The sequence below is a fragment of the Lissotriton helveticus genome, chromosome 5_1, assembly GCF_964261635.1.
Source record: "Lissotriton helveticus chromosome 5_1, aLisHel1.1, whole genome shotgun sequence".
Classification (NCBI taxonomy): Eukaryota; Metazoa; Chordata; class Amphibia; order Caudata; family Salamandridae; genus Lissotriton; species Lissotriton helveticus.
The window spans coordinates 304,454,013-304,526,101 of NC_136065.1; positions in this window are offsets into that span (position 1 = coordinate 304,454,013).

The following is a 72,089-nucleotide window of genomic DNA, read 5'->3' on the forward strand; positions in this document are numbered from 1 at the left end:
AATAACTGGCTGTGGCAGCAAATAAAAAGAATAGTACACTTTTGGGAGTCCGTAAAAGATATGAGACAAATTAATCCGGTATAACACGAATCAGTTGTTGCATTAGCAGCAAGACTTGAGAGGCACACTTTATTAATATTTATGCTGCCCTTCCAACAGAAAGTGAACCCCTCCCACCCCCTTGCCCAAGAGGTAGTATGGTCGTCTCTGGTTGAGGATAAAGACGCCATAAGTCAGAGCACTGGTGGCAAGGCCCGCGGTCCACACGGGGTATCTATAGACCTTATTAAACATAACCATAACCCAGAATTTTAACAGTTTAACAGTTTGGCCTATTCCCATTTACCAAGCACATGGTCCACTTCTGTTATAGTCCCCATTTTTAGATCGAGCATTCAAGACCTCTTGTATATACTTTAGTATATACTTATATTTGTATGTACTTTGTGGGCTTTGGAGATCAGCCTTAGTACTGGTCTGCTTCCGCTTAGGGACTTTTTTTCTGTTTAACTGCCTATTTAACAGTCTTGATAGAAAACGACCAGCAGAGGTCAGTAAAATACCAGAATTGCTTTCTGCTTAGAGACTTTTTTCTTCTGGCAACTGCCACTATTTAACTTTCTTAATAGATAACAACCAGCAGAGGTCTGTAAAATGCCAGATTCACTTTAGCATTCTCTAGATTCCAGTTCATAGAAATGGTCTTCCACGAGCACCCGTAGACAATATTTTTTCCAAATCTTGTATTTTCAGTGATATGACCACCGAAGACCCTGATTTTATATTAAAAACAGAGCTTTGGACTATACCATTTCCTGCTGAAAGGCAATATTTCTCTCCATGAGTTCCCATACCTGGTGTGTCACGCAGTTTGGTGCATACTTTCCCTCCATGTTAAACATTAGATGTTTGTGTGTGTGAGTGAGAGAATGCATGTGTGCGTGTGTGTGAGAGAGAGAGCGTGCATGTGTGCGTGCATGTGTGTGAGAGAGGGGGAGAGAGAAAGAGCAGAGAGCATGCATGTGTGAGTATGCATGTGTGTGTGAGTGCAAGAGAGCGTGTATGTGTGCCTGTGTGTGTGTGTGAGAAAGAGAGAGCATGCATGTGTGTGTGCCTGTGTTTGTATGTGTGAGAGAGAGAGTGGGGGAGAGAGATAGCGTGCATGCATGTGTGAGAGAGGGAGAGAGAGAGCTTGTGTGCGTGAAAGCGAGAGAGAGTTGATGCTGCATGGCAGAGCATGTTGGGGATCCCACAGCAACCCTCGAACCCCTGTAGGCATGTGTTTCATGGAAAACATGAATATGAGTCCAACTCGAGGTTTGTAGGCGTGTGTAGGGCATCCTGCTATCCCAGAACAGTAGACTGGGTGTTAACTCTGATACCGGTACGAGGAGCAGATACCAAATGTTATTCACTTATTTATTAATGGAGTTTTATAAAGCGCTAAGTCATGTTATTAAGGTGACTTAAGCGTAGTTCGTGGTAGGTATGGCACAGAATCTGGTCAGACCACGAGCTACAGAAGGATGGGAGTTCCAATAAGCTCTCGGTGCCCTAAAAAGGGATATTAACCCAGGTCTCAAATTACATTTTGTTTGAACTGTTTTTGAAAGTTAAGAAAGTACACAGCATCAAAGGACTGGGCAAGAAGGGAGGGGGGAATGCCAGCAGCATAGGAGCCTGATTAAAGCTGACGAAAAGGGAGGGGGAGAAGGGAGTGCGATGAGAGCAGCAGTTGTGCACGTGGGCGCCACCGTGCACTCAAGCTTCAGGCCTGCAAAATTGAAATAGCAGCAGGGAAGGGGGCGGAGAGGAAGCTCTGAGTGAGAGCGACGTAAAACCATATGGCTGCTTAGCATGCGTGCACGCCTCGTGCACTGTAGCTCTATGCCAGCGGTTGCACTTTGAAGACCCCCTTACTAAATGTCTCGCTAGCAGCGCATGCCCGCTGGCTCAGCGAGACCTAAAAAAAAGGGCAATTGTTCACAACCAGGATGTTATAGGCCTCTCTCTCGTATACAATCCACATTAAAGATCCTAGGCAGGGTCCTATATAATAGGATCAAGGTATGGGCAGAGGAGAAATCTATTATGCACCCATGTCAATACAGTTTTAGGAAAGTGGGCACAGTTGAGCAGTGCTTAAATCTCAACTTGATTTTTGGGAAATACGCTGTTGCCCAACACTTCCTGCTTTATTTGCAGTTTATGGACTTGCTCAGCTTTTGGTTGAGTTAATCACTTAAAGCTGTGGTCAATCCTATTAGCAAACGGGATGGAAGATGTACTGGTGCAAGTTTTGGCTTATTTGCACAGGAACACAAAGGCCAGGATCAGAATAAATATACAGGGCGAGGTTACTAAATAAGAATATTTTCTCGCCTGTGAGACAAGGGTGTTTTAGCTTCATTTTTTATTCTATATATTAATAATCTTCATGCTGCCCCCCAAACACCTCAGACATTCCAAAAATTAAAGGCTCTATTTTACCAGCCTTGTTGTATGCAGACAATGCTGTGCTGATGGCCCGCACACCTAGAGGTTTGAGTCTTTTAGTACAAGGATTTGTGGATTTTATGACCTTGTTAGATCTGCAAATCAATTTAGCAAAATCCTGTATTATGACCTGTGGTCCCAGGAAGTATAATTTGTCTCTTACTACTGACAATTACAGCCTAAAATGCACTACCACTTTTTCAAATTTGGCGTTAGTTTTTCCTACGAATGGATTGGCGTCTGCACACACTGCCCACTGTAGGAAAAAACAATCTAAGGCTATCGGTGTAGTGTTTAGTTTACCACAACCCTGGTAGGGGCCGCCTCTTTTTGCTTATTCTACACATTTTCAAGACACAATGTATCCAGACAGCAACATATGGGGCAGAGGCCTGGGGCTTCTCGAATTGTAATAGCATTTAGACTGAAAATAGGTTTTTCCACAAAGTTTTGGCGGCCCCCATTTCTTCTCCCCATTTGATCTGTCCGAGTGAATTGAATCTACCTTGTATAGAAGATTATATCAGAGCCCGCCCACCTTTCTTATGGATAGCTGTGTGGAAAAACAAAGTGGAGAGTTTCACAAGAGATTATAATGGATTGCCTTAGCTGCGATAAACATATGGACATTCCTTGGCTAGCGTAGGTGGAGTCTTTTCTGCACAAGATAGGTTATTTGTATGTTTTTAAGAACCCAGAGGGAATTTAAGTCATCAGTAGAAAGCAGCTTCAGCCTGCCCTGTATAAATGTTTGCATGATGAAAGATGGTCCACGGAGTCTGGGACGTAGAGCGTGGCAGTTTTTTCCAATATCAAAAACAATAGCCAAATTGCAAGGTTTTTAACTAAACCATTGGGCCGTTGGGAACGTAGCTTTCTGTTCTGCTTTATGGCTGGCACTGTTTAGGTATTTGCTATGCTACCCCTCAGGCTTTGAACCTAGCCTCGATCCTTCCCCCTGCCCGTGTGATGGGAAATCAGGACAATCTTAAATGCATTTCTTATTTTTGTGGTTTTTATCTTATGTATACAAAGCTTATTTTATTCCCTCATTTAAGCAGATCTCTATTACAGATTATATAGGCAGCTTTTAGCATGCTGCTCAAACTTAATGATGAAAAACAATTTTTCATATTGGGGCTTTTCTGAGCACTTTTTTCAGAGATCCCATTTCGATGAACACTATGAATTTGAATTGTCCCAAGCACGGTTGCCGATGCTTGGAATTGAATTGTGTGTTTATGACGGTTTTAAATACAAATGTTTTCTTTTCTTTTATCATGTGCTACCATTGGGTAGGTTTGCACTTTTCTGGATACTAAGTAGCCAAATAAAGATGAATTGATTGAAAAGTATGTGGGAGGGGCTTCAAAAGATTAGGAGCACTTTTGCCAGGTGTGGGAGAATAGGATCTGCTTCTTATAGTTAGCCCCACTTTTTGCTGATGCTTCACTGTTTTTCGCCTTTAGTCTGTCTGGGGCCCTGCTATCAAGGACCCCAGCCTAGCTGCTTCCTCTCTAAAAATGGTTCCAGTTTAGTTACTGGGGTACCCTTATGAGTCCCTAGTATATGGTACCCTAGGTACCCAGGGTATAGGTACCCCCAGACCTACCAGGGGCTGAAGCATGTATTATGCCACCCCTGGGCAGCCTTCCAAAATGACACCACAGGTCTGCTACAGCGGCCCTGTGTAAGGTGGTGTATGCACCCCTTACTTAGATATAGATTCCCTATATCACTACACATATAAACCTATCAGTCACCCCTATGGCACGCCTGATCAATCCTGATGTCAGGGTGCTGTGTTTTGTGTGAGGGTGCCCATGCATGAGCAGGACCCCTCTGCTGCCTTCGGAATCTATTCTCCGGGGTTGTTCTGTTATGCAGCCAGACCATATACTCTTAAGTGCTTTATAACCTCGCTGTAAATGCTAACTTTGGAATGGGTGCAAGGAAACATGTTGTGTTGGTGTCAAACACTTTGGAATCATACCCCCCGCCAGTCCTGGCAGCGGGGGTATGATTCCACCTTCCTAGAGGAAGAGACATGACCACACCGGTACACCCGGTACCAGCTTAACAGAACCCTGGCATCACAAAATGGATGCCACAGACACGAGTCTGGCCTCCTGCTGCTGGACGAAACTGTCAGGGGAGGCCTGGACAGGTGGGTCCCTGAGATGGCAACTTTAACTTTTCTTGGGCTTCCCTGGTTGCCCCAGGCGTGCCCTGACTCTCCGGTCAGAGGGAGGTGCATCTGCTGCTCGATGATCCTTGAGGCTGTGCATTGGTTTCTTGTAGCAAAGACCTTGAGCAGCATTTCCACCGAAGATTGGTAGCCTACACTCCACGAGTGTTCCGTGAGCCGGCCCTTTGTGTTTTCTCTCGAGGTACCTTCGCGATCCCTGGTCCGTCGACTGGTGGGTCCCTTAGAAGGCAACTTTAACTTTCCTTGGGCTTCCCTGGTTGCCCCAGGTGTGCCCAGACTTCCCATCGCTTGGGGAGTCCCCTGGACCTTGTTGGTCCACACCTAAGCATCTTTTCTCTTCCTGCTTGGTTTGCTGTTGCCAAGGCTTGTTTGGTTCAATCTGAGCACCGACGCCACAGCACTCGACATCCTTTGTAGACCAGCTTGAATCCAGCTCCTGGCCATCGTCGACACCTCCTGGTCCTCTTAGCTGCAGAGTCAAGCTTCACCTCTTGCACCTGAAGCACCCTACATCAGTGGGCATTTGTCTATCGTGCCCCTGGTCACCGGCAAGTGACCCAGACTCTGTCCCTTCTGCTTTCAGGTTCCTCACATCTTAGATCCAGGCTTGGATCACACCGGACACTTTTCTTCCTGGCAGCAGCACTTTGCAGCAGATCGCCATTGAAAGCAACGACGATTCCCGACACCATTTGACACCTATGCACCCAGCTTCCCTGGGTGAGGTAACTAGAGTACTCCGGTGCTCCTGTGGGTGATGGCCCTAGAACCCCTCAAGTCTAAAGGTGTTTGCTCAAAGTCCTCTCCTAAGTGTCCTTAATCTTTAAATTTCCAACCGCGACTTTCCCCATAGAAGTTTACGGCGCTTGCGGCTGTGTTTTCACACTGCACGTGTCACCCGTGGGTCCCATGTGTCACTACCTTGGGTGGTTCCTTGGGGTCCCAGCGATTCTACAGGCGCTAGGCCTTGTGTCTAGTCAAGTCGTGGTTCTTATACCACTTTCTTAACATATGGTTTGGTCCCCGGGCCCAGTGTATATTATGGTATTTACTCAAGTTCTATTTTGTTTAAAGTGTGTACCTTGCTCTGTAATCTCAAAGAGATTACTAGAGAGTGTTTAGTAATAAATACATATATTTTATATATACCTGGTGTGGTTCTCCTTTCATTTAGCCATTCAAGAGATTACAATCTGGTAAACCAAGCTGCTTTACACTCCTTCAAGACTTAGCCTGAAAGCTGCTCTCCTTAGCTACCACTAGGGTAACTTTCAATAAAGGTGGTCTTAAACCGGTCCTCAATAAGGGTTGTTTGGAATGGTGCAAGGTGCCCACTATAACTAGTGGACAGCATATGCCAGGCCAACTTCACACCAGGTGGTAGAAAGAATCTGAGGTGGTTGTCAAGGTGAGGGGTACCAAAAAAAAAAAGATTGTTGCACCAGGCGCCACCAGCGCCAAAACCAACCCTGATAAGGAGTATAACCACTCAGGTAATACTACCATCTTAAACAATGCCCCTAATACCCATGACATTCGGCAGTAGCTGCTCCATGCTACTGTGTGCTTTTTTGAATGATTTAGGAGGGAGATAGGTTACACTTCCAGCTTACTAGTTAGTCTCTAGACAGTAGCATGGGTACATATTTGAAATTCCATTTGGTGCATGAGGTCTTGGGGCACCCACGAGTGTCACCTTCACCCACAGCACAATGCAAAATATGGTTAATTTGCTCCAGTCAAATCCAAGGCATGAGGCCTCTCTGCAGATTCTTAGTATCTGCATCTGCCATGGGATATTAGGCGTCTGCCAGTTAGCTGCCTACAGAAAGATCACAATCGTCCTGTCCCGTATTCCATTTAAGTCCTCACCCTTGTGCATCTTAGTGTCCACTCTGCCAGAGGCTCCATTACTAAAGCAAAAAAAAAAAACAGGCAGGGGGCAGCCTCGCTTTGTACTACACTATATGGAAAGGCCTAGCGATCACACTATTAACTCAGACTAGCTCATGCCGAATACAACGCCTTGGCATATGCGTAAAAGCAAGGACCGAAAATAATTCTCTCCAGCCTCTGGTGTTGAAAAGACCACTCGATGGAATAAAGCGCCTTCTGAAAATACACCCGACTAATGAGGTCAGCGCTGATCTAGTCCGCGTGTGCAAGCACTAGCTGAAAACACCCAAGACAATGCTGGGTTCACCTCTTCAGCATAATTCAATTTTGGTCTTAATTAACCAAGGAGCCCACAACCCGAACCAACCTGCTCTTTGGGGCTTCAACTACCAGTTTGATCTCAGTAATAATCAATGAGATTGGCCTGTAAGAGGTTCAGTCACCCGCCAGCTCAGACTTAAGAATTACTGGAATTGTGGCCCCACAAAGATCTTTAAACAACTTGTCAGCTTGCAACACCTCTTCAAACATAGAAAATGTGGGAACAATCGAGAAGCATTTGTTGTAAAGATAAAGTGGAAGTCCAATGGACCCTGTCACCTTCCCGCTAGCACACCCCTTAATGGTTTCCAACACTTAGTCTATGGGCGATCTAACTCCGTTCTGTCCTTTTCGGATAATTTGGACAATCCCATTTTACCATTAGATTTTCCTATTTTTTTTATAAAGACAGCATATCTTGCAACTGCAGACTTTAATCCATCAAGTATGTGCGTGTATCCATTTTTTTGGTAGACCGTACAGCTCTACTGAAATAACCATTTATCCAGTTTGACTACATATCAAAAGGTTATTTTGTTATGGATGGCAGACAATATTCACTCAAATGGAATTGGTATTCTCCAGCATGTCTTCGCCAAGACACTTGTTTTTTCAGGCAGTTGATCTTGGGTCTTTAATTCTGCAGTGATTGCATATAGCTTTAAATTGCATTTGGAGGGACAGCACTCCAAGAACTATTCAAATATGCCCATTAAATAAATAGCATAAATGATAAAAAATGTAATTTGATCGACGGCATCTGCTTTACAATGTTAACTTTTCCACTAGAACCCACATCCTTTTTTTCTGGAAACCAGTAAAGTTAAAAAAATAAAATAAAAAAACAACTCAAAACAAACCAAAAACCCCCCACTTGAAACAGTTTGATAAAGGACAGCAACAAAGCGACCCAGAAGTATCACACTTTAAGATTGAACATAATCAAGGCAATATTAGGAAAGCAGCAGGTGTAAAAGCCTGGGCCAGGGTGTACACTCACAGAAAAAAGATTGTTACTTACCCTGTAAGCATCTGTTCTTGGCATGCAGTGCTGTAAATTCACATGCTTTGCATAATCCTGCCAACTAGTGTTGGGCTCGGATGTGTGCAAGTTGTTTTTCTTCAAAGGTCTTTCGAATCAGGATTTGATTTAAACTTTTATATAGGGCACTATTGCCAGTCGACGTCTAGGCACTTCAGCCAGAAGGAAAAAGAAGGTTACCAAAGCAATCCAACACTGAACTTAAGTTACAAACAGCCAGGTTTTTAAAGCTTTTCTGAAGGCCAAGATAGTTGGACAATTCTTTATCTCACCAGGAAGGAAGTTCCAGGTTAACGGTTCCTGAAATAAAACTTGCACCCCAACAAACTCTTAGTTCTGGGCATTTAAAGGAGTTTGCAATGCGCTGACGTCAAATTTCTGGTTGGTGTACCATTTCAGTTGCTTTTTCAAGAAGTCAGGGCCTGCCCCATGGAGTGCCTTAAAAGCTACACATTGTGCTTTGATTATAATTCTCTTCTCCACCGGAAGTCAATGTAGGCTCTTCAACGTCTGTGTGACCGGCTGGAATTTTTGAATATCCAGCAGCAATCTAGCGGCTGCATTCTGAAGCAGTTGTAGCTTTTGATGATGCTGCTTTTGCATCCCTACATAAAGCGCGTTTCCATAGTCCAATTTGGACAATGCCAGTTCTGTCACCAGAATTTTTACTGACTCCAATGGAATGAAGGGGCGGATTTTTCTAATCATCTTCAGGATGAAAAAAGTAGAGGAAGACAGGGAGGTGATCTGATATTTGAAGGTCAATGTGTCATCGAAGACAATGCCTACATTCTTGGACTTATTTACTGGTGTGGGAGTTGTCTCCTAGGCACGTTGTCCACCATCTGGGTGTCCAGAAAGAAGTGTCAGAACCCAATAAAAGGACCTCTGTCTTCCCGTCATTAAGTTTCAGGCAGTTCAGACTCATCCATTGATGTACCCTAGACGTACAAAGCTTGAAACTATCTGCTGTCTCTTCCATATTACTGGAAACTGACACCACTAATTGGGTGTCATCAGCGTACAAGACTACTGAGAACCCATAATGCCTGATCTTGGCCAGAGAGGAGACATACAGATTGAACAACGTAGGGCTGAGGGCCGAGCCCTGCAGCACCCTGCACGGGAGTGAGAACTTTTCTGAAGCAAAGGCCCCCGCTTCCACTGATTGGCCTCTATCAGAGAGGAAGGAGGTCAACAGTTTAAGGGCCGGTCCTCCAATACCCAGTTCTGATTGTCTGTTGATTAAAATAGTGTGGTTCACGGTATCGAAGGCCGCCGATCGATCTAATAATATCAATGTGGCCCTCCCCCCATCATCCAACCTAGATCTCAGTTCCTCGGTGGCCATAATCAAGGCAGTTTCTGTACTGTGCCCCTCCGGCAACCCATATTGCGGTGAATCCAAGAGGTTCTCAGTTTTTCAGAGCAGAGAAAGGATGAGTTTTGCAAATTAAGTATTTTCTCCAATATTTTTGCGGAAAAGGGAGTCTTGAAATGGGTCTATAATTGATTGGCTTAGCTGGGTCCAGCTCCGCTTTCTTCAGAAGTGGTAACATTGATGCATTTTTCCATGAAGCAGGAAAAATAGCTGACCCAATTATCCCTTTAAACAGGACCCACAGTTGCTCACTAACCACTTCCGGGAACAAATGCAATATTTTCAGGGGACAGGGACCTTGCGGAGCCCGAGATTTAGACATCTTAACCACTTAGATCATCTTCTCCATGGGAGGTGGAGAGAAACAGGGCAGAAGATGGTCAGGGGAGGCTGGCAAGGCAACTGGGGGCACGTCAAGCAATGTATTGCCATATCCGCTAAGCTCTTTATACACTGCCTACTTAGTCCCCCAAAAATTCGGCGGGCGTGGCCTGAGGCATCAAGATGCCAGTCTCACTTTGAGAGTGCTCCGGACCCCCTCTGTCATCCGCTTTTCATCTCCCGTAAACAGCTGCCATCGACCTTCCGAAGTGGTGGCCGGAGTTCCCCTGTCCCGGTGGCTGCCCTTTGCTCCCGGTCATGAGCGGCTGCACGTTTAACCGCCCTGTCTGTGCCTCCCTCCGCCCCGGGACCGCGTTCCCCCAACATGGCAGCCCCCAGAGAAGTCCTCTTCCTGAATTGGTGGGCTTGGCCTAGGTGAACTTCCACCGGGCCTCCAGACCTGATATTTCAGGGTGAATCAAGCCTACCTGATCTCAGGTGCGGCTGAGGGCCGGGTCGGGTCCCGGGTCTCCAGAGAGCGGGATGAGCTGTGCTGGGGGACCTGCCTGCCTTGAGGGGGTGAGTGTTGGCGGGCTGTGGGGGCAGGGCACCCGACTGAACCGGAGTCGCGGCCAGCCTGCCAGCCACCCAGCTGTTCGCCCCGACCTGATATTACTCGGCTCCTAACCCCAGGCAGCAGCGGTGTGTGGCAGGGTGCGTCGGAGCCTGTCGGGGCCCCCGCGACTCCGATAGCCCTGCATCCTGAGGCGGAGCGGGTGGGGAAACGGCCTGGGCCGGAGGAGGCTTGTGCTCCAGCCTACACATCCGGCTTGTGGGCCCCAGTGTGACCTGTTGGGGCGGTGATGCTTCTGCGCGGTGGAGGGCCTCCGCAGGTGGCTACCTGTATCCTGCCAACTTGCTCCATCCCTTTGGGCTGTCTCCCTTGGAATCGGCTGCCTGATCAGGCGGCAGTGAGACGCACCGGAGCCCACCTGTCCCTCCTGGGCCTCTGATCTCCCCGGGGCTTCAGTGGGCCAGGCCTGTCATGGGTCTTCACCCTCCTGCATTACTGGGAGTCCACCTGACAGTTGGCCCGACCTGCCCGTCGCGACTGGAGTTGGCTGCCTTGTTGGGCAGCGGCGAGGTGCCTGGGGGCCTCCCTACCCCCTGGTGCTCCTGGCCTTCCCTGGGCCTCTGGTCTCCCGGCTCCTGCATGGGGTGGGGGACATAGTGGGCCCCTTGGATCGGGGCGCTGGAGCTCTCCGCTACTGGGGCTGAGGCAACTGTCACCTAACCAGGGCTTTGCACTTGCTACTCTGCGCCCCCCAATTTGACTTGACTTGGGCCCTGCACCCTGTCCCGGCCCCGTGGATTGCTTGCCTCGTGGAGGCGGTGGACCTCATCCGTCCTTTAACACAAGACTCTGGTGAGTGCCGGGGTTGCGGGCGTCCGGCTGGAGCCGCGGGGTGTCTTGGCTATTGGGCACCCCCCTTCCTCCCTGCTTGGTGGACGCATCCCTGCCACCTGTGACCGCTGTTAAGCCCTCTCCGCTTACTTGCTGGGCCCTTCCTGCCTTCAACTACCATTGTCGGGTGGTGGAGATGCACGCCCCCTTACGTGGCCGCCAGAGGGAGTTGTCCACGTGGGGTCACCCCCCCTCTCCCCGGACTCATCCTAGACGTCTGGGGATGGAGGGGCGCTGCCGGGCCCCCTGCCCGTTGCATCCGCCGCTCGTCTTGGCCCTCCGCTCCCTAGTGGACCCTTTTTGCTGTCCCAACTGCCTGGAGTTGACCGACTGCCTGGAACTGCCTTACACCCATTGTGCGACGTCTGGGAGACTTACTTCCCCAGGCCTACCTGGTCGTCTGCTACTTGGTACTCCTCCTGCATGGGGTGTTTTATCCTGACGGTCTACTGGCCCTCTTTAGGAGTAGACGGTGACCTGACTGGCTGATTCAGGCGCCCGGGCCAGAGTATTGACGGTCTGGGTGTGGGGACCCCCTCTTGGCTGGGTGCTTGCCGGCCCTCCTCGCCTGTGTGACGGTTGACCTCCACCTTCGGTGGTGATTGGTAGGACCCGCGCCCTGCAGACCCCGGCCTCCCACACCCAAAAAACGATGGACAAATTCACCACGGGGTGAACGGGAGCCGGGCGGGGGGGCTATCCACTATCCTCTAGGCTGTTGGTGCATCGCAGGAGAACAAGATTGGTGAGGTGCGGGTTGACATGGCCCTTATTTGGCAGGACCTGCGAAATGCCACGGTGCGGATCTCAGAGGCGGAGTCGCGTCTCTCCACGGCTGAGGATGATATAGGCCAGCTCAAGACCCAGGTGGCTTGTCTCCAGACCCAGACCTCTGAGCTTCACATTTGGGTAGAGGACACCGAAAACAGGGCGCAACGGCACAATCTGCACCTCATTGGGTTTCCCAAAGGAGTTGAGCAGGGACACAGATACATTCATAGAGAAATGGGCGCGCTCATGGATGCCGAAAGACTCCCTCTCCCCAGGGTTTGCTATCGTGCATGCCCACCGCTCTCTGGCCCCCACCGGGAGCTCCCACCCGGCCCATCATCCTGCGGATCCTTAACTTCCGGACAGGGACACTATCCTCAGGGAGGCCCAGGGGAAGGTCCCTTTGACTTTCCAGAACAGGATCATTCTCTTCTCAGACTACACCAGGGAGGTGTAGACCCAGCGTCGCACCTACGACGAAGTTAAGCAGAAGCTCCGTAGTCTGGCCCTCCGTTATGGCCTCCTCTTCCCGGCCTTTTTCTTTAATAGTCCCCAGGCGGCTTGGACCTGGCTCACAGAGGAGCGCCATCTCGGAACGACGCTGGCCTCCTCCCCTGCTCGTAAGGTGCCCACCCAACCCCACCTGCCTACACCTATGACCGCGCCACAACTGGTCTCGCAGGAAGGGTGCTCGCCGGGGATCAGCTTCCTGCTCCCCGGAAGATGCGCCTCAGCTGTCTCCTCATCCTGCGTCGCCCAGAAGGTCTGGATCTCTGAGCTCCACTGGTTCCAGATCGACCTGAACCGCGCCCCAGACCTCCCCAGGAGCCTCGTGCCAGGCCATCTCTGACTTGTCATGGAGTCGTGTGCTCCGAGGTACTGAGGGCGATGATGGGAACTGACCTTGAGTGGCTGTTACATGATGATCATACGCTGATCTATTGGCTGCCCCTGTGGTGGCGTGCCCCTTTCCGGGCTCACACACATGTGCGGGTCCACCACCAGAGCATGCTCGGCCAATTAAGTTACCTTTCTCTGACCTCATTGCGGGACTTGGTCTTCCTGGTTATTTGTTCGATCTTGTATAGCTGTTAAAGATTCTTATCCGTCTACATGGAGGGGTCCATCATTCTCAGGCCTAGGTTTTGCTAACCGTTTTAGATTGCTGACTTTGTTGTTGTTTTTCAGGGCAACGGATGCTTCATGTTCCCGAAGTGTAGGGTGGGGGTGTTGGGGGGAGAGGGAGAGTGGGTGGACCGTTGTCACCCGATAGTTTGTTATTTGTGGCCGCCTACGGGCCGCTAGTTTGTTTTACTTGGCATCCAGCACAGTACATGCGCCACAGCTCACGACACGGCGATTCACATACCATGCGCATTGTGTCCTGTTGCCCCGGCTGGAAGTGACCTCCCCTGGAACCCAGGCGTAGCAGTAGTAACACTCCACATACAATACCCGCCCATATGAGGTCCACTCTACACAGACCCCTCCACATTCTATCGTGGAATGTGAACCTTGACCGTGCCAAGCGAACTGCAGTACTCCGCAGCGCCCAACGCAACGCTCCCGATATCCTCCTTTTACAGGAAACACACCTCCTAGGCACCCAATGCACCTTCCTTGCACGATACGGGTTCGATAGGGTCTGGCACTCAGGCATTACTCGGGGCTCCGGAGGGGTGGCCATACTGCTCCATAGGAGTCTCCCCTTTAGTTTGTACCGGGTTGAGAACGACGCGCAAGGCCGCTATGTGGCCCTGATCTGTAAAATTTAGGGACAGCCTCTTAGTCTGGTATCTCTCTACATTCCCCCCTACTGCCATGCCCGATATGCTTCGGCGACTTACGCTCCTGCTCTCCACCCTTGCCCAGGGCCTGACGGTCATCGGAGGAGACTTTAATGCTGTCATGCACCCCTCCCATGATTCAACAGCTGTTCCCTCTGCACCCCGCCTTGCCTATGCTAAGCATCTTTCTGACTGGTCCGCCGCCCTGGGTCTCTGCGATGTGTGGAATCCCGGAGCCAGCAATACACTCACTTCTGCAGCCCACCACTCCCACTCTCGTATTGACTTGCTTTTGAAGACTGCCCTTGATTACTAGTTGGTGTCCGGGGCTGCTATTCTGCCCAGGGGCATATCGGACCATCCCCTGTCTCCCTCCGGCTTGGGAACGCCCCTGATGGTGTCCACACGACTTGGAGAATGAATGCCTGGTTTTTGCAAGACGAGGACTTTGTTGACTCACTTGGCCAGGAAATGAAGAGCTATTGTGTGCTCAACACGGGGTTGGTCTCTTGGCCAGGCACTCTGTGGGAGGCCGGTAAGGCCACCATAAAGGGGGTGGCTAGGGGCTTGGTCCACACGAAGCACAAGGCTCACGTCGCCTGCCTTGCAGAGTTGGAGGCCCAGGCTGCCCAGCTGGAGTCGCTCAGGGGGTGAAGAGTCCGCTCGGCAGCTTGCACTGCTGTGGGAGGAGATCTGTCAGGTCTCTCTGGAGGCCGGCAAAATGCTATGGCGCTCGTTGGTGGCTCGAATATATGGATGGGGAGATAAAAACTGCAAACTTCTTCATAATCTCATTTCTTACCCTAAGGCCGCCCGCATCATTCCAGAGGTCCGCGATGGAAACGGGACCCACCACTGCACCTCACGAGCTATTGCCCATGCCTTCGCAACATACTATGCCACTTTCTACACCCCCCCCCACGGCCTCGCTGACTGCACTGTTGGCGGAGACTGGGACCCACCTGTAGCGTCTGCCCCAAGCTGTCTCAGAGACTACGGATCTCCCCATTACTCCGGACAAAGTCCATGAAGCCATCTCTCACCTACACTCCGGTAAGACGCTGGGCCCGGACGGGTATCCGCAAGAATTCTAAACAACTTTTCATGAGTGGCTGGCCACGTACCTGGTAGAACTATTTCGCCACGTGGTGGACAAAGAGTCCTTTCCCCCCCGAAACAGACGTGGCCACTATTGTGGTGCTTCCAAAGACACAGCACCCATCCGTTGACTGCGCAGACTATCGACCTATTTCCCTCATTAACACCAAGGTGAAAATCTTCACTACTATCTGAGCCCAGCGCCTCAGTCCCTTCTTACGCGATTTGGTAATTTGTATCAATGCAGCTTCATGCCTGCCTGGGGTATGGTTATATGAATGCTAACGAACACGGTAACAACACTGTGCAACATGGTCGCCAATGGACCCTCGTGGTATCTTAACAAAATTAGCGTGGTGTATCAAAAATAGAAAACATAAACAAAGTTGTACTTGTAAATGTATATCTTTACAGGTAATTGTTGACAAACAGAATGCAAGTGATTTAGTACATAACCAACTTATTTACAGGTACGTTCAAAAGCCACGTAGTGGCATTACAATATGACCTTGCAATAATTCACATATATAAATACAGTCACATATTAGCAAGAATTCTTGTAACGGCCTGATGCATTTCAGGACAGAAGTGTCCCTTCTTCAGGGGCCAACCTTGCTGTGCTGAAAACCAGAGCTCTAGAAACTGATACCAGCTGCCAGACAAACTATCAACCTCCAAAACAGGAAAACAGCGTCTTGGGAATGCAAAGGCAATGTTAATGCTTCCTCTAGATAAGGTCAAAATCTGTAATGCGGGAAACCGCACTCCTAGCACGCCGTAATCACAACCGCTTATCCCGGGCAGGATATTACGGGGGAAATTCAAAGAAAAACTCAGATGGTACTCTGAGCTACCAACTATCAAGAGAACCGCTCTCTGGTGTGCCTGGGGTATGGGGCACTGTATTCGCCGCCTCCACCTTGCGCATCGCCACAGTCTCTCCGTATCTGGCCCTACTTTTAATCGATTTTGAGAAATCCTTCGATACGGTGGATTGGACCTACTTGGATAAGGTGATGGGGTTCGGCTTACCTTTCCGGCGCCTCACTCATGTGCTCTACTCTAGCCCTAAAGCAAGGGTCCTGGTCAACAGGGTGCTATCGGAGGCCTTTACTTTCCGAAGGGGCACTCACCAGGGTTGTCCGCATTCGCCACTCCTATTCGCGCTGGCGATGGAACCCCTGGCCTCCCTTGGGAGAGGTGTGGCACCGCGGCCAGGGCGACTGACGCTGGAATCTGGGGATCAGGGTTCGATCCCCGGCTCCGGCGGCAGGTTAGCCCAGCACCATTTGACTCTGGGCAATAGCTTGCTTAATCTTCCCGACGGCCCCCAGCGCCTAGAGACCCTTACGGGTGATTGTGCGCTTTACAAATGTGGATTATTATCCGCCGTGCGACCCACTGCGGGTGGACAAGATCGCCTTATACGCGGACGATGTGCTCCTTTTTCTGGCAGACCCAGAGACCTCCGGCCTGCGCTGCTTGGAGGTTCTCTCTGCTTTCGAACGGACCTCGGGCCTTCAGCTTACCCTCCACCCATCCCGTGCCTGTTTCGACTGGCAGACAACCATCCCCTTGTGCAGGCAATCCTTCAAGTACCTGGGGATTTGGGTTACCCTGCTCCCAGAGCTTGAGTGGGCCCTGAACATCACACCTCTGCTCACCAAGGCCAGGGCGGACCTTAAAACATGGCAAACTCTTCCCCTTAACCCCCTTGGCAGAAGTGCCATTTTCAAGATGATGGTCCTCCCCAGTTTCTTGTACATTCTGCAGAACATTTCCTTTCACCTACCGGCGATCTGGTTTCAAGAGTTTGATGGTGTTCTCACCTGTTTTTTTTGTTGGGGGGAGGGGCGGGGGTGGATCACAGATGTCCTTGGCACACTGCCGAATACCTCCTTATGATGGAGGTATGGGAGTCACTAGCCATCTCTACTACCTTGCCACAAAACTTATTGTGGATCACGACTGGTTCACGGGCAGCTGGTCTGACCCGGCGTATCAAGTGGAACTTCAGGCAATGGACTTTCCGTGACTCCAGGCCTACTTTTATGGGTCCCCCGTGCCATGCGAACTGGCCCCCATCACTCGGTCAGTTCTCCTGGTTTGGTGCACCGCCTTGCACCACACGAGGTGGGATCGGACGCTTACTAGCTAGACTCCCCCCCCCCGTGGCATGGCACATGGCTGCATGAGATCTCATCCCTCCAGGATTTCTCCCGATGGGACTGCATAGGGATCTCGCTTCTCTGGGACGTATGGGTGGGGGACCATATCAGAACCTTTGCTGACCTGCAACAGCGCTACTCTCTCCACCACCCCCAGTTCTACAAATACCTGCAGCTCAGGGTGCACCTACCCTCTCCCTCCTCGAGTTTAGTTCCCTTGAGGTCCAGGTGAAGATGGGGAATCTGGGTCTCCCGATATACCGTTCCCTTGTGCACAATTACCCAGCGACTTTAGACGCACTGCGAGCCCGTTGGAAGGGTTGACTGGCCCCTTGGAGGAGGCGGATCGGAGGGACGCCCTTATGGCCCCATAAAACCTGACGACCTTGTCGAAGCTGCGCTTAGTACAACTTTACTACTTGCACAGGGCTTATCTCACCCCGGAGCGCCTACATAAAGCCCAACTGCGCCCTTACCCGGCTTGTGGGTGTTGTAACCATGCCCCGCAGACACTTATCATATGGTGTGGCAGTGCCCTACCCTTGCTTCATTCTGGGCGGGTGTGGAAATGGAGCTCTCACAGACCCTGGGGTGGACAATTCCCCACGACCCCTTGACCCTGATTTTAGGTTTGTTCGATGGCCTGGACGGCTCTTGGGCCAACAAGCATTTCCTCGGGACAGAGGTGGCAGTGGCATAGCGAGACATAGCGGCGCTGTGGGCCCAGGTCAAGCCCCCCACTGTACGGAGGCGGGGGGTGGAATGGTGTGGGACTCCGGAGGAGCCCCTCTTCGAAGCCCGGGTCTGCCCTGAGCTTTTTCAAAGGATATGGGGCAAGTGGTTCAACCTGAGCTGTTGAGGAGTGGCTAGGGGCTGCTTGTCTTCCAGGTTAACCCTCTGTATGAATTTACCCAGCTATTTGATTCGCCGATCTTTGTCACTGGACACATGTATGGACTATATGATACTCTGCTTGATTGTGTTGCCACTATGAATTTGTGCTTTAAAATTTCAATAAACTTGATTATCAAAAAAATATATATATTCGGCCAATGTATTGCAGAATTCCTTACTGCCCCTCATCTTCGGTGGCTCTGAGAGTTTGGCTAGACTTCACTGTTTGAAACAACTCCTTAGTTGAGTTCTTTGCCTGTTGTATTTTTGAGGTAAAACATCTGCTTTTCTCATCCCATACTAATTTTTTGTACTCCATCAAGGATTGATTATAGAGCATTTTGTCAGCTGAAACATACTTCAGTCTCCACCTTCTTTCTTTCCTTCTACAGATCTGTTTTTGATTTCTTAATTTCTCTAAAGAACCAAGGTTCAGACGGCTTGTTTCGCCTGTTGGAGAAGATCTTGAAGGGAGCCAAAGGATTCACTGCGTTTTTAACCCAGGTGGAAAATCTGTGCGCTGCCGTATTCGAGTCTGTGGCCAGGTCTGGCTGGGAACTGACTAGGGAATCATGTGGAGAGGAAGTGTCAATACTATTCCAGTCCCGCCCTTTTGCCACAGCCCGACCTGCATGGTATTGAGTTGTGATGATTGATGCTCATCGAGAACATTATGGCCTTATGATCTGACCATGGAACAGGTAGTATTTCTGACACCTTTAAGTTGTGGTTAGACATAAAGATATCGTCTAATATGTGTCCTGCCTTGTTCGTGGCTTGTTCAACAATCTATTTAAGGGAAATGCCAGCCAGGGCATCCACAAAGAGGGCTGTATCCCTTTCCTACTGTTTTTCTAAATGATAATTAAAATCTCCCAGCACAGAGAAATATGCTGCAGCGAAGCTCGATTCAATAAATGGACTGATAACATCTATAAATGTAGCTCTACCCCCCGGTGGCCTATATACCAGTAAGCCCTTGAAAGTATAGGCTTGGCTGAGTGTGCTCCGAAAGGATAGCACTTCACCGTCTATTGTGCTTCCTACAGCAGAGCCCGAGACCTCAAAATGCTCTCTGTATATAGTAGCAAGGGTCCCACCATTTTTGTCGGCCCTATCGGCTTGAGGTAAGGAGACTCCTCCTCTTGGTAATAGTGCACATGGGCATTGACTCCACTGTTCGATTGTTTTCTATCAGGAGTTTGAGAACAGAGTATAAGTATTAGTAAAGAGATGTCCATGCATATGAAAGTATACATAAAAACTCCAACGACCGTAGGTGTCAGGGGAGGAGGAAGATGGGCGCATGTGAATCTACAGCACTACATGCCAAGAACAGATGCTTACAGGGCAAGTAACAATCTGAGGCATGTGTGGCTAGATACATGCTTTGAATAAACTGTATAGCAGTGCCACCCAAAAGTGGTGGATAACTAGTAGAATTGAGGTTTGAAAAAGTGTACATCCTGCATTAGCTTGTTGGCGTGCTAGAACATCCACAAAATAGTGCTTAGTGAAAGTGTGTGGTATAGATCATGTAGCTGTTTTACAAGTGTCAGCTATGGGGATGTGTCCCAAGAAACCAACAGATGCCACAATTTTGTGAGTAGTGTGCTCCAAGGGTATAGATAATGTTAGTTTAGATTGGATATAGCAGGTCTGAATACATTGAACAAATCCATCTAGAAATGCCAGATTTAGAAATGGGCTTTCCTTCATGAGAGGGTGCAAAAGCAACAATATTGTTTTGCAAAAGTAGTTTGTTCTACCAATATAATACATTAATGCTTTTTTGACATCTAGTGTATGCAGAGCTCTTTGTGCCAAAGAACCTGGTTGAGGGAAGAAAACGGGTAGTTCAACCGATAGGGAAATGTGGAAAGAGGACAGTCCCTTTGGAAGGAATTTTGGGTTGGTACGGAGAGCCACACTTTCCATCTGCAGTTGGAAAAAAGGTTCTTCTAAGGTTAGTGCCTGTAGCTCACAGACACCTTAGTGAAGTGATGGCGATCAAGACAGCAACCTTCCAACATAGAAATTGGAGGGGGCAATTGTGTAATTGTTCCTAGGGTGGATCCAGAAGTCTCCTGAGAATATTGAGATTTCACGAAGGTGCAGTTGGGACTCTGGGTGTTACTGTTCTTTTAAGGCCTTCCATGAAAGCCTTCATAACTGGCACTTTTAAACAATGATAAGTGTTGCCCATTTTGTAGATGGGCAGCCAATCCCGCAAGATGTAAACATATGGAAGTGTAAGCAGGGCCACAGTGCTGTAAATGCAAAAGGTAACAAATGTTTTGTACAGATACATTGAGTGGACCAATATTTTGGTTATGACTGTAAAAAACAAATCTTTTCCATTTGGCCGTATAACCATCTCTAGTGGTAGGCTTCCTTAAGAATGGTCATACATTCTGGTGGCAAATGTAGGTACCCAAATTCTAGGACTTCAGGAGCCAAATCGAAGGTTTAGCTCCCTTGGGTTTGGATGTCAGAATTCGCATGGTTCTGCGTGAGAAGATCCAGGTTGAGGTGAAGCTTCTTCTGTGAACTACTGAGAGTTCGAGAAGTGTGGTGAACAGAGGTTGATTAGCCCGTCTGGGAGCCACCAGAATTAGGGTGAAAGTCACTTGCCTGAGCTTCCAAACCAGAAATGGGAGAGGTGGAAAAGCATAGGCAAGTATTCCTAACCAACTCCTCTATAGTGCTTTACCTTTGGATAGGGGGTGTGGGAACCTGGAGGCAAAGTTTGGGCATTTTGCGTTGTCTGCAGTCGCAAAGATTTCTATTTTTGGAAACCACCAATTGTGGAAGTAGGGGAGGAGGACTTGAATGGAAGTTCCACTTGTGGACTTGTTGCTGCATCCTGCTGAGGTAGGCAAACTCACTGTACATAGCCAGAAGATGTTCTGCTAACAGATGGATTTTGTGATGTACTGTCCAACACCAAATGTTCTGAGAGATGCGTGACAACTGTAGAGCATGACGCCCTCCTACCCTCATTTTTGTATAGATTACATGGCTGTCATTGTCAGTCCGGCCTAAGACCACCTTACCTGTTCGGTGAGCTAGAAAGGCTTTCAGTGATAGGTGAACATCTCTGAAGCTCTTGGTAGTTGATTTGGGGATTCTAGTGTTTGTTGTACCAGAGACACGGAATTGTTAGATTTTGTAAGTGAGCACACCATCCTATCAGGGAGGAGTATGCTGTTAACACGAACTATGGAACAGGGTCAATGACCGGCCAGCCTTTTAACAGCTTTCGTGTGCTCCACCAGTGCAGTGATGTGTGGTTATCTACCAACAATAGATGGTCTAGTCAACCCTGTGACCGATTCCACGGTCGTGCTAAACATTCTTGTAGAGGATGAATGTTTAGTCTTGCAAGCGTCACTATAGCGATGAATGATGCCACCATTCCTAAAAGACGCATGAAAGTTTTGACTGTCCAGTATTGATTGGCCTGAACTTGTGGTAGCAGTGTTTGAATTTTTTTATTCTGGCAGCATTTGGATAGGCTAAACCGGAGTGTTGATCATAGCCCCTATATGTGGTTGCAGCTATGAAGGTTGAAGATGGGACTTCGACATGGATAGTGAACCTTAATTGATGTAGGAGGTTTATGTAAACTGAGCGTGTTGACAACACAGAAGGGGAGTACAGGCTTTGAAAAGCCAGTTGTCTAGATAAGGGAAGACATGAATATTCTGTCTGTGCAAATGCACTGCTGAGCATTTGGTGAATACTCTGGGTGCAGTAGTGACTCCGAATAGAAGGACCTTGCGTTGGTAATGTTTTCTTTCATCACAAACCGGAGGTATTTGATGGGTGAATGGAGATGTAAAAAGAAAACATCCTTCATGTCTAGAACTGACATGAAGTCGCATATAGAAGTGCTCTGAATGAATGCATGGATTCAGAGACTGTAAATCTAAAGTTAGCCACAGGGAACCATCCTTTTTGGGAATACAGTACAAGGAATAGACCCCTGCCAATTGATGGTGTAGAGGAACTGGCTCTATAGCGCCTCTGAGTAAAAGAGCTTGCACTTCCTGTTTGAGTAGTTGTTCCAGAGAATTTGTGGGCGAGAGCTGGAATATTGGGAGGAGTGCTGATTCGCTCTAGGCAAAAACCATGTTGAATAATGCCAACACCCACCAGTCCCAAGTTATGGATTGCCAGGTGGGGAGAAACTGCTGCAATCTATTCCCCCCAAGTAAGAGACTGTTTGTTACAGGATAGGGCATTATGGGTTGGTGCACCTTTGAAATTGTTACCTCTAAGTTGCCTCTGAAATACCCTCTAGATCTGTGGTCTTCAAACTTTCCAATGCTGCCCCTCCTCCCCCCCACCACCAAATAAACACCAAATCTTTCACAATTAATCTATTAAACTGGTCATGTTTAAATAGGTCTCGACTTATTTAAACATTGCAGTTTAAACATTGCAGTTAAGTTCTGTTACTGTTTTAAACATGTAATCAATTTCATGATTGCCGGTCAGGCAAGCCTTAATAATGTGTAAAAGTGTAAAAGTATTCAGTGTGATTATTAGAAATGGGGCTTTTGAAAAATATTTGTATTCCCTTCCGACTCCTCCCAGCCAGGATATAAATGACAAAAGATGTAAGTGATGCACCATTACAGAGCAGCTTAATGCTGCTCATTTATTTTCCTGCAGAAAACAAAGCACTTTTATGAGCATAATGCTTCTTTTGGCTAGAGCCTGGTGTCACCCCTGGTATCACTTGAGGCCACCCTAGGGGGGCCTGCCACAGTTTAAAGACCCCTGCTCTACATGGAGGTGTGAATTTGCGATCTGAAAGAAGATGCAGAGGCATCTCAAGATGTAGCTTTGGAACCTGGTCTGTAAGAGGAGCGACAAAAGGAGCCCTGATGAGTGGGTCTTTGAAGTGCCCCCATGGATGTGGCAACCTCACTATCCTTTTTCATCTCCAAGGCCTCATCCATTTGTGGGCCAGAGAGATGCTCCTAATCAGACGGGATGCTGAGTAAAGTTTACTGGATTTCTGGTTAAAAACCAGAGATAAACAGCCAGGAATGCCTGTGTAGGACACTTGCATTGATGCCTCTGGCGGCAGTATCCAGAGTTCAGTGAGCATCTAATGGAGGAACCGGAAATTAACTACCCTGCCTGAACCAGTTGTTGCCCTTTTTTATGTTCTTGGAGATATTGGAAAGGTGTCTCCATCTCATCCAAGTGAGCTCTGTCATATATAGCTAATACTCCTGTGTGTTTGCAATTCGCCAATGATTGGCAGATTATACAGCAACCAGTTTGCCTGACACAGCAACATGTAGTTTGAATTATTTAGCAGGAGGTGGTTCATCAGCTGTAGTTTGTGAGTTAGCCCGTTTACGAGTATTTGAAATTACTAGGGAGTCAGGGTAAGCTGGTCTCTAATATAAATTGGGTCAGATTGTGCAGCCTTCTATTTCTTCTCTACCCTAGGGGTGATAACTCGAGCCTGTGCAGGATCCTTAAAAATATCTGTGTGGAGCATCATGCCTTTCAGCATTGGAAGAGATCGAGACGCCCTGTTTGCGGTACACAATGTTTGAAACAAAATATCTTCAATGGATTCTTTAAGCAGTGTAACTCCATGGTATGCTGTTGCTCTAGCAATAAGTTCTTGATATGATGTAGTATGGTCAGTGTAGGAGAGTAGGGTCTGCTTCCTATGGTCACCCCCACTTTTTGCTTTGCTTTACTGTTTTTCGACTTAGATGTGGCTGTGGGCCTGCTAATCAGACCCACAGCCCAGATGCACTCTCTCTAAATTCACACCATGTACTCTAGGTACATCCACAATTGGGAATTGGTTCACCTTGTCAGCCCCTGTAGCAGTGTACCCTAGGTACTCAGGGCATAGGTGTAACCAAGGCCTACCAGGGGCTGCAGCATGTATTATGCCACCCCTGGCTGGCCACTCAAACTAACACAACTGGCTGATCACTCGGCTGGGGCAAGGTCGTGTAATCACCCCTTGCTTAGGTATAGTATTCCTATATCTACCCTTATATATAGACACACAGTAACCTATAAGTCACTCCTATGGCAGGCCTTAACAATCCTGGAGGCAGAGTGCTTGGTTATGTAAGATATGGTGCTCTAGCGTGAGCTGAGCCTGTCTGCAGCTTTCGGAACCATGTCCTTACAGCTGTTCTATGATATTGCCATACCATATACTCTTAAGTGCATTATGAACCTCGCGGTTAAATGCTGACTTTGGTTTGGCTTTATCGAAACATGTCTTGTAAGGTGTCATACGCTTTGGAATACTACCCTTTCGCCAATTCTGGCGACGGGGGTAGCATTCCACCCTTCTAGAGGGAGAAGACATGTTAGTGCTGACTGTCCCGGTTAAAGTTAACCAGAGCCCCAACGTCACAAAATGGACGCCGCTGCCACAGACACAAGTGTGACCTCCTGCTGCTGGGAGTCCTTCCAGTCACGGAGGTTTGGACAATAGGTTTCCTGCCTGGAGAGGTGAGAGCACCACCCCAGACAGGACTTTGTGTATTGGGACAGGGAGGGCTGAATAGATTAAGACACTGCCTGGGGCACACTAGGTGCTCCATGCATACCCCAGTTCAAACCGTTTGCTGGGGCACTCCAGCCCCAGCTCTGGGGCGAAACTGGACAAAGGAAAGGGGGTGTAACCACCCCCTTCCTGGTCCCACCCATAGGAGGGACCTAGAAAGTAATCCAGCCCCTTTTAGTTGTATAAAGGTAGGAGCTGAGTCCTAGGACTTTAGAGTAATCCTGGAATCGAAACTTGACACGAAACTCTGGACCTTCGACGTACTGCTGAAGCTGAAGACTGAATAATCTCCCTTGTGGCCAAGGAGGGACCACCCTCGGCAACCAGGCTCCATCCAGCAAATCAACGGCTTGCTTTGGCGACGCTCCTGCCGGGACCCGAGCACAGAACCTGACAAGACCCAGACTTCCAGACCTCTCTGACCCTCTCTTCACGTCTGCAGCATAGCTGAGATCCGTGGAGGAGACGAGACACGTGGGACCGGACATCTTGAAAAGTCTGCAACTTGCTAACTGTGCAGCTTCTGAGGTATCTTGAAGCTGTGCACTGGGGATTGAGAAGCCCCGAATCCGAGCTCCACCTGCACCGAAGATCAGCCCTCCACACTCCACGAGTTCTGCGTGGAGCCCTTCTGCTTGTGTTCTGCTCGACACGTTGTCCGGTTGCTGGCCCGTTGGCTAGTAGCCACTGTGACGACAATCCTTTTGAACACAAAATATTCTAGATCCCCCTATGAGACCTATCGTGTCGAGTATAAATTCATTGACAGAACCTCTGAGTAAATATACAGACGTGTTTCTACAGCCTCTGGTAACTAAACAAAAAGCGTATCTAAGGGATACTTCGGCAATGATTGAAAAAGTGGACAATTTAAATTTTAACTCTGTTGATCAATTTTTAGTGAGTTTAGATATAGAGGCTTTGTACACCAATATTCCCCACGACAGTACCATCAACATGATAGAGGACCTCTTGAGATTTGATCAGCAAGATTTGACAGCACATGCAACATTTATTGTTGATTGTGTGACTCTTATCTTAAAGTATAACATTTTTTTGTTTGAAAAAACTTTATTTAAACAAATCAAGGGGACCAGCATGGGGGCCACCTGTGCCCCGAGTCTGGCCTGCCTCTATGTATCTAGGTTTGAAGAACAACACATTTTTAATCCACTAGCACCTTTTTATGAGAATATTTCCCATTGGTCACGCTATATAGATGATGTCTTTTTTATATGGACAGGACAAGAAGAAAGCTTGATAGATGTTATCAATTGGTTAGATTTGGGTGACCCTAATTTAAAATGTACTCACTGTATAAATAGCAACAGATGTGAATTTCTAGATATAGTAATAAAACATGTGGAAGGTTCTCTTATTGTGGAATTGTTCACAAAACCCACTGACAGGAATATGATGCTACATTTCAACAGCTATCATCCGGCCTGTCAGAAAAACAATATTCCCATGGACAATTCCTCAAATTGAGAAGAAATTGCACTAGAAATATTGATTACGATAAACATGCTGAGATCCTCACACAAAAATTTCTAGAAAGAGGTTATCCCAGGAGACTAATAAGACAATCCTATAAAAGAGCCAAATATTTTAATAGAGATACTTTTTTTGATAAAAATTTTAAGATGGAGAAAAAAACTGCACCCCTGATCTTTGTTACAAACCACAGCAATTTAAATAATAAAATCAAAAATATAGTAAATCAAAACTGGCATTTGGTGTCAAATCAAAACAATATCACCTTACCAAAACCTATGTTCTCATATAGACAAAATAAAACAATTAGAAACAGTCTAGTGAAAACCTATAGGGACAATGATTCTCTGACACAACTCAGTGTAGTCAATACCCCCTCCCAAAGGGCACTTTTGCGTGCTGTGGTTGTAGCAACTGTAAAGATATTATTAAAGGTCCTGAAATCACAGTGAACAAAAAGATACATAGACCTGTAGATTTTTATAACTGTAGGTCTAAGAATCTAATATATTTGATCAAATGCCCGTGTGATCTAGGCTACATAGGCGAAACAGCAAGGGAAGTAAGAGTTAGACTTAACGAGCACAGATCTGCAATCAGGACTCTGAAGAGAACGGCTCCCTTGGTTGAACATTGGTTAGCTGCCAAACACACAGGGGAAGATCTTAGCTGGTGTGTTTTGGAAACGGTTAAAATGAGTTTCAAGGGCGGCGATACTACTTTAAAACGCAAGAAAAGATAACAAATTTTCATCTCCAAATTCAACACAGTCCGCAAAGAACTGAATAATAAAGAAGACTGAGAGAGGTTAGTCTAATGATACTGTTATTCATTGTATGATAGTCTCAGTACTGCTATCTGCTCTCTGATTCTTTATACATATCCATAACTCTCCGTTGTAATGTATCATGTCCGTATAGGCTTGAACTTATACCCCTATATGTGTTCAGCACACATTATTATAATTGCTATAGTGGTGATATGTAGGAAGCATAGCCCATTCCAATATGCCCGACACTGTATCAATATGTGACAGGATCGTATTGCAACTAGTAATTGCTTTTAAAATTGGGGAAGATGATTCCTTATTTATCCGAAAGAAAATTATCTCTTCCCTTCTTTCCAAATAATTAGTGGTATCGTAATTAATATTTAAAAGTATCGACTGGATAAACCCTTTAGCATCAAAAGTTTTTCCCTTCCCAAAATGACAGACACAATGAAATCACATGATCGCGTCTAAATTCTAAGAATATAAGGTCTCCAAACGAAGTAATCAAATAAAAAATGGTTTATACACAACCGAGAGCAACAATCTGTTTTTTTGATTATAATATCAGCTTTCAGGACAGTATTATATTCTTTTCCGTAACAAACCGGAAACATTGGACCTTTGACCCCGTATATATGTCCTTTAAATGCAGGTGGAACAGAAGGTTTAGCTCACACCAGGAAGCTGTACCTACGATCGATGACAGGGAGGCCGTCCCTTTAACACAAGGTACGTCGAGTATATGTCTCGAAGGGCTCTCGTTTCTTTGAGTGAGTTAGCAAGACGCTATCCCGTGAGTGTGCGACTATACAGATTCGGGCAGTTAGCGCTATATATGATCAGTGACAAAACTAGCTACCACTTTGAGTATGTCATTATAACTTTTTCTTTATACTTACGTACCCTCTCAGGACAAGACTTAATTATATATGGCGAACGCTGAGACTATATTGGGAGAATAGGAGTGCTTTATTCCCATATACCAACGGAGATACTAATGATTGGTTTAATATACCTGACGATTTCAACACTAGTGAGACCGAGTGGCAAGCATTTTTACCGTATATTCCATAAAAATCATAGGTATTTGGCACTCGTTAAAATAATCACTTTAGTTCATCCACAAGTGTTCTTTAACCCTAGGTGAGTTAGTAAAATAAACATTAATATGAGGTTTTTTCCCCCTAGACTATTGTCCTATTGTATATACGAAAAAGACGATCAGAATACGAGAAAATAAACAGAAGTGACTCGTCCCCATACCCCTCTGCAGCATGAAGATAATACACTGTCAGACTCCATGATTGAATCCTATTAGTTATCCAAATAAGAGGTATTGATCCATTAAAATCTTTTCTATTTTTGCTTCATTTAAAGACTTTAGACAATTTCAATAATATCATGTATTTCTGTCTATCTAGCTTTGTCTTGTTTGACCTATTACTCAACCATTTATACGGTGGTCATCCCTGGTACAGCTTCCATCCTTATCAATGAAATTTTGAATCACAGGTATGGTTTAATATATGGCCTAATACTTTAATCTATAGATCATCTATGAGCATGATTCTAAATAAGTGCTTTTCTGTACTCCATGATATAGGTGGATGTTTAAAAGACTCACACCAACTTCAGACAACAGCGCAAATGATTAGGCAGCTTTGTCTTTCCCTCTTTTGTATGCAATTCTAAGACTAGTCCCCAGAGACTAGAGGTATGTTTTTTGGCTAAATATACTGGTAATAAGGATGATCTGATGAAAATTTCCCAACATGAAATGTTTTTTATCTGAAAACAATAATTGGGAGATGATTAACCAAATAGTTGTTATTGTAAACATTGGTGATTATGTTGTCCGTAATATGTAAGATATGTGACTGATGGTTGAATCAATATAAAAACCTCTTTCCTATCCAGCACCATATGAGAAGAGATTATGTCTCTCATTTGACACATAGTTCAAACTGTTTTGAAGAATATAATAAAACAAACGTCAGTATTAGTAGGGAACCTGTATGAGATGTCGTTTTTAATTTTTGTATTCCTTTCTATAGATAAAACCGTCCTGAAGAAGGTGTCTCATCTTCACAAGCACCGAAACGCTGCTTCGACTTTTTGGTTTTCTTATTCATTAATTTGTATATTGTGTTGTTTCATGTATTTATCACAGGGTAATGCCTTGTGTGTTTTTAATAAACAACTGATGTTTTTAACTTTGAATTATCGCATTAGTATATTGTATTTCACAGTGTTTCCTCTGACGTTGTATGCATTTCCTTTACATTAATATTGGGTTGTGTTGATGTACCTATTGTCAGGTACTTGTCGCTTACTGCCTCCTATATGGTTACTATAGCAGACGGTACTGCGACTTTCATGATACTTTAGAACTTGACATAGGGACCTGTGTGTTTTTTCAGACAATCCTTTTGAACCAACTCACTGGTCTGGTTGCTCTAGACTGGCCCTAGCCTCCCTGCAAAGGTGAGGCACCTCAGACCTTGCTGGTCTGCACCAGAAGCCTTCTTTGAATCCTGCGGGGGTTGCCTTTGCCAAGGCTTGTTGACTCCAATCCGGCAGTCGACCCCTCCATCTGCAAGAACCTTCGTGGGACAGCTTGCCTCCAGCACCTGGTTGTCCTCGACGCCTCCTGGTCCGCGTGGCTGAAGAGACAAGCTTCAAGACAGCACCTGATAGCTCCTCGACGTCGTCTGGTTCCTACCTGGTTCCACCCGGTCACTGGCTAGTGACCCAGACTCTGTCCCCTCTGCTTTCAGGTCCTCTTCATCCTCGGTCCACCCGGACATCTTCCTCCTGGTCGCCTGCAGCATCTTTCTTCAAAGGCTCCAAAGGCTCCATAGGCTTCAACGGCAAAACCAGACACATCTTCACAACTATGCACCCGCTTCCTGTGGGTGAGGTAACGCGAGTACTTTGGTGCTCCCAAGGGTACTGACATGCCAAGTGTCTAGGTTTTTAGTTGTTTCCTCCTAGCTAAACTGGAAGTGTCCTAAATCCTTCTTTTTCTAACTTCTAAGTTCCCATTGACTTTGCATTGACTCTCGCGTGTGTGTAAAGACACTGCACGCGCCGCCTGTGGGCCTCCTACTTCTAAACTAAGGTTCAGATAGTGTAGCCCCAGCGATTCCCTAGGCCCTAGGCCTTTCCTTTTCCCGTGACGTGGTACTTATACCACTTTCTTAATATATGGTTTGCTTCGCCCCTAGGGCCTAACTATAAATTGTGCAACTTAACGTATTCTGACTAAGTAACTTGTTATGTGCTTTGGCCTCTGATCTCATAAAGAGTTCAGAGGAGTGTGTTAGTGAATAAATACATATATATTTTATATATATCCTGTGTGGTGTCCTTTCATTTGGTATTCAAGGGGTAACATATGGTAAAACAGCTGGCTTTACACGCCCTCAAGAGTCTTTTAGCCTAAGACTGTTCTGTCCACGCTACCACTAGGATAGCTGGTCTATAATGTTGACTTACAACCATCACCATAAGGGTTGTTTGGACTGGTGCAAGGTGTTCACTAGAATAGTGAACATCATATACCAGGCCAACTTCTCACATTGGTGTGCCGCGGTTGGGATTAGAGCTTGCTGTTGTTTTACCACTTGTAATCTTGAGATATCATTTGAAAGATCACATAGGTACCTATAGGTACATAAAAAAACAAGTCTTAGTATGCTTAAGTTCTACTGAACTTAGCTGTTGTAGAGCCTGGGCCTAGCACACCCTGACTACAACTCCTTGAAAGGTTCTGTAGGAAAACAAATAGTGTAGGTAGGTGCAACACCACACCTCCCTAGAAAACATGTCTCAGACAGTGAACCCCAGTGGTTTTCTGCCTCCAGAGGTAGATCCCTTGGGGACTGCTTCGAGATATGAAGCCTTAACCTTCCAAGAATTGAGACAATTGTGTACTTCTAGAAGGCTAAAACAGGGTTCAAACCCTACCATTAAATTCCTGGTTGAGCTCTTAGAAGAGTATGATGCTCAACAGCCACCTAAGACAGGTGACCCAGGTAGTGCAGATGAAGTCTTTCCCTCCTCAGATGATTATGCTGATACTCCTGTACCAGATGAGGAAGAAGAGGGGGTGGAAGAGGATGATTTTGATCTTTTGACAAACAACCAGGTCCCAGTCAGAAGACGTAGCCAGGCCACCTTCAGCATGCATGGGAGTCAGTATGGGCAGCCCCCATACAGACCCCCAAGTGGGCTTATCCAGAGGCAGAGGAGAGGAAGATCGCACTCTAGGGAATCTCTCCACTCTCATGCTTCAAATAGCTCTCATGGCCCTACTCAGAGAGGGATGACTTCCCCTCAGAGAAGGGAACATGAGGCAAAAATGAGAGAGGCTGCTCTAAGGATTGAGAGGCAGGAACTTGAAGTTGCCTTGGCCAAAGAGAAGCTTGCTTGTGCTAGAGAGCATAGAGAGAGTGGGTTAGCACCCACTGGTGGCAGCAATATCCCTAAGGATAAAGATAGGTCCTATGAGAATAGACACCTAAGCAAGATTGTGCCCCCTTACAAAGAAGGGGATGACATCCACAAATGTATAACTGCTTTGGAGAGAGCCTGCAAAGTACAGCAGGTACCCCAAAGTCAGTGGGCAGCAATCTTATGGCTCTCCTTTGCAGAAAAAGGTAGAGATAAGCTCCTCACAGTTAGTGATGGGGATGCTAACAACTACTCTGTCCTGAAGAGTGCTCTGATTGATGGGTTTGGCCTAACCACTGAACAATATAGGTTGTTGTTCAGAGATACCCAGAAGGCACAGACTCAGGACTGGACTGATTTTGTTGATTGTGCCACTAAGGCTCATGAAGGCTGGTTATTGGGAAGTCAAGTTAAGGACTATACAGGATAGTATAATTTGATCATGAGAGAGCAAATCCTTAGCAACTGTCAAAACCAGTTATTGCATCAATACCTGATTGACTCTGATCTGACCTCTCCTCAAGAATTGGGAAAGAAGGCAGACAAATGGGTCAGAACCAGGATTAAGCAGAAAAACCAGAACCAGGGGGTGATCAGAAAAGGGCAGACCAGAAGGGTAATGAGCAGAAACAAAAAGACCAGAGGTCTTCACCAGGCCCCCAAAAGGCACAGGGGGAGGGTGGCTCCAAAAAGAACAAACAGAAACAAGAAGGTCCAAAGAAGCCCTGGTGTGGATACTGTAAATCAGTCTCTCACTGGTTTAGTGAGTGCACCAAGAAGGGCACAGCACCAACCACCATTGCCCCTAAGGCAACTGTTCCCCCTAGTCCAGCTGTTAGTGGTGGTTCCCAGCAAAAGGGTGTAGTAGGGTTAACCCTGGGAACTGAGGTGGACTCAGGCCTAGTCAGAGTACCAACCCAGGCTGTTCTTGTATGTGATGGGGACATAGCAATGTCCTCTACTGTAAGTCCCAGTAATCTGAGCAAGTACAGGCAGATGCCTTTTATTAATGATAAGATGGCTCAGGCCTACAGGGACACATGAGCCAGTGTCACCATGGTGACACCTAACTTTGTGAACCCTGAACAGATCATACTAGGTTAGACCTACCTAGTGACCAACGCTAGCAATGCCACTACCTCCCATAGTATGGCAGTTGTAACCTTCTCCTGGGGAGGGGTAACTGGCCTCAAAAGAGTTGTTGTGAGTTCTGACCTTCCTGTAGAGTGTCTGTTAGGTAATGATCTAGAAACCTCAGTTTGGTCTGAGGTGGAGTATAGGACCCATGCAGAAATGCTGGGGATATCAGCACATGTCCTTGCTGTGACAAGGTCACAGGCCAAAAAGTGCTTACCTGAACAAGTGCTGGATCTTGGAGTAATAGACCAGACACTACCCAAGAGAAAGAGCAAGAGGGCTAAGGCAGTGCCTTCCCCCCTGTCTCAGGTTGAGGATCAGCCCTCCCAGGAGGATGAGTCTGAGATCCAAGAGGGAACTTTCCTAGAAGAGCTTGAGCCTGATCAGGTTGAGTTTCTCGGGACAGGGGGACCCTCAAGGGCAGATCTGAGGCAGGCACAGTTAGACTGTTCCTCTCTTGAACCCCTCAGACAGCAGGCTGCTGCTGAGGCTGCTGGGAATGCTCAAGGTACCCATAAAGTGTATTGGGATGATGGGCTCCTTTATTCAGAGGCTAGAGACCCCAAGCCTGGTGCTTCCAGGAGGTTGGTTATACCTCTGCAATTTAGGGGCTTCCTTCTTACCTTGGCCCATGCTATTCCCTTAGCAGGACACCTGGGTCAGAACAAGACTTGGGACAGGCTTGTCCCCCACTTTCACTGGCCCCACATGTCAGAAGATACCAAGGAGTTTTGTCGCTCCTGTGTTACCTGCCAAGCCAGTGGCAAATCAGGTGGCACAACAAAGGCCCCCATCATACCACTACCTGTGGTGGGGGTACCCTTTGAGAGAGTGGGGATAGACATTGTAGGACCAATGGACCCCCAAACAGCATCTGGGCACAGATTTATACTGGTGGTAGTGGATCATGCCACCAGGTATCCAGAAGCTATTCCCCTGAGTACCACAACAGCTCCTGTTGTGGCAAGCGCCCTACTTGGAGTTTTCTCCAGAGTGGGGTTTCCAAATGAGGTTGTCTCTGACAGAGGTGCAAACTTCATGTCAGGATATCTAACTGCAATGTGGAAGGAGTGTGGTGTCAACTATAAGTTCACCACCCCCTATCACCCACAGTGCAATGGGCTTGTGGAAAGATTCAACAAGACCCTCAAAGGGATGATAAAAGGGTTACCTGAAAAGCTGAGGCGAAGATGGGACATCCTTTTACCCTGCCTTCTGTTTGCTTACAGAGAGGTCCCACAAAAGGGGGTTGGCTACAGCCCTTTTGAGCTTTTGTTTGGGCATCCTGTAAGGGGACCCCTATGTCTTGTGAAGGAAGGATTGGAGTTACCTCTCAAAAAGCCTAAGCAGGACATAGTGGACTATGTACTTGGTCTCCGCTCCAGGATGGCTGAGTATATGGAGAAGGCTTCTAAAAACCTTGAGGCCAGCCAGGAACTTCAGAAAGCTTGGCATGACCAAAAGGCTGTGCTGACTGTGTACCAGCCAGGGCAGAAAGTGTGGGTGTTGGAGCCCGTGGCCCCAGCAGCCCTCCAGGACAAGTGGTCTGGACCCCACACAATAGTTGAACAGAAGGGAGAAGTCACCTACTTGGTGGACCTTGGGACTCCCAGAAGCCCCCACAGGGTGCTTCATGTCAACAGACTTAAAGCATTTGTCGATAGGACAGACATGGGCTTGCTCATGGCTACAGATGAGGGGCAGGAGGAAGAGAGTGACCCTCTCCCAGACCTTCTTACTCAGAACCCTGATGACGGTTCAGTAGATGGTGTAGTCTTTGCTGACAGCCTTCTCTGAACATCAGCAACAGGACTGCAGACAAGTTCTTCAGTCCTTCAGACATCTGTTTTCCTTGACCCCAAGTCAGACAAGCTGGTGCACCCATGAGGTGGACACTGGTGCCAGTCTGCCTGTCAAGAGTAAAATCTACAGGCAACCTGACCATGTCAGGGACTGCATTAGGACAGAAGTCCAAAAGATGTTGGCGCTGGGAGTTATTGAGCCCTCAGAGAGCCCTTGGGCCAGTCCAGTAGTCCTGGTGCCAAAACCTCACACCCAAGATGGTAAAAGAGAGATGAGGTTTTGTGTGGACTACAGAGGTCTCAATGCTGTCACTAGGACAGATGCCCACCCCATCCCCCAGGGCAGATGAGCTCATTGATAGATTGGCGTCTGCCAAGTTCTTGAGCACATTTGACCAAACAGCAGGCTACTGGCAAATCAGACTAGTTGAGGATGCAAAAGCCAAGACAGCAGTTTCGACCCCAGGAGGACATTATCAATTTGTGGTAATGCCCTTTGGTTTGAAGAATGCACCTGCCACTTTCCAAAGGCTGGTGAATCAAGTTCTCACAGGACTGGATGACTATTGTGCAGCTTATCTAGATGATATTGCTGTCTTTAGCTCCACCTGGGAGGATCACCTGGTCCACCTGAGGAATGTCTTAGAGGCCCTGCAAAAGGCAGGCCTCATTATCAAGGCCACAAAGTGCCAGATAGGGCAGAGCAAGGTTGTGTACCTGGGCCACCTGGTAGGTGGCGGTCAGGTTCAACTTCTGGAGAGCAAGATCCAGACCATCAGAGACTGGAATCCTCCAATCACCCAGACACAGGTCAGAGCTTTCTTGGGCCTGTCTGGGTACTACAGGAAATTTGTTAAAAACTATGGGTCAATTGTGACACCACTGAATGATTTAACTTCCAAAAAGATGCCAAAGAACGTTCAGTGGACAGTTAGCTGTCAAAAGGCATTTAATGACCTGAAGCAGGCCATGTGTACTGCTCCTATTCTGAAAAGTCCAGATTACTCCAAAGAGTTCATAGTCCAAACAGATGCTTCTGAGTTGGGTGTGGGAGCTGTACTTTCACAACTGAATATAGATGGTCAAGACCAGCCCATTGCTTTCATAAGCAGGAGGCTGACCCCCAGAGAGAAACGTTGGTCAGCTATAGAGAGGTAGGCCTTTGCTGTGGTTTGGGCCCTGAAGAAGCTGAGGCCATACTTGTTTGGCACTCACTTCAAGATTCAGACAGACCACAAGCCCCTCCTGTGGGTAAATCAGATGAAGGGTGAAAATCCCAAACTTCTTAGGTGGTCCATTTCCCTACAGGGGATGGACTTTACAGTGGAACAAAGACCTGGGACTGACCATGCCAATGCAGATGGACTCTCCCAATATTTCCACTTAGAACATGAAGACTCAACTGGTCAAGGTTAGTTTAATGTCCCTAAGTTTGGGGGGGGGGGGTTGTGTAGGAGAGTAGGGTCTGCTTCCTATGGTCACCCCCACTTTTTGCTTTGCTTTACTGGTTTTTGACTTAGATGTAGCTGTGGGACTGCTAATCAGACCCACAGCCCAGATGCACTCTCTCTAAATTCACACCATGTACTCTAGGTACATCCACAATTGGGAATTGGTTCGCCTTGTCAGCCCCTGTAGAAGTGTACCCTAGGTACTGAGGGCATAGGTGTAACCAAGGCCTAGCAGGGGCTGCAGCATGTATTATGCCACCCCTGGCTGGCCACTCAAACTGACACAACTGGCTGATCACTCAGCTGGGGCAAGGTCGTGTAATCACCCCTTGCTTAGGTATAGTATTCCTATATCTACCCCTATATATAGACACACAGTAACCTATAAGTCACTCCTATGGCAGGCCTTAACAATCCTGGAGGCAGAATTCTTGGTTATGTGTGAGATGGTGTTCTAGCATGAGGTGAGCCTGTCTGCAGCTTTCAGAACCATGTCCTTATAGTTGTTCTACGATATTGCCATACCATATACTCTTAAGTGCATTATGAACCTCGCGGTTAAATGCTAACTTTGGTTTGGCTTTATCTAAACATGTCGTGTAAGGTGTCATATGCTTTGGAATACTACCCCCTCGCCAATTCTGGCGATGGGGGTAGCATTCCACCCTTCTAGAGGGAGAAGACATGTTAGTGCTGACTATCCCGGTTAAAGTTAACCAGAGCCCCAGCGTCACAAAATGGACGCTGCTGCCACAGACACAAGTCTGACCTCCTGCTGCTGGGAGTCCTTCCAGTCACGGAGGTTTGGACAATAGGTTTCCTGCCTGGAGAGGTGCGAACACCACCCCAGACAGGACTTTGTGTATTGGGACAGGGAGGGCTGAATAGATTGAGACACTGCCTGGGGCACACTAGGTGCTCCATGCATACCCCAGTTCAAACCGGTTGCTGGGGCACTCCAACCCCAGCTCTGGCGCAAAACTGGACAAAGGAAAGGGGGTGTAACCACCCCCTTCCTGGTCCCTCCCATAGGAGGGACCTAGAAAGTAATCCAGCCCCTTTTAGTTGTATAAAGGTAGGAGCTGAGTCCTAGGACTTTAGATTAATTCTGGAATCGAAACTTGACACGAAACTCTGGACCTTCGATGTTTTGCTGTAGCTGAAGACTGAAGAATCTCCCTTGTGGCCAAGGAGTGACCACCCTGGGCAACCAGGCACCAGCCAGCAAATCAACGGCTTGCTTTGTCGACGCTCCCGCCGGGACCAGAGCACAGAGCCTGGCAAGACCCAGACTTCCAGACCTCTCTGACCCTCTCTTCACGTCTGCAGCATAGCTGAGATCCGTGGAGGCGACGAGACACATGGGACCAGACATCTTGAAAAGGCACCTCAGACCTTGCTGGTCTGCAGCAGAAGCCTTCTTTGAATCCTGCGGGGTTTGCCTTTGCCAAGGCTTGTTGACTCCAATCCGGCAGTCGACCCCTCCATCTGCGAGAACCTTCATGGGACAGCTTGCCTCCAGCACCTGGTCGTCCTCGACGCCTCCTGGTCCGCGTGGCTGAAGAGACAAGCTTCAAGACAGCACCTGATTGCTCCTCAACGTAGTCTGGTTCCTTCCTGGTTCCACCCAGTCACTGGCTAGTGACCCAGACTCTGTCCCCTCTGCTTTCAGGTCCTCTTCATCCTCGATCCACCCTTGGATCCACCCGGACATCTTCCTCCTGGTCGCCTGCAGCATCTTTCTTCAAAGGCTCCATAGGCTTCAACGGCGAAACCCGACACATCTTTACACCTATGCACCCGCTTCCTGTGGGTGAGGTAACGCGAGTACTTCGGTGCTCCCAAGGGTATTGACTAGCCAAGTGTCTAGGTTTTTAGTTGTTTCCTCCTAGCTAAACCGGAAGTGTCCTAAATCTTTCTTTTTCTAACTTCTAAGTTCCCATTGACTTTCGCGTGTGTGTAAAGACACTGCACGCGCCGCCTGTGGGCCTCCTACTTCTAAACTAAGGTTCAGATAGTGTAGCCACAGCGATTCCCTAGGCCCTAGGCCTTTCCTTTTCCCGTGACGTGGTACTTATACCACTTTCTTAATATATGGTTTGCTTCGCCCCTAGGGCCTAACTGTAAATTGTGCAACTTAACGTATTCTGACTAAGTAACTTGTTATGTGCTTTGGCCTCTGATCTCATAAAGAGTTCAGAGGAGTGTGTTAGTGAATAAATACATATATATTTTATATATATCCTGTGTGGTGTCCTTTCATTTGGTATTCAAGGGGTTACATATGGTAAAACAGCTGGCTTTACACACCCTCAAGAGTCTTTTAGCCTAAGACTGTTCTGTCCACGCTACCACTAGGATGGCTGGTCTATAAGGTTGACTTTACAACCATCACCATAAGGGTTGTTTGGACTGGTGCAATGTGTTCACTAGAATAGTGAACACCATATACCAGGCCAACCTTTCACAATCAGGAGGTGATTGTTTGCTAGGGTATAGATCTGGATCTGTATTGGAGGGGTGGGGGGGGGGGGGTGAGGAAGGTAGTAAATGTCAATTCTGCCAGGGTCTAGTGCGCCATAAGTGTCATCATTAACTCTCCCCCCCTCCTCTTCATGACCTTGGTCTGTATGTGGAGATCCAGGAGGTGTAATATTTAAGGGATTCTGTGGTGAATAAGGTACACAAGATACAGGTGGAGGTGGAAGTATGCGAGATGGAGAAGTAGGAAGGAATAGGGTGCAGAGGACTGGTAGCCTTGTCCTTTTTCTTCATTGGCAGTGGCAAATGAATTGCTTCTTGAAAAGAGGTTTGCTTGGCAGAAGGCACTGACACAATCTTTGTAATGTGCAACATTGTTTCACATTCTGTCCCTCAATTGCCCTTTTTGGGTTTCGCCTGCCGAAAGGCTGCGCTCTGCGCAGACTTTCAGCGCAGGTGAAATCCTATGTCTACACTAAGCACTTCGGGAACGTCCCCCGGCTCTCATTGGCTAGCTCCATAAATGGAGGCTAGCCATTGGGTGCCGGATCTGTCCGTCAAGGCCGGACCAGATTCGGGGGCGTTCCCGAGATTTTTTCCCAGGGCGGAGTTACGTTTTTCCCCGTTCCCTCCCCTTTCACTGAAAGTGAATTCAGATGCGCTGTCCATTCCCGCCCCCTCCGTGTCCTCTCCCGCCCCCTCCCGCCGTCCGTCCCGCCCCCTCCGTGTGCCTTTCCGCCCCCCCCCCTCGCTGTCCTGTGCACGTTTCCCGCCCCCTCCCGCCCCCTCCCGCCGTCCGTGTCCCCTCCCGCCCCCTCCCGCCGTCCGTGTCCCCTCCCGCCCCCTCCCGCCGTCCGTGTCCTTACAAGTCTACGTTGCCCAAGAAATATCCGAACATCCTAATGTGACGCAGATGAACGACCTATTTAGTGAGCTGGATTCTTCTCTGTTCTGTTATTTCACACATTGCATATGACTGACATGCAGAGAGGAGCACCAGCCTCCGAAGGGGCTGAGCTGAGCGCCCCCTCTGGGTCATCAGTAGCGCCTTAGATCTGAGAGCAGCAGAGAGCGCTACATGAGAGGTGAAGCGGGGGTACCCCCCCCCCCGCAGTGATGAAAGGGAAGGAGGATGTGGGAGGGACGGATCACGAGGCTGGGAGATACCAAGGGCCAGGCAGGGGGGTGGGAGTCCCTCGTGCACAGTGAGAGGAGGCTCAGAGACCGGTGCCACCCCCGGGCGGGTCCGTCAGGTCTGGAGGTAGGGTGTCCTGTAGGGGGGGGGGTCTGTGAGTGAGGGTCTGGCGTGGCCCACCCCTTCTCGTCTGTTAGTGCGCTGGCCCAGCCCCCCCTCCCTCGGGTGGAATGGTCTGCTCCGGAGCCGCAGCAGTTTACCAGGCCCAGGAGGACGCTGCGGACGGACTGGACTGAAGCTGAGGAGCACTGCTGGGAGACCCTGAGCGAGGAGGGAGAGACCCCCGAGGAGGAAAGACCCCCCCCCGAGGAGGACAGACACCCCCGAGGAGGAAAGACCCCCCCCCCAAGGAGGACAGACACCCCCCCGAGGAGGACAGACCCCCGAAGAGGACAGACCCCTGAGGACCAGCACCGAGGATCGGGGTGCCCCCACCCCTGGGGCTCACAGACCACCCCCAGGTAAGTGATGCTCCAGGGTCTACGAATACAGCGGGGGTGGGAGGGGGCCCCCAATGTCGTCCTCGTTTCCCCCCTCGACCACCCAAGACATTGAGTCCCCGCTTAGCATCATGTGCACACCTTGAGCACCCACAAAATCAACTAGGTCCCATGTTTTGGTCCCCAAAATGCACATGGTGGAAACGGGTGGCCCCATAATGTACCTGCGGGCAACATGTATGCCATAACAACCCCCCCACCTCGGTCACTGATGCCAAACGGACTCTTGGCTGTGAAAACATCAACCATGGAACGGCAGCACTCTGCACCCTAAAACCCTGCGAGCACCGGCACCGTGGGAAATAAATAAATATATAAACACATGCAACAATTCCCAGAGTGAAAACAACAGTGGGGGGGAAAACCAGGGCTGGATGAAGGTGGCACACGTCACAGGAGACCGCCATGGCATGCTACTACTGCCTGAGTGCTTCCAGCCTGCCCCTGTGGGCTCCTTGCATCCCCACACCAGGCATTTCCCCCTGTAAGACTCTCCTGTGCCCCTCTGTCACTGGCAGGTAATGGATGAAGGTGGCGCACATCACAGGAGACTGCCATGGCATGCTACTGCCTGAGTGCTTCCAGCCTGCCCCTGTGGGCTCCTTGCATCCCCACACCAGGCATTTCCCCCTGTAAGACTCTCCTGTGCCCCTCTGTCACTGGCAGGTATTGGATGAAGGTGGCGCACATCACAGGAGACTGCCATGGCATGCTACTGCCTGAGTGCTTCCAGCCTGCCCCTGTGGGCTCCTTGCATCCCCACACCAGGCATTTCCCCCTGTAAGACTCTCCTGTGCCCCTCTGTCACTGGCAGGTAATGGATGAAGGTGGCGCACATCACAGGAGACTGCCATGGCATGCTACTGCCTGAGTGCTTCCAGCCTGCCCCTGTGGGCTCCTTGCCTCCCCACACCAGGCATTTCTCCCTGTAAGACTCTCCTGTGCCCCTCTGTCACTGGCAGGTAATGGATGAAGGTGGCGCACATCACAGGAGACTGCCATGGCATGCTACTGCCTGAGTGCTTCCAGCCTGCCCCTGTGGGCTCCTTGCCTCCCCACACCAGGCATTTCCCCCTGTAAGACTCTCCTGTGCCCCTCTGTCACTGGCAGGTAATGGATGAAGGTGGCGCACATCACAGGAGACTGCCATGGCATGCTACTGCCTGAGTGCTTCCAGCCTGCCCCTGTGGGCTCCTTGCATCCCCACACCAGGCATTTCCCCCTGTAAGACTCTCCTGTGCCCCTCTGTCACTGGCAGGTATTGGATGAAGGTGGCGCACATCACAGGAGACTGCCATGGCATGCTACTGCCTGAGTGCTTCCAGCCTGCCCCTGTGGGCTCCTTGCATCCCCACACCAGGCATTTCCCCCTGTAAGACTCTCCTGTGCCCCTCTGTCACTGGCAGGTAATGGATGAAGGTGGCGCACATCACAGGAGACTGCCATGGCATGCTACTGCCTGAGTGCTTCCAGCCTGCCCCTGTGGGCTCCTTGCCTCCCCACACCAGGCATTTCTCCCTGTAAGACTCTCCTGTGCCCCTCTGTCACTGGCAGGTAATGGATGAAGGTGGCGCACATCACAGGAGACTGCCATGGCATGCTACTGCCTGAGTGCTTCCAGCCTGCCCCTGTGGGCTCCTTGCCTCCCCACACCAGGCATTTCTCCCTGTAAGACTCTCCTGTGCCCCTCTGTCACTGGCAGGTAATGGATGAAGGTGGCGCACATCACAGGAGACTGCCATGGCATGCTACTGCCTGAGTGCTTCCAGCCTGCCCCTGTGGGCTCCTTGCCTCCCCACACCAGGCATTTCTCCCTGTAAGACTCTCCTGTGCCCCTCTGTCACTGGCAGGTAATGGATGAAGGTGGCACACATCACAGGAGACTTCCAGTCAGCTCCCTGGAGTACCTCCAGCCTGCCCCATGTGGGTCCCATGCATCCCCATTATGCCCCAGGCATTGCCCCCTGTAAGGCTGTCCTGTGCCCCTCTGTCAGCAGAAGGTACTGGGTGAAGATGGCACATATCACAGGAAACTGCCATGTCATGCTACTGCCTGAGTGCCTCCAGCTTGCCCCCTTTCCTGTCAGCGGGCGGTACAGTATGGTGAGGTGGCATCACACTAGGACCTGAGAAGAGCTGGGAGGAGAAGTGCTGGAGTTGGGCTCAGCTGCCACACGAAGCCATTGGTCATCAGAATGAAGTATGTACCAGAGAGAGAGAGTGCCGGTATGTTTTAAAATTAAGACTTCTGTTCCATATGTGTGTTTTTAGACAGCCTGCATGACACGCACTGGTGCAAGTACTCTTAGGTAGAGGCGGTGACATACCAGTAAACCATGGCCAGGGCTGACGGGCGTGCAACTATTTATGAATATAACTGCTCACTCTCTCAAAAAGTGTATTTTTTTTGAGAATACAGCTTACAGTCGGGCTCTGAACTAGGCTATGTGTACTTCAGTCAGCCTCTCTTCCTGAGGCTTGCCCTGCCCCACCCCCCTCCCTCCGATGCCTTACTGTGTCGTATGGTAATGGCTTAGAATAGCAATAACATGTATTTTCAGCCTCGGGTAAATAATAAATAATGAGCGGGGCTGCGAACCCTGCTATAGTAGTAATTGCTGTCTGCTGAGCTCGTCCGTAGGGTACAATAGGTTGCAAGAGATTAAGCTAATGGCAATGTAAATGACAATGCCATTTATTTATCTGTTTTCAAAACCAACACATAAATACAAAATTTGTCATTTACAATGCCAATAGCTCTAACTTTTCCAAAGGCGAAACCATTGCATTGTAAATGCTTGTTGCATTTGTCACCCGAGAGGGATGGGTATGCCCAGACGTAGGTCCAGTGCTCTCCATGGCACTGGAGTCAAGCTAGCCTGGCTGTTGCAGGGTGAATTCCCGAAACTGGTCCTGGGATGCTAGTTTCCGGTCCAGGGAGGACATGGACTGGAAGTTAAGGCTTGACTGTTCCCATGGGGAAACAGGGTCAAGACTGATTTTCATATGGCTGGGTTTGAACTGGGATGACATGGGGAGCACCAAAAGATGAATTTAGGCCCAGATCCATGTACTGGGGTGAATGTCTGACATTGTTCAACAGTCTGTCCATCAATTGTTCTTTTGAGTTTGTAATAATGTGGCCAGTCTTTGGATGGATAAGGATTAGTTTTTGTTTTGAAACAAGTATATCCTGCATGGTTTCCATAAAAGGCTCTGGGAGTATAGCAGGAGCAGATTTTAGTTTCGGAACAGAACAATTTTTACTTTTAGGAACTAGAGAAGTCGGAGCCAAAGATGTGGAATCTCGGCACGTAACTGGAAGGCTTTATCGGTGCTGAGCCACAGGGCGGGCAGCTGAAGTGGAATCCCGGTGCCGACAATGGCCAGATGGCTGTGGCAGCCTGGGAACCTTTTGATTTGTGGAAACCAAGAGTTTTAATGTGGACAGGTGAGGGGTTGGAGTTCTCACGGCACCTTGACCTGGTGGCAGATCGTACTGCTCCAAATTGAAGTCCGCATCTCCAAACGAAAAGGTTCCCTCTTTCTGCCACAGATCTCCAGATTTCTGCTGGAGATCTTCTGCCTTTTTTTTTTACATCTTCCTGTCCAAAGATATCGGGCTTGTGTTCGATTTCACATCTCTGCATTTCTGTGCCATGCCAGACGGTCATGCGGGGTCTTTTTTTTATCGAAAGGATCAACAGGCCTCACAATCTTCTCTGTGCTCAGGGAATAAGCCCAGATTGCAGACCTCGTGAAGGTCAGTCCGCGGGTACTGGGCCAGAATCAACATTTGAGTCTGTTCCATCAGGAGAGTATCAACGATGGTGTCGAAGGAGTGTAAAGGTTAGCCTGAACAGGTGAGGACAGAAGGCCGCGATCGAAACGTGCCGACAAATGAAAGTGTTCCGAACTTCGATACACAAGGAAAGAAAATGCATTTGAAACAATACAGACATCAACGTGAAGCTCTGCAAGCACAGAGACATTTTCGAATCATTGACCTCTACTAGTCGGGTATCAGAGCAGGGCACAGTAATGAAACAACACTAAGTCACATCGATGCCGCCTTGAGATCCCTTGATCAAAATGTCCCTGGTCTACTGATCCTTCTGGACTTGTCCTCCGCATTTGACACCATTGAACATGAAAACCTGATTGCTCTTCTTCAACATAGGATGGGTCTTTCAGGACCGGTCTTAAACTGATTTGCCTCTTTCTTACAGAACCGGACACAAATAATCAAAGTTAATCATTCCCTTGCAACCAGTACCATAGTCACTATTGGAGTACCTCAAGGCTCCACACTTTCACCCACTTTTTTCAGCTTTTTTTATGCAACCACTTACCGATATTCTGAACCATTTTAACATTCATTACCACATGTATGCTGATGAAACACAACTGTACTTGAATATCTCCTTTCCAGTTGACATAAAAACTTTACATGATGCACTCCTACAAACTCAACAATGGCTAGCCCAGAATCATCTTTAGTTAAATACTCTAAAAACAAAATTAAGCCTTTCCTTCTGCTCGAGGACATCCAGCCTGCAGTAAAATACCTAGTAATCTCTCATCTGGAATATGGTTTGGTGACCCTTGCTCGGCTTCCAAAAACTAGTTTGGCTCTGCTAAGAGCCACTCTAAACTCACCGGACAGGCTCCAGAAAGCATGACCACATCACGCCAGACCTAATTCAACTAAAGTGGCTGTCTATTGAAGCTAGGATAAGTTTCAAGATAGCTTGAATGACGCATAACGCTATTCATTACAACACCCCGGCAAAAAAGAAAACAAGTTACTTACCTGTAACTACAGTTATCCAGGATTGGTATCTTTCATATATTCACATGCCTGGTTCATTCCCCATCGCAGAGGCGGGAGTTCTAGGGTAATAATACATATAAAAGCAGTGCCATAGAATAAAATTGTAGTACGCTGACAAGACAGTGGGCCCAAAACTTAGTAGCCTATCTACCTCATATGAAAAGGAGCTGAAAATAGCTCCAACCAATCAGATGCCAGCACCCTCTAGAACCTTCCCAGCTCAAGTGAGAAGTAGGTATCCCCATTAGAGAACTGTCCTGCCGGGGAGGAGGGTGGGTGCATGTGAATCTATGAAAGATACCAATACTGGATAACTGTAGTTACAGGTAAGTAACTTGTTTTCTTATCCAGTATTGGGGTATCTTTCATAGATTCACATGCCTGAATCAGAATAGCAAGCAGTAAGCCTAATAATGTTGTTTGCGGAAGGTGGGAGACAAAGCGTAAATCTACATATCCCCCACACATCCGGAAGGTTATAGAGCAGTAGAATATGTAAATACATACAAATGCAGAAACCTTCTGAAATGAAATTATAGTCCAGTAACATACTTTATATTAAGAAACCGTATTTGACCACCAGAAACATTACAGTGAATATGATTATACTCATACATCATAAATGCAATAAGAGACATTAAAAAGTCTAACCTTAATGAAGGAGATGTGGAAGAACAGCTTGTTCCACTGCTGCATCGTCCTGCAACGCAGATTGTAAGCAGTAGTGCTTCGTGAACGTGTGGACATTTTTCCATGTCGCAGCACGGCTAATGTTCTCCAGTGTGACCCCAGCAAATAAGGCTGTAGAAGCCGACATAGTTCTGGTGGAATGTGCTTTCACCTTTCTGAGCAAAGGTTTGTTGGCTTTATCATGGCAAAATGTATGACAGAAGATAACCATCTGGCTACCGTTGCTTTTGTCACGGCTTGTCCCATTGTGGCTTGGCCATAAGCGATCAACAGCTGATTAGATTTTCTTATATCCCTAGTTCTTTGAAGGTAGAACTTCAAGCAACGTTTCACATCAAGAGAGTGCAAAGCCTTTGCTGCCGGTGTAACTGAATCCTGGAAGAAGGTCTTTAGCTTTACTGGTTGGTTCAGGTGGAATTGAGACAGTACCTTAGGAATGAATTTTGGATTTGTTTGCAAAGTAACGTAATCCTTAGAAAATGTAGAAAAGTTTCCGAAATTGTGAAAGCCTGGATTTCACTAACCCTCCGGGCTGAAGTGAGAGCTAATAAAAGAGCCACCTTCCAGGTTAAAATTTTTAGTTCAGCCTTGTGAATTAGTTCAAAAGGTCTCCTCATCAATTGAGATAAAACTGTATTGAGATCCCATTCTGGAGGTGGAGGTCGAATTGGAGGAAAAGCTCGAAATAGCCCTTTAAGATAAGTGACAAAGAACAGAGTGATGGCTTGTTAGAACTCTTTCTGAATCTAGAAAAAGCAGCGAGATGGACTTTGATAGATGAGAATATTAGACCTGCTTTAGCTAGTGATAGTAAATAGGAAAGGATATCCTCTGGTGGGGCCTGAAGTGAATGCACATTATTTGCTCCGCACCAACGACAGAAGCGCTATGTTTTGATAGTACTTTGAGCGCGGGCTTTAGATAGAATATCTCTACAGTCCTGAGAAATTCTGAGATCTTTGCATTCTAAGAAGTCAGGAACAAGGCGTGCAAGTGAAGCGATTGTGGATCCGGATGTAGAATCTGACCTCTCTCCCTTGTCAGCATGGAGAGTGTTGGTTTGAGACGAATCGGACGTTGTTGTGACAACAGAAGTAACTCTTGGGACCAATACTGCCTCGGCCAGCAAGGAGCAATTAGGATAAGACTGCAATGTTCCCTCTTCATCTTTTGCAGAACACTCGGAATTAATGGTATCGGGGGAAAAGCGTATGCATAATTCCCTGACCATCGCATGGACAGGGCATTCCCTCTTGATCCCTGTTGAGAAAATCTGCTGGCGTAATAAAGGCATTTGCTGTTCTGTTGCGTTGCAAACAGGTCTAGAGTTGCTGTGCCCCACATTTGGAAGATCCTGTTCACCTGTACTTGTTCTAACTCCCACTCGTGGCAACCTGTGAGAGATCTGCTGAGGTTGTCGGCTAGAGAATTTTGAGTTCCTTCGACATGCTCCGCTCTGAGGGTTATGCCATGCTTGATAACCCACTCCCACATCTCTTGAGCTTCCTGCGATAGGGAGAGAGACCTCGTCCCCCCTTGCTTGTTGATGTAATACATGCTGGTGGTATTGTCCGTACGCACCAGCACTGAGGAGTTCGCAATTCTCGGAAGGAATGCTTGCAGAGAGAAAAATGGCTCTCAGTTCGAGACCGTTGATGTGCTTTTGCCGATATTGTTGAGACCATCGTCCCTGAATTTGAAGGTCTTGGAGGTGTCCTCCCCACCCCTCCATAGATGCGTCCGTGGTCAGGACAAACTCTGGAAAAGTGGCCAGGAGCGTGAGACCTGGAGACAGATTGCTTCTTTTTGACCACCAGTGGAGAGCCTGTATCACACGTCACCTTTATGGAATCGTTGAACGACCCTCTGGCCTGCTGCCATTGTCTGTGCAGCTCTTCTTGCAGCGGTCTCATCCTGAGTCTTGCAAGCGGGACTAAACTGATCGCCGAAGAGCACATCCCCAGAAGAGAAGTGAATGTTCGGACAGAAACTGACTTTTCTTGAAATTAACCTTGCCAGGCTTTGTAACTTGTTCTGGCGATCCTGTGACAAGAAGGCTTTGCATTATTGGGTGTCTAGTGTTGATCCCAGAAAGGTTAGAACTTGGAGGGGTTGCAACTGTGACTTTTGGCATTGAGAGTAAGTCCCAGATTTGAGAATAGATGAAGGCAACTTTTTACAGCCTGTCTCGTAGCCTGTTTTGATGGACCCTTTGAGCAGCCAATCGTCGAGGTATGGGAAGACTTGTATTCCCCGAGACCTCAGTGTGGCGGAGACTGGAGCAATGCATTTTGTGAATATTCTTGGTGCTGATTTCAGCCGAACGGGAGCACCTTGAATTGAAAAAGGGACCCCAGCCACTGTGAATCTTAGGATTTTGCGATGTTTGAGATGTATTGGATATGGAAGTAAGCGTCTTCCAAGTCCAGAGAAGCCATAAAGTCCCCTTCATTGAGGCAGCTCAACACATCTGCTAACGTCACCATCCGAAAACTCTGTTTCTTCAGAAACTTGTCGAGTCTGCGCAAATCAAGACTCGGGCGCCACTCCCCCGATTTTTTCCTTATGAGAAAGAATCGAGAGTAGAATCCTTTCCCTTTTTGCGAGACTGGAACTCTTTCTATCGCATTCTTGCGGACCATGTTTATTAAAGCTTCTTTGAACAGTAAGTGAAGACGAGGGGAAGGGGGACCCTTGGGCGGGGTCGTAGGTGGTTTTTTTAGGAACTCCAGAGTGTGCCCTCTTTGAACAAGGTCGAGGACCCACTGATCTGATGTGATGTTCTGCCATTGTTGGAAAAAGGCTGAGATCTTCGCGCCCACAGGGAGGGGAGACGGTTCGACTGGCGTCCGGCAAAGCTCATTGTAGTTTGAGTCGCGGCCTTTACTGGTCGATCGCCGGGATCCGCCTTGACCAGAAAAATTGCTTGAAGATGATTGCCTGTACGAAGACTGGTAATAAGGCTGTTTATATTAAGACTGGTATTGTCTGTTTTGCTGACAGTGGTAATTTCTCCTCGAGGAAAATCCACGACCCGTTAATCCTCTGAAAGATCCTCTCTTATACTGCAGGGTACCCAGCGACTTAGCCGTGTCCGTGTCTGTCTTGATGGTCTATTATTATTATATTTAAGCTTATATGGCGCAACAGCTACCCGAAGGTTTTCCAGCACCTATAGACACATGCTAATCAGCAGAGCGACCAGGGTGAAAAACTATAAATTAAATAACCAAGTTTTGATGCCTTTCCTAAATTTGATGCAATTCTGTTCCAATCGGAGGGGGAGAGTCATAGAATTCCACAGAGCAGGAGAAAGACCCCTGTTTGGGAATGCTCGCTCCAAGTTGAGTCTATCATGCTCAAAGTGGATAACCCTCTAAATATCATCCCCTTGATCACGAAGGAGATGTTAACCAGCTTGATAGGGAGGGTAAAATCAGGCTCTCAGGCGGACCCCTGTCCTCCAAGTGTCTTTAAACTAGCTATGCCAGGAATGGAGGAGGATTTCCTCCACCTGCTTAATAAGTCCCTTGAAACTGGACAAGTTCCGGCTATGTTTAAGGAGGCCCGGCTGATTCCGCTGTTAAAAAAGCCAGGGGCAGACACAAAAAATTAAAAAAACTTCAGACCCATTTCCCAACTTCCTTTCTTAGCAAAGGTCGTGGAACAACATGTGTTGTCACATCTCTCTAAGCATTTGGAGTCAAATGATCTGCTAGAGCAAAATCAGGCTGGCTTTCGGGTCCATCACAGCACGGAGTTGGTGATGGTGTCTATTTTAGACGAATTAAGGCACAGAGCCGATAAGAGGATCCCTGGTGCCCTGGTGTTACTCGATCTCTCCGCGGCTTTTGACACGGTTTGTCACAGTCAATTGCTGTCGCGTTTGAGAGACATGGGCATCAGGGGGCATGCGCTAGGTTGGCTCTCCTCCTTTCTGCAGGATAGATCGCAGAGGGTGCAGTTGTCCGACCTAGTTTCAACATCAGCGGCTATTACTTGTGGAGTGCCGCAAGGCTCTGCCCTCTCACCACTCCTCTTCAACATCTACCTGCAGCCACTAATTTCAGCTCTTAACCAGATGGACTGTCAGATTTTTAACTATGCTGACGATACGCAGATCATTATCCAAATAGAGGACTCTCCAGGTGCTCAAACCCGGTTGCATAACATCTTAAGGTTTACAGTAAATTGGATGACTGCCAACTCCCTGAAGATCAACCCGGACAAAACCGAGGTGCTGCCCATAGCCATCCAGGGCAGTCCGTGGAACGACAGTTTTTGGCCCAGGGAGTAGGGCAAGTCACCGGAACCAGCAACCGTGGTGAAGAGCCTGGGAATTTACATCGATAGCACGTTGTCCATGAACAAACAGGTGTCTGTAGTCGTAGGAACTTGCGTTGGTCTTCTGAGACACATTCGTAAGATCTCTCATCTGCTGTCTTTTTCCACCTTAAGAAGCGTGGTGTCTGCCATGATTTTGGGACGCCTGGACTACGGCAATGCGCTATACTTAGGGCTACCCCAGCGACTACTTACGCGGCTGCAGACGGTCATGAACGATGCAGCAAGACTGATTTTTAAGAAACCTAGGACAACGCGTGCGTCTCCTCTCATGTATCAGCTACACTGGCTCCCTGTCAGACAGAGGGCATTGTTTAAAGGTCTGTGTATTTCACACAAGGCACTTTATGGTAATGCGCCCAGTTATATTAAATCTAGACTGGCTGGATACACTCCGGGTAGGGTACTTCGATCTTCTGAAGCTACTCTTCTGGCGAACCCTCGCTTTCGCCTGTCCCGGTTTGGGGGCGTGCCTTCTCCATTCTGCTCCCTGCAGCATGGAATAAACTTCCAATTGACCTGCGGAAGGAACCTAATCTTCTGCTCTTTCGCCGATTGCTAAAAACAATTATTTTCTGAGAAGCATGGAGTGCGTTATAAGTCTGCCATCTGCCATCTGTGGGACTGGTTTCTCTTTGTACAAGCGCTTAGAGACCTTGGGGTGATAACGCGCTATATAAATGGAAATAAATAAATAAAGAGAGCCCCCCTAAGCAGGTCAATTTAAATCTAGGGGTCACAAATCTGACTTGCTTCGAAGATCTAAGGGAGCGAATTGGCTTATATTTGTGAACCAGTATGTTCAAGTACTGAGGGGCCGTACCGACATTGATTTTGTGCATATAGCACAAGGCTTTGAATTTAGAGCGATTGTCAATTCTTAGCCAATGTAAGTCCCGGAGTGATTTGGAAATGGAAGCCATACGAGGTAGCTGACATATGAGTCTGGCTGCCGAGTTTTGGACCACTTGTAATCTACGGATTACATCTTTGTTTGCCCCTAAGTATAGGATATTTCCGTAATCCAATCTTTTTAAAAAAAAATCTTTTTATTGGTAGTTTCAAAGAAAAGAACATAGTCAAGGAAATGAACATACAGATCATCATGTTACCGCATCCCACATCTCAGAATGATACTTATTGTCTTATAGCATATACATAAAATACCCATACAAATTCAGATATACATCATCTTTGAGTACCGAGTGTGCTACCAACTGTAATTACACATCATTAATAGTTTGCAAATAGTCAACCAAATAGAACCAATAATCTCTTGGGCGGGATCCTAACGGCAGTTCCTCTTCATATGTAAGTAATGTTTTATGGCAATACGACATATCACGGATCCATTGAGTTGTCTTCGGCGTGTTTCTACTATCCCAGGCCAGTGATATGCGCCTTTTAGCCAGTAGTAGCGCAATCAAACAGAATTTACGTCTCGCCGCTCGGACATTGGATAAGAGGCCTAACAGACATGTGCGGATTGAACAATCGATAGGGATCCCAACCATGTCACCCAACGTTTTTGTGACTTTCCCCCAGTATTCTAACACAGGTGGACAGTCCCATGCTAAATGTAGGAAATCCGCGACTCGTGTCTACATCGTTTGCAACGTGCATCTGGCCTTAGGTCATATTTGTGAAGTCGAGCTGGTGTGTGGTAAGTTTGATGCAAATATTTATAATGTAGTATTCTCAAGTTTCCGTTAGGCGTTAATCTCTCAGTTATTGAGCAACCTACCTGCCATTCTTCTTCTGATAATGGAGTGTCCAAGACCCCATCCCATCTCGCACGCGCCTTGCATGTAGCATCTGCTATCTCCTCTTGTACCACTGTATATAGCCGTGAGATGAGCTTTATATCAGTGGGGGACGTGATGATTAATTGTAACGCATTCAGTTGTGGAGGCTCAGTTGGATACGTTGGGTAGTGTTGTTTGATCGCCCATTGTAGTCTATGAATTGTGAAACGGAATAATAATGTTTGATTACTGACATAGGCAAAGTCTTACATTTGTTTAAATGTTCCTCCATTATATAAATCCCCTAGCGTATAAAGTCCTATCTGCTTCACAAGTCCCATACCCACCTCCTCCTGGGTGACCGACAAGTTGGGATGATGTTGCAAGGGGAGAGCGGGTGCATACAAAGGGGACTTGTGTGCCAGCTTCCCTATCTGATACCAGGCAGCGTTTGTGGTGTCCACCTTGTTAATGTCCTTACTGTGCAGTGGCGGGCGTTTATGTGTGAGAATCGCAGTCAGCGGGATAGGGTGTGCATCACTCTCCTCTATCGCTGTGTGAGTGAGGTAAGGAGTCCAGTGGTACCAGTGATATGCATATTGACCCTGTGCACATAGGTAATACAGTTTGAAATCTGGTACTTTAAAACCCCCCTTTGAGTATGGTAGCGTAAGAGCTCTCAACTCAATTCTGGGTTGTTTACCTGCCCATATAAATTTGGTCAGCAAGGATTGGATCTGTCGGAACACTTCGGGTGGAGGTGTGATGGGAACATTATTAAAAAGGTATAAAAATTTAGGAAGTATGACCATTTTGACAATCGCTAGTCTGTCAGCCAGCGACAAAGGAAGTTGAATCCACTGTTCAATTTTGGTCGTAATGTGGCTGACAGCTTTACCATAATTTTCTCGTAGAACAATTTCGGGATCCCTGTGAAACCACACGCCTAAATATCGCACTGAGTCTTGCTGCCACTCTAGGGGGAATTCTGTAGTGTGCGGGGTAGTGCTATCCGTAAGGGGGAATATAAGTGACTTATCCCAATTTATTTGGAGCCCAGAGTGTCGGCCATATTTAATGTATTCTCTCAGCAGTGGGGCTAGATTGCTCTCTGGATCTCGTACGTAGAGCAGCATATCGTCTACATCAGGCGGGCAACTAGAGCCAAATTCCGGGGGGGGGCTGAAAATATTTCGGGGGGGCTAATTCTTCCAACCACGGACAAAGTGGCTGTGAGAAAGGGTGACCACACAACAAAAGCCTCATTTACAACGAAATGGTCTTTTAAAGACCTGTTAAGTACTCGGATGTGGCTGCAATTACATGCTCGCCAGCCCGAAAAGCTGTGTCAGCCTGGGCTGACAGGCACGACGGGGGGGCTGAAGCCCCGTGAGCCCAATGGGTGTTGCACGCCTGGTCCGCATACATAGAGATGTGTAGTGGTCTCCCTAAAAATTGCAGGGCCGAATAATGATGCCCTTGTCTAATTTTACATGCCAAAGGCTCCAATGCCAAGGCAAATTGGAGCGGTGATAATGGGCAACCTTGCCTTGTTTCCCTTTCTATTTCAATGATATCGGACACATAGTTATTAACTTGGATACGGGCAACGGGCTTGGTGTAAAGTATCTTGATCCATTGTTGAAAGATTGGGGGGAACCACATTCTCTGAAGTACCGCTAAGAGATAGGGCCATTCTATCGAGTCGAACGCTTTGGCTGCATCCAACATCACCGCAGCTGCTTTGGTGGAGCGGGTCAGGTAGTGTGCTAACGCGAACAATGTTCTTGTGTTATGGGCGGTAGATCTTGTCGGGATGAATCCAGATTGGTCCGGCAACACTAACGCAGTCATAAGGGGTTGTAAGCGCACTGCAAGTAGTTTGGCTAATATTTTAGAATCTACATTTATTAGTGACAGTGGTCTGTAGGAGTCGCACTGCGCAGGGTCTTTCACTGGTTTTAATAGAGTCACCAATACTGCCTCACTCAGGGTAGGCGGACGCACAGTTTTCTCGAACGCATCCCCATACATTGCAACCATGTGTGGCACTAACAGATCCGCAAATGCTTTATACAATTCACCCGTGAATCCGTCAGGGCCAGGAGCCTTGCTATTGGGTAATGACATGATAATCTCGGTAACCTCTTCTACAGTAATGGGGAGGGAGAGGTATTGTCTATGGGTATCCGACAGCCACGCAATGGCCATGTCTTCCATATAGGCCATTATCTCCTCCGTAGTTGCAGTGTGGCGCGACTTATAAATTGAACCGTATGTAGCCGCAAATTCCCCCAGTATGCCCTCATTGGTAGTCTGCATCTGCCCATCTGCACCCCGAACCTGCAGCACTGCCTGAGGGGCGTGGCCTTGGCATATTTTTGATGCCAGCACCTTCCCAGGTCTTCCCCCCTCGCCAAAATTCCTGGCTCTGGCATGTTTCGTACTATATTTAACTTCGCCCTCAGCTAAAGACTGATGTTCTGTCACCGCCTCCCTGATATCTCCCTGCAGTTTCGGGTTTTGTGATTGTTCGTATTCTCGCTCTAAATTCCTTAGTTTATCTTCACTTTTAGTTAACTGCTGACAAATGTCTTTCAGTATTCCTGCATTAGTGCTTAAACACATTCCACGTATAGTCGCCTTAAAGGCCTCCCATAGTAGACTTGGATTGTCCGTGCAAGGTTCATTAATGAGAAATAATTCAGATATGGCTTTTGAAATCGTGTCCTTATAAAGCGAGTCTGTCACTGCCCTAGCATTGAAATGCCAACTATATGGTGGTGGTATATAATGGGGCAGTTTAAGCGACAAGAAAACTGGGTTATGATCAGATAGCGTCCTTGGAAGATGTTTAAGATCAGTAGCCCAGAGCGAGACATTGTTTGAACCTACCCAATAGTCTATTCGAGACCAACTGTTGTGTAGAGCAGAAGTGTGCGTTGCTTCCCTCCCCATTGGGTGTTTGATAGGCAGCCATTCCGCAGTGCGTTACATCATAATGTCATTCATTTTTCGCATGGCTTTCTTGTGAGGTTCCACCGTGGAGCCTGATCTATCTAAATGCTCATTCAGTACTAAATTAAAATCTCCTCCCCATATGAGCGTCCTATCTGCTACATCATACAGCTTCTGCCATACTTCATGAAAGAATTCAGGTGCATCTGTGTTGGGTCCATATGTAGAGATAAGCACTACTTTTTGTCCCCGCAGCACCCCCTTGAGAATGACAAATCTGCCCATGGGGTCAATGTCAGATGCATCTAAAGAGAAATTCGTGCCCTTTTTTATCAATATAGACACCCCCCTGGCATATGAGGAATACGTAGAATGATGACAAGATTCTGCCCATCTATGCCCTAGTCTGCAGTTGGTATAAGGGGCTAAGTGTGTTTCCTGAAGCATAGCGATGTCAACATGCAGTCTGTCCAGATATGTGAACATATGCCTTATCTTTTTTGGATTTTTAAGTCCCCGCACATTCCATGTTAAGAAATTTAGATGTGTTGATCGTAGCCTATCTGCAGTCATAACTCAAGCTGATATCTGATCCCCATGGACGAATATCTCTCAGTACATGCATGGTGAATACAGGTATTTTCCCAACATTCAAATTCAAAACATCCCTTGATTGTGGCGTTGCATCTTAAACACTCTGATCTGTAAAACTTACCCCCATCCCCCAACCCCCCTCCCACTTTAGCATCCCAATCATGCCAAAGACATACCCTTTCAAATCCCACAACAAAATCATAACCAAGTCAGGGAATACCCATTGGAGGGTCTACCATGGGCACACGGCACCATCCATCGTGATGGATGTGGTCAAGGTAACAATAACAATACAGCGTAAAAGTTAGTAGATGGTGACCATGAAACAGAAGTTCTTTGGCACATATCAGCACACAAAAGAGTCTTAATCTGCTCTATCTCTTGGCACTGTCCCTGATATATTCGTCAGTGTATTAATGCAGCAGAGGATAAGCAGTTATTCTACCCCATTAGTATAGCAGGTTACCAGCATGTTACCTGTAGGGACATAAGTGTAGGTCATGGAGGTGTCTATGTCAGTGTAAGCAGCGATGAGTTGCATGTTCTTACCATTTCATGTTGTAAGTCCACAATTCCCATGCAGCATGCGGAAACCATTACCTTCGTAGATCCGCCCCAGTCTCTGCATGCCGTGTGCAGCTCAAATGTACGAACCGTTGATTCAGGTGTCGGTAATGGAAGGTAGCTTCAACTAGTCCCAGTTCCCATTATCCGTCCTCATTCCGCTCTTGTCAGACGATCATTCTCAGTCCGAGTCCTGAGTATGCTCCTCCCGTCGACGATCTCTGCGTTTTGCGTTGATTTTCCTGACGAAGTCCATCGCAGCTTTCGGAGTTTGGAGCAACGTTGTTTTCCATTCCCATGTCACCTTCAGCTTTGCAGGGTAAAGCATAGCATATTCCACTTTTAACTCGCGCAGTTTTGCTTTAGCTTGTGCGAATTCCTTCCTTGCTTGCTGAACCGCCATGGTGAAGTCGGGATAGAATTCCAACTTATTTCCTTGGTACAGTATATGCTGCTTCTCTCTTGCCATCCGCAGTGCTGAGTCCCTGTCCCTGTAATTTAAAAGTCGTGCGATGATTGGGCGCGGGCTGGCTCCAGGTGGCGGACGCGGTGCTAAAGATCTGTGTGCGCGCTCCACAATTAGGACATTGGAAAAGCTATCCTCCCCAAATACTGATCGGAGCATGTCTTCAATATACTTTTCCATTCTGCCTGTATCCGTGGATTCTGGCACACCCGCTACGCTTATATTATTGCGACGCCATCTTGCCTCCAAATCCTTAGCCTTAGCCTTAAGTACTTCCATGACTTTTTCCATTTCTTTGCATTTGCTAGTAGCAGTACTTGACTCATCTTCCACCAGTGAGATGCGAGTTTCCGCGCTGTCTAGACGTTCGCCTTGTTTGTCTAGTTTCGCAGCCATGCAATCAACTCGCTGGGTCAGATTGTCTAGTTTCCCATTGATGTCCTGTAGACTGGATTGTATTGCTTTAAGTACAGTCTCCATGGTGCTAGTGGAGTCTTCTCCCTGTTCTGGTTCTGTGTCCGAATGCGACACCGCACCTTTGGATGGTTTCTTTGATTCAAACGTAAGTTTGGGCTGGTGCTTATCTGGCTTCCCCATGGTGACGCGGTACCTTCACTTTTGAAATTTAGAGACTGTACACTTTCTCGCGGTTTCGTCAAGCGGTTCTTTGTTCAATAGTGCGGCAGACAACGCCGGACTATTTTATAAAGTCGAGTGCATGCCAGGACATGTGGTGTGTTTGTGCTCGTTAATGAGTTGACGCAATTCTCACTCCAACCATCAAATTCAGTAGGTTCTGGAACTTCATATGCGATGACACCAGTCGCCTTTGGTGCAGGTACCGTTCTGAGCCCAGTGGTGATGCCCGTTGGGTGCCCTAGCGCAAGAGTGTCATTCGTTCAATTTTGCGCAACAATTACGGCAGTCGGTTGTGATATGACCAGTCCTAGGTGTTCTCAGTATAGATCATTACTGGTCCAGGCATACCGACCGTCTTTCCACCTCCCAGCACCTCACCTCAGCAAGCCAGAGAGTACCGTTGATGTGTTTATTGTGGTCAGGCATTTAGACGTGCTATAATGATTGCCGCCATTTTACCATCAATCCATGCTTCAAAGTTTAGCCTCGCCTCGCCTGTCACTAATAATGTATTCACAGCCTCCATGGGCACGCAGACATGCACACCTCGACTTTATGCACTGCAGAAAAGGGAACGGACCGGTGTTGCATCTAACAGTTAATGTCTTATGTACCTGCTCATGTCCTGCCCGCCATTTCACTTTTTTAGGAGCGCAGCTGGTCAGGCAGGGACTTGCGTGGGTGTAAGGCCCCAAACGCACGGCCCTACAGTAATGTGCAATTTCGCTGACAGCGGGGGAAGCTTTAGCTAATAATGTTCATTTGTAGTAATCCTGCCCGCCGCCGCACCTTGCATTTGGCTCCGTCATTGCGCCCTGGCAACACTGCGGTGCATCCAGCCGTTCTCCTTCTTCCTCCGAGATATAAACAATACCTCCGTGGTGTTGGTGGGGGACAGGGGCGGCTGGTGACATTTGAAAGTGGTGGGGCGTAAACTAATTTGCATATTGCAGCGAGCGAGCCCGAACCACCTTGCATCCATCCATACATCATTCATGCATCCACCCATCCATCCATCCACCCACCCACCCATCCATCCACCAATTCTGCATCCATCCTGCATCCATCATTCATTCATGCATCCACCCATCCATCCAGCATCCATCATTCATTCATGCATTCACCCATCCATCCATCCTGCATCCATCATTCATTCATCCACCCATCCACCCATCCACCCTGCATCCATCATTCATTCATCCATCCACCCATCCATCCTGCATCCATCCATCATTCATTCATCCATCCATCCATCCACCCATCAATCCACCCATCCATCATGCATCCATTCCTGCATCCATTCATGTGTCCACCCATCCACCCATCCATCCTGCATCCATCATTCATTCATGCACCCATCCATCCACCCTGCATCCATCCTGCATCCATCATTCATTCATCCACCCATCCTGCATCCATCATTCATTCATGCATCCACCCATCCATTCATCCACCATCATTCATCCTGCATCCATTTATGTGTCCACCCATCCACCCATCCTGCATCCATCATTCATTCATGCACCCATCCATCCTGCATCCATCATTCATTCATGCACCCATCCATCCTGCATCCATCATTCATTCATCCACCCATCCATCCACCATCATTCATTCATTCATCCATCCATCCACCCATCCATCCACCCATCCATCATCCATCCTGCATCCATTCCTGCATCCACCCATCCATCCATCATTCATTCATGCACCCATCCATTCACCCTGCATCCATCATTCATCCACCCATCCTGCATCCATCCTGCATCCATCATTCATTCATGCATCCACCCATCCATTCATCCACCCATCATTCATCCATCATCCATCCATCCATCCATCCACCATTCATTCATGCACCCATCCATCCACCCTGCATCCATCCTGCATCCATCATTCATTCATCTACCCATCCATCCATCCTGCATCCATCCTGCATCCATCATTCATGCATCCACCCATCCATTCATCCACCCATCATTCATCCTGCATCCATTCATGCATCCACCCATCCTGCATCCATCATTCATGTATTTTTATGACCATATAACTTGCACACAGCTTGTCAGTGTTTAATACCAGTCTCGAACCTTGTACTCCAGCACCAATGATACATGATTAATATTAATTGTTTTTAAAAACATGTATTTATTCGACACCAATTTCACACCTTAGTCGGAACATCATTTTTATTTGTTTTTTAAAATATCTATTTATTTAACACCAAAGTAAGTCATGTATACATGTTTATGGTTCGATAAGAGGCTCGAACCTGGTTTCCCAGCACCAAAGTCGGCCGTGCTATCCGTCAGGGGTTATGTAACCCGGCTATGTATTGACCAGCCAATCCTGCGCCAGGATTGGCTGGGGGGGCACCATGACTCCTCGCCCAGTCGCCCTGTGTAACCCCGGGGGCTGCGGCCCGCCCCCAGGTCCTCTCTCTAAGGGGGAATTCAGAAGAAAACGATCTGCGCATGCGCGGGCATGTTTGTGCCCAAAAATACACTTGCGCAGCTGCAGCAGCCCGATCCTCCCCCCCCCCCTGCGCACTCTGGGAAGGTCGGGTGTCTCCCGGTTTCCCGGCCGGCAGATAGCGCGATTTTTTAAAATAATTGTGTTTGCCTTCTAGTGACGACGTGGTGGGTCCATGGGGCTTAGTGGGGCTTCGCCCCTACGCCCCAATGGACGCACCGCGCCTGGTGGGGGAGTATCTGGTAATTTACGATCTGCGGCGAGTGGAATGCACACCACAAGCGGTTCCAATGCAACATTAACCGCGATCAGGGCTCCGCTTTCCCCACCTCCTATATCTGCACGTCTGCATCAGGCGGCCGACATGTTGTCAGTAGGTCACTTAACCCGGGCCGATCATGCCGAAGTGAATACCGACGTCCGTGGCACCATTCCGCTCAGTATGTCACCCTCTAATCGTGCTGCGTGCCTTCCGATTCGCAATTTTGTCTGTTTCACGATGAAATTACGCTGCTATCCGCTATTTAAAGGCCATTAGGTGAGCTTGACCGGCGGAGCTGTCTCAAGAGGCAGCCATTCCGCAGTGCGCCCTCTCGCACCCCCCTCCCACCCCCCCGGAATCCAATCTTGATATAATTAGGACCTGGACGACGGTTTTCTGAGTTGTCAAAGGCAGCATCCATAAGATCTTTAACCTTTTTAGAATGGTAAAACACATCGACGACGTAACCTTAGTTGCTTGTTGGCGCATAGTCAGCTGGTCATCTATTATAATGCCCAGGTTACAGACTGATTGGAAGGGTTGGGGAGGGGGACTCATTTGTTGAGGCCAATGTTGAGGTCCCCATAGATCTTTGCCGCCTAAAATCAAAAGTTCTGTTTTTCCTCCATTCAATTTAAGTTTGTTAGCATGCATCCATCATGCGATATTTTGTAGACCCGTTTTAAGAGATGCTGACTTGGCAGTGTTATTAGTCGAAAGAGAGAAAATAAGCTGGGTATCGTCTGCGTAAGAAAATATCGTAAGTCCATCTTCTGCTATGTCCGCTAGTGGGCTGATATACACATTAAAAAGTAGAGGACTTAAAAAAAAAAATCGATCCCTGTGGAACTCCATTGAATGCAACATGAGATCTGGAGCTAGATGTTGAAGAAAACACTTGGAATGTACAATTATTTAAAAAGCATGAGTCATTTCAATGCAAGGCTGCCAATGCCCTTAGAATTAAGGATTTGGATAAGAGTCTCATGTGATATGGTGTCGAAAGCGGCACTCAAATCTAACAAGATGAGTGCAACAGTATCACCTCCGTCCAGATGCCTGCGGATAGTTTGTGACTCCCAGAAGTGTCGATTCCGTGGAGAACCCAGATCTAAAACCCGATTGAGACGGTGCAAAATATTTCGGGAATTCACAAATTGGGACAGCTGAACATTAACATGCTTTTCTAAAATTTTTGAAAACGCAGGAAGTAACGAAACTGGGCGGAAATTAAAAGGAACCTCTGGATCGGCATTGGCTTTCTCAACAGAGGAAGGATCTTCGCATGTTTCCAATTGGCAGGTATTATTGCTTCTGCAAGTGAGGCATTGAGAAGGTCCATGATCCATTTAAGGATCAGAGGGCCCAATTTTTTTAGAATTGAAATTGGGAATAAGTCCTTAAGAGATCCTGACTTGATACTATTCAGGGTGTCTATAAATGATGTAATGTCAAAAGGTGACCATCTAACCAGTATATCCTTAGTATCCACCAGTGGTTGTGGAGGAGAGGTAGAGTATGTTAACAAACTGATAAACTGCGGACTTTGTGTTCCATTCATATCAAATTCTAAATATATTTTCTCTATTTTCTCATGAAAGAATATTGCTAAATTTTCACATTGTGTTTCCGTAAGATTGGGCGGTTTTGGTTGGTGTGAAGCCCCTGACAATTCTTGCACCATTTTAAAAAGGCAGTCATCGATGGGGCCGTCGTCGACGGGCTCTTCTTCGATGGACCTGCAGTCGATGGGCTCTTCGCCGACGAGATCTTTGATGTAGACGGGCTCTTCGTCGGCAATGACTTCGTCAACAGGATTTTCGTCAACGATGACTTCATTGATGGCACTGTCGTTGACGGTGATTTTGATGAAGGAATGACAGAAGAAGATTCTTTAACCCCAGAATTTTTCTAAGAAGCAGAAACTTTGATGACACAATAGGAGAGGTTATAGCTTTTGTAGAGACCGTAGATCAGGGGTACTCATAGTACGGCCATCGGGACGCTGGCGGCACGCCCGGCCTTAATTGGCGGCTCGCGGACCTTGCTGCCATACCAGTCCTTCATGTAAAGTTTAAACAGAGAAGATGGCAGCAGGCGCATACGTTGTGAATACGTATTCACAGCGTTTGCTCTTGCGACCATCTTCTCTGCGTATACTTGCCTCTGATTGGCCTGATCCTCTGGGACGTCACACCCGGTGTGAGAAGTTGGCCTGATATATGATGCTCACTAGTTCTAGTGATCACCTTGTATCAGTCCAAACAACCCTTATGGTGATTGGTTGTAAGTCAACCTTATAGACCAGCTATCCTAATGGTAGCATTCTTAGGCTAAACTCTTTTGGCATGTGAAGCCAGCTGTTTTACCACAATATAACCCCTTGAATACCAGATGAAAGGACACCACACAGATTGTTATGAAAATAAACAGTATATTTATTAATAACAACACCTCTGAACTTCTTATGAGGTCAGAGGGCTAAGCACATGACAATCTCTTACGAAAAATACGACAAGTTGCACAAAATTACAATGGTGCCCTAGGGGCACGACAAACCATATACTAAGTAAGTGGAATGTGAGAGTCAATAAAAGGAATGGAGATGTCCAGAGGCTGTAGGATCGATGGGACCACGCTACACTAACTTCAGATAGGTAATAGGAGGCCCACGGAACACGTGTGCAGAGTGTGAACTCACACGCGAGATGTGTAACGTCGTCTATGGACAGTACAGTTCAAATTAAAGGTAAGTACGGACAATCCTGACTAGGTAGGACAACAACGACTGTGGAATTGGACACTAGGACAGTTAGACTACCCTTGAGCACCGAAATGCTCTCATTACCTCACCCACGGGCTGCGGGTGCATAGGTGCCAAAGTGTGTCGGGTTCTCACGTTGAAGTCAATGGAGCCTGAAAGAAAAGATGCTGCAGGCGACCAGGAGGAAGATGTCCGGTGCGATCCAAGGATGGATCGGTGAAGAAGAGGACCTGAAAGCAGAGGGGGCAGTGTTCAAAGTCACTAGCCAGTGACCGGTGTGGAACCAGGAAGGAACCAGGTGCTGTCGTCGCGATCAGGTGAAGAGTGGACGCTTGACTCTGCAGCCACGTTGGACCAGGAGGTGTCTTCGATGACCAGGATGGAGGCACGAGCTGTCCCACGCAGGCTCTCGCTGTCGGCGGTGTCGGATCCGGGATTGGAGTCAACAGGCCTTGGCAAAGGCAACCCACGCGGTGAAGGGAAAAGACGTCTGGTGCGGACTAGGAGAGTCAGGGGTGCCCCTCTTTTGGAAGGGAGCAAGGGCCAGTCTGGAGCAACCAGACCAGCAGCAAAGATTCAAAGGTTCGTCGTCTAGGAGGCCACTAGCCAGCCAGCAAGTGACCAGACAACGCGTCGAGCAGCAAACAAGCAGAAGGACCCCACGCAGATCTCGTGGAGGCTGGAGGGCTGATCTTCGGTGCAGGAGCTGCTCGTGGCTGGGGCTTCTCAGTCCTCAAAGCACTTGGTCGAGTTTACTTGGGGAGTCGTGCTGGAAGCGAAGTGCAGTTTCTTCCAAGATGGCCGGTCCCACGTGTCTCGTCGCACCCACGGATCTCAGCTGTGCTGCAGATGTAGGTTGAGGTCGGAGAGGTCTGGGAATCCAGGTCTCGTCGGGCTCTGAAGTCTGGATCCTCGAGGGAAGACGACAAAGGGAAGCCGCTGGAAGCTTGATGGTGCCTGCAGTTGCAGGGTGGACACTCCTTGCCCACAAGGGAGATTCTTCAGTCTTCTGTGGAGCAAAACGTCGAAGGCCAGAGTTTCTTCTTGTTGAATAGTTCAGGATAATCTAATTTGGAATGGGACCAGCTCCTACCTTTATTCTCCTAAAGGGGGCTGCACTACTGACTAGGTCCCTCCCCTGGGTGGGACCAGGAAGGGGGGTGGCTACACCCCCTATCCTTTGTCCGGTTTCGCGCCAGAGCTGGGGCAGGGATGCCCCAGCAACTGGTTTGAACTGGTGTATGCACGGGACACCTTGTGTGCCCCAGGCATGTCTCATTCCTTTCAGGCCTATCCTCCCCAATACACAAAATCCTATCTGGGGTGGTGCTAGCACCTCCCAAGGCAGGAAACCCTTTGTCCAAGCCGCCCTTCCTGGAAGGACTCCCAGCAGCAGGAGGTCAGACTTGTGTATGTGGTGGCAGCATCCATTTTGTGATGCTGAGGCTCGAGTTAACTTTAACCGGGGTTCACAGTTACATACATGTCGTGTCCCTCTAGAAGGGTGGAATGCTACCCCCGTCGCCAGAATTGGCGAGGGGGTAGTATTCCAAATCGTATGACACCTTACTCGACATGTTTTGATAATGTTATACCAGAGTTAGCATTTAACCGCGAGGTTGATAATGCACTTAAGAGTATATGGTATAGCGTTATCATGGAACAGCTATTAGGACTTGGTTCCGCAAGCTGCAAACGGGCTCAGCTCATGCCAGAGAACCATCTCACATAATTCCAAGCACTCTGCCTTCAGGATTGATAAGGCCTTCCATAGGAGTGACTGATAGGAATGTATGTGCCCATTTTAGGGTTAGATATAGGTATGCTATATCTATAGCAAAGGGTGATTACACCACCTTGCTCCAGCTGTCATGCAGCCAGTTGTGTCAGTTTTAGATGGCCAGCCAGGGGTGGCATAATACATGCTTCAGCCCCTGGTAGGCCCTGGGTACACCTATGCCCTGGATACCTAAGGTATGCTGTACAGGGACTGATAAGGTGGCCCAGTACCAATTGGGAAATGCACCTAAAGTACATGGTTGTCAATTTAGAGAGAGAACAGCTAGGCTGTGGGTCTGATTAGAGGCCCACAGCCAGGGAAAGTCGTAAACCAGTGAAGCAAAAAGCAAAAATCTGGGGGGACCATAGGATTGCAGACCCCACTCTCCTACATAACCCCCCTCCCCAAACTTAGGGACATTAAACTAACCTTGACCAGGTGAGTCTTCCTGTTCTAAGTGGAAATGCCTGGAGAGACCATCTGCATTGCCATGGTCAGTCCCTGGTCTGTGCTCCACTGTAAAGTCCATCCCCTGTAGGGAAATGGACCACCTAAGAAGTTTGGGGTTTTCACCCTTCATCTGATTTAGCCATAGGAGGGGCTTATGGTCGGTCTGAATCTTAAAGTGAGTTCTAAACAAGTATGGCCTCAACTTCTTCAGGGCCCAAACCACAGCAAAGGCCTCCCTCTCAATAGCTGACCAACGTTTCTCTCTAGGGGTCAGCCTTCTGCTTATAAAAGCAATGGGCTGGTCATGACCATCAATATTTAGTTGAGATAGAACAGCTCCCACAACCAACTCAGATGCATCTGTTTGGACAATGAAGGTTTTGGAGTAGTCCGGACTCTTGAGAATAGGTGCAGTACACATGGCCTGCTTTAGGTCATCAAATGCCTTCTGACAGCTAACTGCCCACTGATCTTTCTTTGGCATTTTCTTGCTTGTCAAGTCATTAAGTGGTGTCACAATAGACCCATAATTTTTGACAAACTTCCTATAGTAACCAGACAGGCCCAAGAAAGCTCTGACCTGTGTCTGGGTGGTTGGAGGAGCCCAGTCCTTTATGGCCTGTATCTTGCTCTCCAATGGTTGAACCTGGCCTCCACCCACAAGGTGGCCCAGGTACACAACCTGACTCTGCCCTATCTGGCACTTAGTAGCCTTGATAGTGAGGCCTGCCTTTTGCAGGGCCTCCAAAACTTTCCTCAGGTGGATCAGGTGATCCTCCCATGTGGAGCTAAAGACAGCAATATCATCTAGATATGCTGCACAGAAGTCATCCAACCCAGTGAGAACTTGGTTCACCAACCTTTGAAAAGTAGCAGGTGCATTTTTCAAACCAAAGGGCATCACCACAAACTGGTAATGACCTCCTGGGGTAGAAAATGCTGTTTTGGCCTTTGCATCCTCAGCTAACCTTATCTGCCAATAACCAGCTGTTAGGTCAAAATTACTTAAGAAAGTTGCAGAAGCCAACTTGTCTATCAGTTCATCTGCCCTAGGTATTGGATGGGCATCTGTCTTAGTGACAGCATTGAGACCCCTGTAGTCTACACAAAACCTCATCTCTCTCTTACCATCCTGGGTGTGAGGTTTAGGCACTAGAACTACAGGACTAGCCCAAGGGCTCTCCGAGGGTTCAATGACTCCCAATTCCAACATCTTTTGGACTTCTTTCTTAATGCAGTCCCTGACGTGGTCAGGTTGCCTGTAGATTTTACTCTTGACAGGCAGACTGTCACCAGTATCCACCTCATGGGTGCACAGTTTGTCTGACTGGGGGTCAGTGAGAACATTTGCCTGAGGGATTGAAGAACCTGTTTACAATCCTCTTGTTGATGGGCAGAGAGGCTGTCAGAAAAGACTACACCATCTACTGACCCATCATCAGGGTTCTGAGTGAGCAGGTCTGGGAGAGGGTCACTCTCTTCCTCCTGCCCCTCCTCTGTGGCCATGAGCAAGCCCATGTCCTCCCTGTTGACAAATGCCTTAAGCCTGTTTACATGAAGCACCCTGTGGGGGCTCCTGGGAGTTCCCATGTCCACCAAGTAGGTGACTTCTCCCTTTTGCTCAATGATGGTATGGGGTCCAGACCACTTGTCTTGGAGAGCTGCTGGGGCCACTGGCTCCAACACCCACACCTTCTGTCCTGCATGGTAAACAGTTAGAACAGCCTTTTGGTCATGCCAAGCTTTTTGAAGTTCTTGGCTGGCCTCAAGGTTTTTAGATGCCTTCTCCATGTACTCTGCCATCCTGGAGCGGAGACCAAGTACATAGTCTACTATGTCAAGCTTAGGCTTTTTGAGAGGTAACTCCCATCCTTCCTTCACAAGACATAGGGGTCCTCTTACAGGATGCCCAAACAGAAGCTCAAAAGGGCTGTAACCAACCCCCTTCTGCGTGACCTCTCTGTAAGCAAACAGGAGGCAGGGTAAAAGGATGTCCCATCTTCGCCTGAGCTTTTCAGGTAACCCTTTTATCATCCCTTTGAGGGTCTTGTTGAATCTCTCAACAAGCCCATTGCACTGTGGGTGATAGGGTGTGGTAAATTTGTAATTTACTCCACACTCCTTCCACATTGCAGTCAAGTATCCTGACATGAAGTTTGCACCTCTGTCAGAGACAACCTCCTTAGGAAACCCCACTCTGGAGAAAACTCCAAGTAGGGCCCTGGCCACAACAGGAGCTGTAGTGGTCCTAAGGGGAATAGCTTCTGGATACCTGGTGGCATGATCCACTATCACCAGTATAAATCTGTGCCCAGATGCTGTTGGGGGGTCCATTGGTCCAACAATGTCTATCCCCACTCTCTCAAAGGGTACCCCCACCACAGGTAGTGATATAAGGGGGGCCTTTGTTGTGCCACCTGATTTGCCACTGGCTTGGCAGGTGATACATGAGCGACAAAACTCTTTAGTGTCCTCAGACATATGAGGCCAGTGAAAGTGTGGGGCAAGCCTGTCCCAAGTCTTGTTCTGGCCTAAGTGACCTGCAAGGGGAATCTCATGGGCTAAGGTGAGAAGGAAACCTCTAAGAGACAAGGGGATGACCAACCTCCTGGTAGCACCAGGCTTGGGGTCTCTTGCCTCAGAGTATAGGAGTCCATCCTCCCAATATACCTTATGGGCACCTGTAGCATTCCCTGCAGCCTCAGCAGCAGCCTGCTGTCTGAGGGGTTCAAGAGAGGAACAGTCTAATTGGGCCTGTCTCAAGTCTGCCCTGGAAGGTCCCCCTGTCCCAAGAAACTCAACCTGATCAGGTTCAAGCTCTTCTAGGACAGTTCCTTCTGGGGTCTCTGGGTCAGCCTCCTGAGAGGGCTGATCCTCAACCTGAGGCAGGGGTGAAGGCTCTGCCTTAACCCTACCATTCCTTCTCTGGGTAGTGTCTGGTCCATTCTTCCAGGATCCAGCACTTGTTCAGCTGTGAATTTCTTGGCCTGTGACCTAGTCACAGCAAGGACATGTGAGGAGAGACCTAGCATTTCTACATGAGTCCTGTACTCCACATCTGACCACAGTGAGGATTCCAAATCATTGCCCAAAAGACAATCTACTGGGAGGTCTGAACTAACTACAACCCTTTTGAGGCCAGTTACCCCTCCCCAGGAGAAATTAACAACTGCCATACTGTGATTGGTAGTGACATTGCTAGCATTGGTCACTAGGTAGTCTGAACCTAGCATGATCTGGTCAGGGTCCACAAATGTTGGTGTCACCATGGTGACACTGGCACATGTGTCCCTGTAGGCCTGAGCCATTTTTCCATTGATTAAAGGCGTTTGCCTGTATTTGCCCAGAGTACTAGGACTTACAGTAGGGGTCATATCCATGTCCCCAGTACAGACAAGAACTGCCTGAGTAGGAATTCTGACTAAGTCAGAACCCACCTCAGTTCCCAGGGTTAACCCAACTATAGCCTTGGGAGGTACACTACCACTACTAACTGTACTAGGGGGTGCAGGTGTCTTAGGGACAGTAGTGGTAGGAGTTTGGCCTTTCTTGGTGCACTCACTAAACCAGTGAGTCTTACTTTTACAGTATTGGCACCATGGTTTCTTAGGACCATCCTTCTTCTTTTGGGAAGTTTGGGACCCACCCTCCTTAGGTTGCTGGGGCCCTGTTGAATACTTCTGGTCATTTTGCTTATTCTCATTAGCCTTCTGGTCTGCTTTCTTCTGGCCACCACCCTGGTTCTGGTTCTGCTGCTTGACACTTGTCCTGACCCATCTGTCTGCCTTCTTTCCCAATTCTTGGGGAGAGGTCAGATCTGAGTCAATCAAGTGCTGATGCAACAACTGGTTCTGACAATTATTTAAGATTTGCTCTCTCATCATTAGATTATACAATCCTGTGTAATCAGTAACTTTACTTCCCAGTAACCAGCCCTCCAGAGCCTTAGTGGCAAAATCAACAAAGTCAGTCCAATCTTGTGCCTGAGTTTTCTGGGTATCCCTGAACATCAACCTGTACTGTTCAGTGGTTAAGCCAAACCCATCAATCAGTGCAGTTTTCAAGACTTGGTAATCATTAGCAACCTCATCTCTAACAGTGAGGAGCTTGTCTCTACCTTTACCTTCAAAGGAGAGCCACAATATAGCTGCCCACTGACTCTGGGGTACCTGCTGTACTTTGCAGGCTCTCTCCAAAGCAGTTATCCACTTGTGGATATCATCTCCTGTCTTATAGGAGGGCACTATTTTACTCAGGTGTCTATTATCAAAACTCCTGTCTCTATCCCTAGGGATATTGCTGCCACCAGTGGGGACTACCCCACTCAACTGTTGCTCTCTAACAAAGGCAAGCTTCTCTTTGGCAAGGGCAAGTTCGTCCCTTTGGATCCTCAGATTAGCTTCCTTCATCTTTGCCTCATGCTCTCTCCTCTGAGGGGAAGTCATCCTCCTCTGAGCAGATGCATGAGAGGCACGAGAGTGCACAGATCTAATGGAGTCCCTAGAATGAGACCTATCTCTTCTAACTCCATGGTTAGGCCTGCTTAGGTTCAGCACTGGGGGGGGTCCCCCAGTTCCTTCCCTATGTAGGTCTAAGTTGGCCCTTGTGAGTCTGCTGACTATCACAGAACCATTGTCTGCCTCATCCCCAGATTGTTCTTCTTCCTCCTCCTCTTCTACATTCTCTGTTTCAGGGAGGTCTGGATCACCAAGAGTACCTTCTAAGGGGGGGCATGCTCCTATCTGGATTAGAGGGGTCTGTGTTGGCAGCCCTTCTGGCATCATATGTCTCTAAGAGACCTAACAGAAAGGGAGTGGTAGGGTTAGAACCCGGTTTCAGTTTTCTGGAGGTACACAATTGTCTCATCTCCTGGAAGCTGAGGGCTGCATATCTGGAAAGGACCTGTGGAGGGTCACTAACCACAAGGGGAGTCACTGAGGCCTCTCCTGTGGTAGACATGCTTTCTAGTGAGGTGTAAGTGGTGCACTTACCTACACTATGGGTTTTCCTACTGATCCCTTGCTAAGAATTGTAGTCAGGGTGTGCTAGGCCCTTTCTACTACAACAGCTGGTTCAGTAGAACTCAGAGTATTTCTAAGCTTGTTATATGTACCTAGAGTACCTGATGTGATCTTTCAAATGATATTTCAAGATTATACGTGGTAAAAACAACAGCAAGCTCAAATCCCACCGCTGCCACCAATGTGAGAAGTTGGCCTGATATATGATGCTCACTAGTTCTAGTGATCACCTTGTATCAGTCCAAACAACCCTTATGGTGATTGGTTGTAAGTCAACCTTATAGACCAGCTATCCTAATGGTAGCATGGACAAAGCAGTCTTAGGCTAAACTCTTTTGGCATGTGAAGCCAGCTGTTTTACCACAATATAACCCCTTGAATACCAGATGAAAGGACACCACACAGGTTGTTATGAAAATAAACCGTTTATTTATTAATAACAACACCTCTGAACTCTTTATGAGATGACAATCTCTTACGAAAAATACAACAAGTTGCACAAAATTACAATGGTGCCCTAGGGGCACGACAAACCATATACTAAGTAAGTGGAATGTGAGAGTCGATAAAAGGAATGGAGCTGTCCAGAGGCTGTAGGATCGATGGGACCACGCTACACTAACTTCAGATAGGTAATAGGAGGCCCACGGAACGCGTGTGCAGAGTGTGAACTCACACGCGAGATGCGTAACAACGTCTATGGACAGTACAGTTCAAATTAAAGGTAAGTACGGACAATCCTGACTAGGTAGGACAACAACGACTGTGGAATTGGACACTAGGACAGTTAGACTACCCTTGAGCACCGAAATGCTCTCGTTACCTCACCCAGGGGCTGCGGGTGCATAGGTGCCAAAGTGTGTCGGGTTCTCACGTTGAAGTCAATGGAGCCTGAAAGAAAAGATGCTGCAGGTGACCAGGAGGAAGATGTCCGGTGCGATCCAAGGATGGATCGGTGAAGAAGAGGACCTGAAAGCAGAGGGGGCAGTGTTCAAAGTCACTAGCCAGTGACCGGTGTGGAACCAGGAAGGAACCAGGTGCTGTCGTCGCAATCAGGTGAAGAGTGGACGCTTGACTCTGCAGCCACGTTGGACCAGGAGGTGTCTTCGATGACCAGGATGGAGGCACGAGCTGTCCCACACAGGGTCTCGCTGTCGGCGGTGTCGGACCCGGAATTGGAGTCAACAGGCCTTGGCAAAGGCAACCCACGCGGTGAAGGGAAAAGACGTCTGGTGCGGACTAGGAGAGTCCGGGGTGCCCCTCTTTTGGAAGGGAGCAAGGGCCAGTCTGGAGCAACCAGACCAGCAGCAAAGATTCAAAGGTTCGTCGTCTAGGAGGCCACTAGCCAGCCAGCAAGTGACCAGACAACGCGTCGAGCAGCAAACAAGCAGAAGGGCCCCACGCAGATCTCGTGGAGGCTGGAGGGCTGATCTTCGGTGCAGGAGCTGCTCGGGGCTGGGGCTTCTTAGTCCCCAAAGCACTTGGTCGAGTTTACCTCGGGAGTCGTACTGGAATCGAAGTGCAGTTTCTTCCAAGATGGCCGGTCCCACGTGTCTCGTCGCACCCACGGATCTCAGCTGTGCTGCAGATGTAGGTTGAGGTCGGAGAGGTCTGGGAATCCAGGTCTCGTCGGGCTCTGAAGTCTGGATCCTCGAGGGAAGACGACATAGGGAAGCCGCTGGACGCTTGATGGTGCCTGCAGTTGCAGGGTGGACACTCCTTGCCCACAAGGGAGATTCTTCAGTCTTCTGTGGAGCAGAACGTCGAAGGCCAGAGTTTCTTCTTGTTGAATAGTTCAGGATAATCTAATTTGGAATGGGACCAGCTCCTACCTTTATTCTCCTAAAGGGGGCTGCACTACTGACTAGGTTCCTCCCCTGGGTGGGACCAGGAAGGGGGGTGGCTACACCCCCTATCCTTTGTCCGGTTTCGCACCAGACCTGGGGCAGGGATGCCCCAGCAACTGGTTTGAACCGGTGTATGCACGGGACACCTTGTGTGCCCCAGGCATGTCTCATTTCTTTCAGGCCTATCCTCCCCAATACACAAAATCCTGTCTGGGGTGGTGCTAGCACCTCCCAAGGCAGGAAACCCTTTGTCCAAGCCGCCCTTGCTGGAAGGACTCCCAGCAGCAGGAGGTCAGACTTGTGTCTGTGGTGGCAGCATCCATTTTGTGATGCTGAGGCTCGAGTTAACTTTAACCGGGGTTCACAGTTACATACATGTCGTGTCCCTCTAGAAGGGTGGAATGCTACCCCCGTCGCCAGAATTGGCAAGGGGGTAGTATTCCAAATTGTATGACACCTTACTCGACATGTTTTGATAATGTTATACCAGAGTTAGCATTTAACCGCGAGGTTGATAATGTACTTAAGAGTATATGGTATAGCGTTATCATGGAACAGCTATTAGGACTTGGTTCCGCAAGCTGCAAACGGGCTCAGCTCATGCCAGAGCACCATCTCACATAATTCCAAGCACTCTGCCTTCAGGATTGATAAGGCCTTCCATAGGAGTGACTGATAGGAATATATGTGTCCATTTTAGGGTTAGATATAGGTATGCTATATCTATAGCAAAGGGTGATTACACCACCTTGCCCCAGCTGTCATGCAGCCAGTTGAGTCAGTTTTAGATGGCCAGTCAGGGGTGGCATAATACATGCATCAGCCCCTGGTAGGCCCTGGGTACACCTATGCCCTGGATACCTAAGGTATACTGTACAGGGACTGATAAGGTGGCCCAGTACCAATTGGTAAATGCACCTAAAGTACATGGTTGTCAATTTAGAGAGAGAACAGCTAG